General features: G+C 40.8%; 1 protein-coding gene across 3 annotated transcripts; it reads left to right on the top strand.

The window, feature by feature from the left end:
• Window positions 1–26,352: 26,352 nt before the first annotated feature.
• Window positions 26,353–62,065, top strand: MAP3K7CL (MAP3K7 C-terminal like). Of its 3 annotated transcripts, XM_011230933.3 has the most exons (6): window positions 26,353–26,680; window positions 27,186–27,239; window positions 28,747–28,855; window positions 40,816–40,877; window positions 50,372–50,487; window positions 60,912–62,065. In XM_011230933.3, exons 2-6 carry the CDS (start codon window positions 27,204–27,206, stop codon window positions 61,090–61,092), a joined length of 504 nt encoding a protein of 167 aa, XP_011229235.1. In that variant the 5' UTR covers window positions 26,353–26,680; window positions 27,186–27,203; the 3' UTR covers window positions 61,093–62,065. The 3 variants fall into 3 exon arrangements, with proteins under 3 accessions (XP_011229235.1, XP_011229237.1, XP_034512341.1); XM_011230935.3 differs by lacking the exon at window positions 27,186–27,239 and having other exon boundaries at window positions 26,378–26,680; XM_034656450.1 differs by lacking the exons at window positions 26,353–26,680; window positions 27,186–27,239 and adding an exon at window positions 26,681–26,799.
• The last annotated feature ends 5,400 nt before the right edge of the window (window positions 62,066–67,465 follow it).

The raw sequence follows: 67,465 nt of genomic DNA, 5'->3' as shown, positions 1-67,465 counted from the left end.
TTTTTTTTTTTAATACAAGAGTAGATATGTAATACAGGGGAATATGGCAAAGATTCCTAACAGAGATATACAAGAATAAACATTTTCTTCTTTTAAGGATTTATCTACTTATTTGAGAGAGAGAGAGCAAGCAAGCATGTGAACAGGGAGAGAGATTGAAGGAGAGGGAGAGAGAGAGAATCCTCAGGTAGAGTCCCCACTGAGTACGGAGCCCGACGCAGGGCTCAACTGCAGGACCCTGAGATCATGACCTGAGCCAAAATGAAGAGTCCGAGGCTTAACTGACTGAGCCACCAGGCGCCCCAACATTTTCTTCTTATATTGATTTTGTCATATCTAGCTATAACCTCTGGAACTGCTACTACCATCCCGTGACCACGGCAAAGATAGAAGGATAAAACCAACACAATGAGAACAGCAGAGCTTAAGGAAGCAAAAACCATAAGACACTCTATAGTTAATAGAGAACAAACTGAGGGTTGCTGGAGGCAGGTGGGTGGGGGGGATGGCCTAAATGGGTGATGGGCATTAGCTTCCCTGGGCCTCCCTCTTGCAGATGGCAGATCATGGGACTTCTTAGCCTCTGTAACTGCATGAGCCAATCTCTTATAATAAATACTTTCTATATATCTATATGAATCCTAGTGGTTCTTTCCCTCTGGAGAATCCGGACTAATACACTGGGTCAATGATGAAGTCATCAAGCCACTGAATTAATCAACACTGGAACTAGTCTATCTCAACGCTGTCTTGTATGTATCCTACAGATTTTCTTTTGTTTTAGTTCTTTGAGTTGGGATTTTGGTTACTTGCAGCTAAAATAATCTTAATTATATGGCTATATATTTGAATAAGGAGGCTCTGCATGCAAACAGACCCTAACTCAAAAGCATATTAATTTGTCTAGGCAACTGGGGAATGTGTCAGTGGAGCTTGGTACATTCTAGGATCTTTGTAGCAAAACTCAAATTGTCTTCACCTCCCACTTTTCCATAGTTTCCTCCTCCCCTCCAAATCTGCACTGGTATCCTAGGGAAGGGAGCCAGAACACATTGGGCTGCCCTGGATTCCTGGTGCCCTGAAGGCCACGCGCAATAAATTAAAGACCTGGGAGAAGAATGCACCCAAAGAACACAGTCGCTTGTGGCATGCCCATTACTTTCATGGTGACCTCTACACCTGCCCCTACTCTGACCTGTGAGTGGTCTAGGGAGTGAAGAGTGAGCCTGGTCTGCTGGGTCAGAACTGTGTTGTGGGGACCCACTCCCACCTTTAGCCTGGCAATGACCAGGTGGGGGTGGGTTTTGTATTTTGTACTTCTTTTCATTTGTTAGGTTGGTTTTTTTTTTTTTTTAAGATTTTATTTATTTATACGACAGAGATAGAGACAGCCAGCGAGAGAGGGAACACAAGCAGGGGGAGTGGGAGAGGAAGAAGCAGGCTCATAGCAGAAGAGCCTGATGTGGGGCTCGATCCCGTAACGCCGGGATCACGCCCTGAGCCGAAGGCAGACGCTTAACCGCTGTGCCACCCAGGCGCCCCTGTTAGGTTGGTTTTTGACACAAAGCGGCTCCGTGATGCTTTCTCTTGCATAGGGCATCTCTCGCCTGCCTTCTTGGTAACTGACTGAGTTCCCTGGGTCAGGTGACAAAATCAAGGTAAAGAGGATATTTCTATGTGTCTCTCTTAAGAACTTCTGACAAATTCCTTTGTACTAGGTATTTATTAGTAGGTAGCAAGTTACTTCAAAAGGGCCATCCTATTCTCATCCTTCATGGTTTTCCAACCCAGTGGCCCACCCTGTTGGGTTCCCTCCCATCAACACAAACCCCAGCCATGATGCTGTTTGCATTTTTTCTTTTTGATACATATTTTCTTGTCAATCAGTCTCAGGGCTTGTGTTCCCGAAGGCCCCGCTCCTCAAAGGGTGGTCCTTGGACCACTGGCGTCAGCATCACCCCAGATGATCCTTTAAAAACAACACATCATTTTCCTTTTGAGGTTCCTTCAGTTCTCCTTCCAGAAACATTCTCCAGGTCTCCTCTCAGCAAGAGCTATGGATTTATATTTAGACTACTGTTGTCCCAGCAGAACAAACCCCTTTCCACAGTTAAATGCCTTCCTTTCTCCCCTTCCCATTGTGTGTGGTCTGCATATGCCCCCCCTCCCCAGTGGTCATTTCATTTACAACCACACAGTGGACTGAACAACAAGCAACAAGCAACAACTTGTCCACGTGGAGGCGAGCTTTGCTGTTTTCCACTCCTCGCTGACCTGCCTTACCCACATACCAAGAATTTGAGAAGCTTCTTTGCTCAGAGGGAAAGCTTGTCTGGATTAGAAAAGTCCTGCATAGAAACTTGACACTGTCCTGAGCTGGGAGTATTTGGAATCACACACAGGAAAGGGCTGCGTATTTGTTGACCTGCCTGAATGACAGAATGTGTGTGTGGCCATCTCTAATTACAGCACTCCCGGAAGCATCACCCCGAAAGTACGACTGCTATGAACCACAGCACGTCCTCCAGCTAATCCCCATTAACCGAGGTGGACATTCTCTTTCTGCATGCAGTGGCTTCTCAACTGCGTCCTTCCTGCGGTCTTCTCATGCCTTGGAGACTCATTGATCAATTCTCTGGGGGCACACAGGCCTAGCTCTGCCCCCGACTAGATACATTTAATAGTTATTTGTAAATAACTGGCTGTCCCCAGCCAAACTCTGGGACCTAGTGAAGGACCACTCACAGGGCATGGAGATAGGACTTCTCACATTGAGATGCACACTGTTTCATGATGAGCGGGGAAGAAACTCTCATTGGCTGCCTCCTACTGTACCTGGGACTGTGAGATTTCCACCCTGGTATCTAGCACCAGTTTAGTGGTGGGACCCAGTTGCAGATTAGCCTCTGGACCAGTCCTGATCTTTTGCTTTCTGTCTCTAGGACGCCAAAATGGGAAGTAGAGATTGCCCCCGGGGGATCCTATGCTTAAAGAAGGCCTTTCTCTCTGATCTTTCTCAGCCTTCCTAGAGGTGGTCATCCCTTCTCTTTCATGCACCTGCTGGCCATCCTTATGTCTTCTTTGGAAAAATGTCTGTTCAGATCCTTTTCAGACTGTGCTCCACAAAATGACAATTAATTAAATGTATCAAATAATGCTCTCCCTTTTTTGAAAATAAAACAATATTTTCCCCTATAAGTTAGGAAAAAACTTCATACACCTATGTATAAATGAATAAGTGTCATCAAATCTTGCCTCCTTATTTAAGTAAATTTCTTTTCTTTTTGGCTTGGTTTCCCCTCCCCCTGTCATTAGAGTCCCCATATTCCCCACTGCTCTTCCTCCCAGCCCATGTTAACAAAAGCGTCCTTTCACGGTTCTCTCCATGCCCATATAATCACATTCAAGCACAGCTATGCATAAGCCTACTTATGACTATGTATATGTATTTTTACAAAAAAATTGCATTATACAGGCTCTTCTGTATCTTGCTTTTCTCTCAACAACCTCTAGAATAATCCCCCCAAGCCAACCTCAGTGGCTCTAATTCATTCTTTTGAGTGGTTATATGACAATTCTTTGTATAACAATATTGTGATTGAATCAGCCTTCTCCTGCTGACGGGCACGCGCTTTGCGTCCATTTTTGCCGTCACATACCGGATTCAGTAAATGCTCTTGTGTTTTAGGGTCCGTACTGCGGCTTTCCTTTTTTGTAGGGTAGACTCCCGGGAGTGGGACTTCTGGCGGAAAGGCTATACAGAACTTTAATTTTAGCTGATGCTGTCAGTTCGCTCTCCAAGAAGACATTAATCTAGCAATCCACAGCTCTGTTTTCCCCGAGCCCTGCCAACAAGAGAAGTTTTCTGTCTTTAAGAGGTTATCAGTCCAATGATGTATAAAGTGATATTATATTGTATATTTAATTTGACTTTCTTGGATTTAGCAAATTTGGGCACACTTTCACTTTTCTTCAAAATTTCTACACCTTGTACCCATTCAAGTTTTTTTTCTTTTACTATCTTCAATTACATCTTGGGACCAGACATTTTACTTTAAACCCCAAATTAATCTTTTTCCTTCATAAAATACCTCACATTCATTATACGAACATACATTCGTATATCTCTGCTATTGTGTACTTTAATCACCCATAATCAATTAGTTACAGACCTTAACTAAAGCCTTTAACTTCGAGGTATATTTTCTACCTTTTTACTTTCTGGAACTCCCATAATTCAAATGATGGTGGGATTAGTCCTCTAATTTTCTTATTCCCCACCATGTTCCATTTTCCATCTCTGTGCCTTTTGGTTCTACTTGCTGGTAGGCCCTTAATTTTCTTTTCCACCCTTTCTACTGAATTTTTCATTTCTACTTTCATGTTCTTAATTTTTTTTTAAAGTGAGCTTTATACCCCCTGTGGGGCTTGAACTCATGACCCTGAGCTCAAGAGTCACTCTCCCGACTGAGAGAGCCAGGCGCTCCTCATGGTCTTAATCAAAGAACTTCTTTTCCTTCTCTGAATGCTTGTTTTATACTATCCTATTTTTGTTTCATGGATGTTTCATCTTCTCTTAAATCTGAGTATAAATATATATATTCTGAATATACATATCACATCTGAACATATATATATTGATTGAAGTATAATTAACACACAGTGTTATATTAGTTATATTAGGTATACAATATAATGATTCAACAATTCTATACTTGCTCAGTGCTCATCACAGTAAGTGTAATTTTAATCCCCTTTGTCTCTTCCACGCATCCCCCTCACCCTCTAGCTACATATATTTTAAGAATTTCTTTTTCCTCTTTCAGTAGTCTCTGCATCTTCCAAATTGCTTTGTGGTTTTTGTTGTTTGCTATTGTGTTTGTTGGGAGCTCCTCCTCCTGGGATCCATCTCTTTAGACCTGTCTTCTTGGGCCTGTCCATTTTCCTGAGAAGAATCTCCCAGTCTCCCGTCTGCCTGCACTGGGGAAGGGGACGACGGGAAGACCTGTACTTTCACTTAACACCCCTCCACCACTCTGCCCCATTTCCAGGTGGGTGTACCCACTCATCCTCTCTCCTCCTTTCTCCAGAGAATAAAACACCACTCTTCTACTGGCAAGTATGGAGTAGAACAGAAAATTTAAGGGTCTGACTATGTCTCAGATTTCAACCCATCCTCCTTATTTTAGTTTCTCACTTATCCTCCCCTCCAGACATCTCCGGGGGGCCACCCATTGTGGAGACTTTGGAGGATTCTATGATGTAAATTGAGTTGGTTTTTGACTTTCCCTGCTGATGGTTTGTTTATACCCTCTGGTGCGCTCAGCCCCTGTCATTCTCACATCTGGATATTTCCAGACCTAAAACTTTCTGTTGCCTCCTCTCCTCTGTCTCTTTAAGGTTCTGTGCTCATTCATTACAAAATCTTTTGCTGTAATTTTGGAAGGATTGAAATTAAATCCAATCTTCTATCCTTATGAAGGCAAATCTTTTTTCTTTTTTACAAGATTTTATTTATTTGACACNTTTAAGGTTCTGTGCTCATTCATTACAAAATCTTTTGCTGTAATTTTGGAAGGATTGAAATTAAATCCAATCCTCTATCCTTATGAAGGCAAATCTTTTTTCTTTTTTACAAGATTTTATTTATTTGACACAGAGAGAGAGAGATTGGGAGGACAAGCACGGGGAGCAGCAGAGGGAGAGGGAGAAGCAGCCTCCCCGTTGAGCAAGGAGCCCGACATGGGGCTCCATCCCAGGACCCTGGGATCATGACCTGAGCTGAAGGCAAAGGCTTTACCGACTGAGCCACCCGGGTGCCCCAAAGGCAAATCTTTATCACTTGTTTTATGTGTTTTCCTTGTTAGTCCATACAGTTACGATTTCTTTGTTAACCCAATCTGACATTCTCTGCTTTGTAGTTTAAGGATTGATGCATTAGATTTTATTCCTTATATCTGATTTTATGTTTGTTATATTTTTTTTAGACGGCTATTTTCTCTTTTCCTTTCTTTCATAGGTCTGATCAAATTGTAATTCATTCCCTTTCCCCTGATAATTTCTATGCTTTTCCAATCTATCTTCCATTTTTGGTTCTCATAATTACATACCTATTTCTCCACCATTGTTGAAAACAAGGCACCAATGATTTCCCTTATCAAGACGCTCTTTCTACTTCACCATATGTCCCTCCCATCTTGATTAGCTGACTCCAGAGTATTTTTACTCTTCCTTCTGTCTTTTCTCCCAGCAGATGAGACCTTTGGAACTTTTACTCTAAAATTTTCCTACTGCCCCCCCCCACATTCAACTTTCAATGCCAATATTTTTTTCATGAAACAGTTAACTTTTGATTGTATGCTTTTGTTAGAATTTCTCCTTGAGGTATGTTTCTTCTTCCAAAGTCCCTATCTGAGAACAGTTCAGGCCTATTGTGCTTAAAAATTTAGGATCTGGCACCACACTGACTGGGTTTCAATCCTGGCTTTGCCCCTTTCTTGTTCTGTGTCTAAAGGTCAGTTACTTCATCGCTTTGTGCCTCACAGTCTTTCTTGGTGAAATGGGGTTAATCTTAGAGGGGCGAAGGGTAGTGCAGTCGTTAAGCATCTGCCTTTGGCCCAGGGCGTGATCCCGGCGTTCCAGGATCGAGTCCCACATCGGGCTCCTCTGCTGGGAGCCTGCTTCTTCCTCTCCCACTCCCCTGCTTGTGTTCCCTCTCTCGCTGGCTGTCTCTCTGTCACATAAGTAAATAAAAAAAATCTTAAAAAAAAAATACTGGCACCATCGACATGAAGGTTTTGTGCGGGTTAAGTTAGTTACAGCATGACAAGAATGTGAAACACTGTCTTTCACAGTCTTTTTAAAAAAGATTTGTTTATTTATTTGAGAGAGAGTGGGGGCGAGGGGCAGAGGGAGAGGGAGAGAAAGAATCTCAAAGAGACTCCCCACTGAGCACGAGTCTGACTCAGGGCTCAATCCCAGGACCCTGACATCACAAACCTGAGCCGGGATTGAGTGGGACGCTTAACTGACTGAGCCATCCAGTGCCTCTTTGCCGCTTTCATAGTTCATTAAATGTTAACTTATTAGTACATTTATAAACATTCTTAGATATTAGACCATTATTCATTTACATGCATATCATCAAGATGTACACGTCTGTATCTATATACGTGTGTGTGTGCGAGTGTTATCTGTACGTTCGTGTGTATATATTCAAGGTTTATTGATCGTTTCTTTTTCCTCTTTTCTTTTTCCCTCTGTGCCTTGGAACCTCTCATATGATTTGTACTGACAAGTGATTTAGATACAGGATTCTTGGATCATAACCATTTTCTCTCAAAATTCTTCACTTTTCTTTCATGGTTCTATTTATATTTTTGCTTATGCAAAAAGGATATTTATTCCTTTAGTTATTTTACACCACCGTTTTGGATATCAACATGGCCTTCCTTTCCTTCAACTCATCTTGTGAAATGTTACCTGGAAAACAATAATTTTTAGCTCTAACCTGTTTTTGGACCTGAATTGGGACTTTATTATTTTTTTTCCCTTTGGCATTCTCCTACACTTCTATTTCTCTTGGCACGTGCTAAACTGGAACTACCTGATGGATTGCTCTCTCTCTCTGAGCCTCCTTTTATGTGTGTCTGTTTTCCTTTGCCCATTTGCTGTAGCATGGTTTTGCTCATTGGGGTCTCCAAATGGTGGCAGCCAAGTCTGCTAGGGTCCCAGGCAGAATAGACACAGGTAGGCGGCTAACCCATTGCTGAGACCCCTGGAGGGGAAGTCTCTGTTTCTTTTCTCTTAGGCCTTCCTAGCTTCCAGGTCAGGCAGGGCTTAGCTCACTGCTCAAGGGACAGGGAAAACATTTCCTGGGGGTCCGTGGGTCCTACAGTGCTGATTGCTAGGTCCTCACTCAACCCACTGGGAGGAAAGCCTGCCCCAGTTCTTTGCTCCACAACTCTCACAGAGCCAGAGGCCTTCCTAGTCTCCAGTTGTTGATTATGTGGTCTTTGTGCCATCAGGGGAGACAAACAGGTTGGAGCTGGCTGTGGAGGGGAGGGGAGTATTGATTACTGACTCTCTAAAAAAGAGCCTTCAGATATCAAAATGTAGATAAAACAAAGCAGAGTCAGTAACTTCCGGGCAGTGGGAGGGTAAAGGTGGGATATATATGGGGTCTGGTTTAAGATGAGTCTTTCAACATGGCAGGGATCGATCGGGATTGGGCAAAGTGTGTTATATAATAGTTCAGAATTGACTGACAAACTGAGAAGGACACCTGTCAGAAAGCATAAAGAATCACCTGATGAGTCTGGTTGAAGGCTCTACTGTTCTGAGAGGTGGTTATTTACTCTAACAAGGACCACTGAACAGTCTACTCTTTGGATAAATGAATTTTAGGGAAGTTCCTGAAACACTCAAGTTATTTACAATCATCTTCCAAGTTTCCTGGAAGAGTGATGTGATGTTAACCTAGACGGTGACCTGTGTGGTTGCAGATGGTTTTTGTGTTCAGGGATCCAGGTCAGACACCATCCTGGCAAACTCCCCTCCTGCCAACTATGGCCTTCACAGGTACACCCTCAACTTTGTTCTTTCAGGGTCGGTGCTTCTGACATTTGGTTGCACAGGGAGCAATGATGCCACTGAAAGGAATTCCTGGTGGGGGGACAGGATATCTGACATCAGCCAAATGCAGAATGGATTTGGGGACAGGGAAGCCTCTTTGGGAATCCTTACCTGGTCCTTGGTGGTTCTGAGCAGGGAGACAGAGGTTGGGGGACCTCCTAAGAAGACTGATGATGAATAATTGACTGTATATTAGAAGGTACAGAGATCTTATTGACCAATTAGAAAATCACAATAGTCTGAGAACTATGGGTCCCTGTATTGGCTTTACATACTCCAATCAGAAGACATGCAGTTTTATCAGAGAACCCGAAGATTTTTGAAAACCATTCATTTCATGTAAGACTCCACCATCAGTTAGCGGGTCTCTCTTTTCAGTGTAGCTCCCATGGTTCTGGTCTGCCCTGCACAAGTGTAGTTAGCAATAAGGAGTGTGCTGGGTTCCAAGCAGCAGCTTCCAGAGTTCTCTTTGGAGACATCATTTCTGCCCGAATCTGGGCCTTTTTATGGATCTGTATTTGGAAGTTAGTTTTGAAATTAATAAAATAAAAGAGTTTCATTCTGATTTTTTAAAAAATCAAACATAGAGCACAGACAGAAAATGGAACAATAGCCAATAATAATAATAATAATAACTCTCAGAGTTTATGTGGTCTGGACCAGGCCCGGGATTACTGGGGAATGTCTGCAGTCCATCCCCTTGAGCTCATAGATTTTAGTCAAAGTGAAACACCCACAGTTACCTTAGATAGAAGATGGGGATGGAAGAGGGTTGGCAGGAAACTCAGAGAGCCAAAGGAGGCCAGATGCTTCTCTCCACAGGAGACTTGACCTTTGACTCCAGTCCTCAGATATCTTGATCCTTTTCTTTAGTATTTGATCCTCAGCTGATGCAAACCTTTTATTTATGTTTGCCCCTGGGGTGGGGGGGGGAGACAACGGGGCAGTGGGGCTGTTTGCGTTTCTATAAAAGGCAGTGCCCAGTGCTCCCTTTGATGTGTTCCGCCTTTGCGCCTTTGCGGTGGCATCGGCCCTTCCCAGCTAACTTGGTCTTTCCCATGTAGGGCTCTGGATCCTACTCCTAAAAGCTCTAATTTGGGGATCAGAGTCTGAAATAGCCCCAAAGGTATCCTGTTTAGCTTGTCATTTAAATAGCTAAGGCCCTGCCATGACGGTTTCAAACCCTCTCACCTTTCATTTAGCTAAGCAGTTCTTTTTTCAAATTTGGCTTGTTTGTGAACCCAACATCTCTTTTTCCTTTATCCACCAAAATTCTGTAGCTATAAAAAGCCTTGATTGAAGGAGGAAAGAGTGAAAGCAGCGTTCCTCTTAGTAAAGGACCTAAGTTAGGATTGCAGAACCAGCAAGGAACTGAGCATAAGGGCTTCCACCGGCTCCCCTCCTTCCCTCCCCGGGTGGGGGGGTTCAGAGGTGTGCAGGGTATGAATTCTGGTTCCAATAATGACCAGCTTTTGGACCTTGGGCAAGTTACTTACCTCTCTTTGCCTCAGTTCCTGCATCTGTAAAATGGGAATGATGATTGTTCTAACACTTCATAGACAGGATTTATTACATAATTTGCAGAGCCCTTTGTTCAAATTTCAGTGATGTGAAGTCTGGGTGCCTTGTGAAACCAGATGGTGGCAGAAAAGCCATTAAACCAAGTATGGGGTCCTTCTGGGCACGAGGTCCTTCTGAGCACGGAGCCCTCTGTTGTTCCCCAGGAACCTGGCCCTAATGATAGAATTGTTGTGAGGATTAAATGAATTATTTTATTTAAAGCTCTATTTTTTTAAAAAATTATTTATTTGAGAGAGAGAGCGAGTGAGCACAGAGGCCAGGAGTGGGAGACAGAGAATCTCAGGCAGGGTCCCCACCCAGTGGAGCCCTGAGGTGGGGCTCAATCTCACAACCCATGAGATCATGACCTGAGCCAAAACCAAGAGTCAGATGCTTGCTTAACCTACTGAGCCACTGAGGCGTCCCTGTATTTAAAGCCCTTAAAGCAGCATTTAGCATATAGGCAATCTATGTAAATGTTAGTTAGATCTAAAAAATGACAATTGGGTAATCTGAGAACTGAAGAGATTGTCACTACTTCAGGGAAACTCAGTGAGTTGGTGGTAAATCGAGGCTTGGGCTCTGTCCGATTGCTACCTACATGGTTTATTTACCTATGCTCTATGCTTTTTTCAGCGAAGGTCATTCATTCACTCAGCACTTTTGAATGCTTTTAATGTTCCGTGCACAGCGGTAGACTGTGGAAATACGTGGTGCATGAGTTTTGTTTTTTACTCATGGTGCTTTAGCACGCTAGACCTCAAGTTGTGCTAACTCTGTCCTTGGATGGGCCTTGGGATTCTCACCTTATCAGGCTGTATGAATTTAGAAGAGTCAGGTAAATGACATTGGGATCTTGTCCTCAAAATATGAACAGAACTGAGAAATGTAAATTATTTTAAAAAGACACACGTAAATATAAATGATGGATGAGTCTCTTCATGGGTTAAAGGCGGGACGATTTAGGTGATTTAAAAGAAATTTAGTTCTCGCATTAGTAATGTAATCACATGTGCTCTAATTCTTCGTTAATGCTCCTGGAGACACAACTGGAAAGACCTAGTTAAAATTACTCTGTTTTTTGCTCTTAATGTGTTCTTAAAAAAACTATTAAAAACAGCTCATATCAATGGCAGATGAATTTTTTAAAAACTCCTTGCTTAAAAAACCTAAGTGGAGTGCAAAATACTATTCATTCTATATTCTCATTAATCTTCATTTACTTTTTCTTGGTAAAAGGGAACATAATTCACGTTCCTGTGAATTTCAGAATTTAAATTTGGAAAGGGAATTCTAAAAGCATGCTAGTAAGGCTCTGCAGAGAGTTCTTTAAAAATTCGGCTACACTTATCTGGTGATCACTGAATAATGTATAGAATTGTTGAATCACTATGTTAAACACCTGAAACTAATATAACATTGTATGTCAATTATACTGTAATAGTAAATACAAACATTTGAAAATGTTTGAATATATCTATTTATATATACATACATATAATTTTAACATTCAAAGGATGGAGTAGCTACAGTTAGTCCAGAAGACTTTTTAAAGCAATACACTTTTTTCATGTTCAGCAATGTTTTCTTGATAAATAACTTCGATTTTCACTAAACTCAGTCCATAAAGGAACTTGCAGTACAGGCTTGTCTAATTTGAATTATTTGGACTAATCTGGAAACCTGTGAAATATCATTTGGATTCTTATCTTGGTTATGCTAACCTTGAGTAAGGCTTTTTGTTAATGATGCAGGCTCTCACCTCAAACACAGAAGCATTTGTGAACTCTGTCCTCACTATTGATAGGTTTCTTATATTTAATATATTCTCAGATCTCAAAAGGAGATCATCTCCTGTCCTTCACTGGGATTTTTTCTGTTCCAGGAAAATATCCGTTTCTATTTGTAGACTCTTCTAGGAAATTTTCTTCATTCTCATTTAGCTGGAGCAATGATGGGAAGCTGTCCCTTCTCTGATGGACTTAACGATGCTATTTCTGTATCTCACTGGAGAGGCAAGGCAGCCATTCATTTGTGGTTAATACTGTAATTCTTAAAATGTATTTTTAAGAAGTGGATGGAAATATCTGAAACTCTCTTTTCGTTTGAATGCTATCACTGCTTAAGCACACACAGAACTGTCAGCAAAATGCTGTTTGTGTTGGGCAACTTCTATGAATTGAAAGTAGCTAAGCTAAAAAAAGGGAAATTGACAGGTGTCTTATTAGGCTTTAGCTATTAGTCATTTTTGTATCTGCACAAGTAATTGACACCCCACTTCTAAACAAGGATTGTGCATTTGCATGCTTTCAGGAAGAAGTCCTGCTGGGTGATTCTAATCTACTATTTTGGGATGTGATGGCTTAATTTGAAAAATGTTTTGATGAACACAACATGATCTCTTCCTTGTCACTTTCCTCCGGTTTCACAGTATAATCAGGGACTGAATGGATTTTGCTGGGGTATGAAATATCTGATGACTAAATGGGTTTGGCAGTAAAATTGGGGGTGGTGTTGGTAACTGGCTTCAACAGGAAAAAGAGGAGGGATTATCTTCGTTCTGTTCTTTTCTTGACGGTTGCTGTAAAATGTATTTTTGGTTTATTACAAACCAGTTGACCCTTGACTGAATCAAAACTAGGGAAGGAATTCTGAGGATAATTTGCTTTTTCATTTTTGGGCCTGCTCTACCTCCCCAAAGGAAAGAATTTGGAATTATAAGAATTTCAGAGGGCCTAAAATTTAAATCTCTCCCTTCAAGATCAGGGAAACTGTGGTCCTGAGATGTGAAGTAACAATCTCAATGTGGCTAAGTGAGTGAGAGATAGAACCAAGATGAAAAGGTGACTAAAACACTGTGTTGGATCCTTTTTCTTTTAATTTTCATGTTGGTGACTTTTTCCACAAAAAAGGTGAATTGCTAAGCCATATCCCGCTCTCTTCTTTACTTCACTTCCAAGTCATTTTACTTTTCTCCCACCTCTAAAAACATTGAGTCTATGTAAGCCAATAATGAAATGGAAAAGTTTGAGTTGGCAATTTGATTAATTGAATACCTTCACCATCAACAACAACATTTTCCCATACCAGCAGCTTCCCGTTTAGACGAGTCTTGTCATTGGCCTTTGTGATACCATTCAGGAATAGTGTCATACTCCAAAGTGGCTGAACCCTCTGGGTAACCCTGTTGTCTCACCACAAGCAACTTTGGGGTCAGATTAACTATTTTTTGTTTTTTATATTTTATTTATTTATTTGAGAGAGAGACAGAGAGAGGAGCATGAGTGGGGGGAGGGGCAGAGGGAGAGGGAGAAGCAGGTTCCCCGCTGAGCAGGGAGCCCAATGCGGGGCTTGATCCCAGGACCTCAAGATCATAACCTGAACCGAAGGCGGACTCTTAGCCGACTGAGCCACCCAGGTACCCCCAGTCTCGCTACTTTTTTACATCCTCAAAATACACATGTCCAAAAGCACTGGTGAACGAAGTGGATTTTACTGTATGTTTCCTAGAGAGATCACATACTGCCCAGAAAGACAGACTGTCCCTTTGGAACCTCATGTTTCTCTTCTTGGCATCCTGTTTTCTGGTCTCTTTCCTCATTTCTTTCTTACATGGCTTTTTCAATTCCCTTTGCTTTCTGGAGCAACTCAGCTCTGGCCTAGAGAATGTATGGTAGTCCCACCTTATCCATGGAGGGTGTGTTCCAAGACCCTCGTGGATGCCTGAAGCCACAGACAGTATGAAACCCTAGGTATGCTCTATTTTTTCCTGTACATATGTACCTAGGATAAAGCTAAGTTTATAACTTAAGCACAGTAAGAGATGAGCAAGAATAACTAAGAATAAAATAGAACAATTATAACAATAGACTGTAATAAAAGTTATGTGAATGTGCTCTCTCTCAAAATGTCCTATTGTACTGTGCTCACCCTTCTTGTGGTGATGCGAGCTGATAAAATGCCCATGTGATGAGATGAAATGAGGGGAATGATGCAAGCATTGTGACCCAGCACTGGGCTACTATTGACCTTCTGACGATACATCAAAAGGAAGAACATCTGCTTCTGGACCATGATTGCCTGGCAGTAACTGAAACCATGGATAGTGAAACTGCAGATAAGTGGGGGGACTACTGTATGCCTCTCGGCAAAACAGAGGCCCATGGTCAACAATGACCTGGTGTGTTCTTCAAGCATGCCTTTTAGGGCAGGGATGCCTCAGTTCATTTGGTTATACCTGTGGCTTTTTGGCTACTGAGTCTTGGCAAAAACAGATCTAAAGTTAAGAGGTTGAATGGGATTCAGGCCTAGCAGTAGACAAAATTAGAGATAGTGGCAGAGTAAGCATATCTCTTAACTTCTCTCCTGATATCCCTGGTTTCTCTGGGTGACTTCTCTGCTAGACACTTGGATCCCAGATTCAATTGAGTTCCAGAAATATTTATTGAGCTTCTGCTATGGACCAAGCACCATGCATGTGTCTTTGTTCTAGCAGTTTCATCGGGGAAGGGGGCCAATGCGTAAAGAGATGGAAACAACACGAGGTGCTGCTGAGTGCTTTGGCGTGCAATTGCACAAGGGCTTTGGGAGCCGTGAGCTTGAACGGCTGCACAGAGGAGGTGACAGCAGAGATGGCCTTGATCTGCAAGGGCACGAAGTAGGCACCAAAGCTATTCCTGTTTGAAGGCACTGAGAGCTCAGTGTGGCCTCCTTGTAGGGAGAGTGGGCCATGAGCTGAGACCAGAGGAGAAGAGGCCAAAGTGAGAAGGGCTTTGAATGATGAATATTATCTTCTAGGCAAGACTCAGCCCACAGATGGAAACTTGCACATCTTTACTTTTATCGAAGTTTGACACACTCATACACCGAAGAGCCAAGTAGTTCCGCAAGGTTGGTTGAAAAATCCCAACAGTGCTCAGCCCTCCTTCCCACCCTCTCCATTCCAGAGGTAACCACTTTCTAGAATGATGTTGGTCTTTACCTCCCACTCCTGCATGACGTGTTTGCTTTACAATTTCTTTCTTTTTTTGGTCTGCACTGTTATCTGCCGGCTTCCCACCATGGAGGACAAGGATTTGGCTTTTGCTCCCTGCACCCTGCTGCCATCGCACACACAGGCACCCTTCCTACACCATCTCTTTTCAACAGTGCGACTTTAGTTAGGTCAGTATTCGGTATTTACATTATTAAGGTCATGTAAATGCTATTCACAGCTGAGGCAGAGAGTCGACTACAGTTCCTTCTACTTTGCTACAGACGGCCCCTCGAGTTCGTCTTCTTGTTTGTTTGCCTTTTCAGGTCATGTACTGTCACTAATTCAGCTCTAAATGTCTTTGCCTTTCTGCCAACAGCATAAATCTCTTCTCATATGGTACCAATAAAGTCTAACCATTTCCTATTCCTAAGGAGCCATTCCTGTGGTCTTTGGACCAGCCTCTGTGCGGACTGGAGATGAGCTGCCCCCTGCTCCTGGCCCATAGGGTCACTCTAATCTTCTTTTCTGTCATCCTGAAAGTATTTTACCCTCTCCTGTGTCTCCTTGTGTCCCAGACCTCCTCTTTCCTGAGAAAAGTGCACTGGATATAAATTATTTTTTTTTAAGATCTTGATCCTCCATCTTGATGATAGTTTGCTCAAACATAGAATTCTAGGTTAGAAATAATTTTTTTTCTATAGAATATTCAAGACTAGTGGGGGTGCCTGGGTGGCTCAGCCGTTAAGCATCTGCCTTCAGCTCAGGTCATGATCCCAGGGTCCTGGGATCGAGCCCCGCATCGGGGTCCCTGCTCAGCAGGAAGCCTGCTTCTCCCTCTCACACTCCCCTTGCTTGTGTTCCCTCTCTCGCTGTCTCTCTCTGTCAAATAAATAAATAAAATCTTGAAAAAAAAAAGAATATTCAAGACTAGCTGCATTTCCTTGTGGTTTCCAGTGTCGTGATTGAGAGCCCCCAAAACATTTCCAACTACTGATTCTTTTATTTCTTTGCTCCTGTTACTAAGATTATAATCTATTTTGATTCTCAACTTTCTTTGCTAAAGTTTGATTCANGTGGCTCAGCCGTTAAGCATCTGCCTTCAGCTCAGGTCATGATCCCAGGGTCCTGGGATCGAGCCCCGCATCGGGGTCCCTGCTCAGCAGGAAGCCTGGCTTCTCCCTCTCACACTCCCCTTGCTTGTGTTCCCTCTCTCGCTGTCTCTCTCTGTCAAATAAATAAATAAAATCTTGAAAAAAAAAAGAATATTCAAGACTAGCTGCATTTCCTTGTGGTTTCCAGTGTCGTGATTGAGAGCCCCCAAAACATTTCCAACTACTGATTCTTTTATTTCTTTGCTCCTGTTACTAAGATTATAATCTATTTTGATTCTCAACTTTCTTTGCTAAAGTTTGATTCAAGTGTCCCCAGGCTAGTCATTACTTCTTAGTACCCTTCCACCTGCTTTCCAGCTTGCAAAACTTTGTTCCTGTTATGTCTTTTCCTACTTTCCCTATCCTTGTGGATTTATGCCTAAAAGCAAAAACAAACAAATAAACAAACAAACAAAAAAACACCAATAAAAACAAAAAACAATTACAACCACAAAATTTTACTATCATTTTAGTAGGGCTTTAGAAATAGAAAATGTTTAAGCTGCCATCTTTGCCTGTAAGTCTCTTTAGAAATGGAGGCATGGATCTTGGTTAGCAGTGCTTGAAGCTCATGGAATGTTGTTGGGGAAGAAGTCTAGAAAATAACGCATGCCTTCTAGGGCACACTAAGATCACAAGATGACCAATGGCTCTGCACCTTGGTGCTGCCGTGCTGTGAGTTGGCACAGTGGGCAATGGGTAATACTGGAAGCCATTCCTACACTGGCTCAGCCAGACATATACTCTGTACTGAGACAGAGAACCGCAGACATATATGGATGGTAAATGTATCCCCAACTCAACTTCCCTTTAGCCAAATTCCCACTGCGACTCCATTTCCACTCAACACAAGAGGAAGTGTGACAGAGGGGAAGTCGAATTGGTAAGAGATGGAAATCTTAACCAATGCAGCTAACTTATCTCACTTTTGCAGATTTTACAAAGACATATGACCATGTAAACCCATTGCAAGTGTTCTATCCAGGCTCTTGGAGGGGTTCTGTGGGAGTCAGGGTCCCCAAAACTGCCTCTGTCCCACGGATGCTTTTCACCAGAGTACGATAGTGAATCAGACCTTTCTTTTTAAAGGAAGGTAAACAATGATGGCTGTGTGCAGATGAGCTAAAGGAGAGTCAAGGTAGGAGTTTTGGTGCTGATGTCACCACCCGGTGATTGTGAAACATATCTGGGAAGAAGTCACCCAATCTGTTGATCAGTTCTACATGGAGAGGTGAGGGAAAGGATGTTTTGTGTGAGATGAATCAGTGAGATCAGAAATTTCTCCTACCTCACTTCTGCCTTTCTTTCAAAATTTAAATGTTATAAATCCCTACCTTTTCAGAGTCTTATTGTGTTTTCAAAAGTAATATTTGATTGGTATATCTGGATTCCCATATAAATTTAAGCTCATAAAGAGGATGATGCTGTTGCAACAGGTGTGAATTTTTAGTGCTCATCTCCTTCGTTTTTGTTCTCCCATCCAAGGGCATAATCCTTTTATTCTGGGCCTCAGTTTCCCCAAGAAGGAGTTGGATGAAGATTCTACTCCAGTCTAATCTTCTGTGTTTCTCTGACTGCTAATTATGGAGACTTCATATTGATTCTTTGCACAAGGAATAACTCGTTTTTATTCATTGGATAACGTGACCAGATTCGTATCTATTGGTGTTTGATTGTTAAAATAAACACACCCTGCGTTTTTTGAGACTTTGCATTTCTTCTTCATAAAGAAATGACTTTTTGAGACTCTCACTCTGGCAATGGGAAAAGGCATCTCCTAAAAGGCGACTTCAGCCCTATGCCTTGAACAGGATTTTGGTTTGTAGATGAAGAAATTTATTTCGGAAAAAAAAATTTGTCTAGTACTTTATTAGCTCTGGAACTTTGAGCAAATTATTAAAACTTTAGGAATTTCAGTTTGTTCCTCTACAAGACAGAAATGACAGTAGCTATCTTAAAGGGGTGTTTTGAGCATTAAGTGATGTCATGTGTATGAAAAGTACTTAGCCAAAATCTGGACCGTAGTTATTGCCCCATCAAGGTCATTTTTACCACCATCTTGAAATCTAAGTGCCTCATGGGACACTGATATATCCTACTTCCAAAGATAGTAGCATAGGATTTTTTTTTTTTAAGATTTTATTTATTTCTTTGATGGAGAGAGAGACAGCCAGCAAGAGAGGGAACACAAGCAGGGGGAGTGGGAGAGGAAGAAGCAGGCTCCCAGCAGAGGAGCCTGATGTGGGGCTCGATCCCAGAATGCCGGGATCACGCCCCGAGCTGAAGGTAGACGCCCAATGACTGAGCCACCTAGGCACCCCATGGATTTTTAAGTGGCCTTTTCCTTTTTTTTTTTTCTTTCCTCCTTCCTTCTTTCCTTCCTTCCTTCTTTCCTTTCTTTTTTGGTATGCCAATATCAATTTATTAGTTTGGGGAAATTCCCTCTCTATCCAACTTTCTGGGTGGGCCTGTGATGCAGGCCTCAACTGTCCATATACTCTACTCCTTGTCCGTCCACAGTGATGGATATGGCCAATAACTTGGCCAATGATTCTTGCACCCAAGTATTCTGAGGAAAAGATACTCTCTTTTGACTGGGCTTTTAAAGCCAATCAGATGTGATTGTAGATAGCTGATGGCCCCCTCATGGGGAGACTTCATTTAAGAATGGAATTAATACAAGAGAAAGATGACCCAGGAGGTGAAGAGAGACAGATTCCTGATGTCTCTGTGCCTTTGGATAAAACCACTTCTGAGATGAGAAGACCCCTGGATTTCCTAGTCACGTGAGCCAATAAATACTTTTGTTATTTACACCAACATTAAATTGGTTTTTAACTCTCCTACCTGAAAGAATCCTGAGTTAAATCCCAGCTTAAAGCTAAAGCTTGTTTTTACTTTCCCCTCAATCACATGGGAGGTTCGACTGACATTTGGTTTGCTCTCACAGTTGGAGGCTTTCGAAGTAAAGACATACACCAAGAGGACAGACAACCACAATAATTAATGGACCATACAGCTCAGTGCCTGGGATTTTTTGTAATAGTTCAATGAGTTTCTTTAATAATTTCAGTAACGATGTGACCTTAAAACTGAAGTTCATTTGAGAAACGTCAGAAAAGTGTTCAGGATATGTCTGTTTAGGAATTCCAATTTTAATAGGCTGTGTTCATGGGTTAATATGGTACAAAAGAAGCAGTTGTGGTTAGCAAAAAGGAGACCACATCTGCAGACACCAGGTGCTGAGCACTTTCTTGACCATGTGTGCTTGCGTTAAGGGCGAGGATGTCACGGGCACCAATCATGCATGAATTGCAAAGTACGTCTCAGAGGAAAAGTCCCATAATCCTGCAGTCATCACGCTTGTAGCAGAGTGGATGGAGGAACCGTAATGAATCATACCCTACAAAATGAGTACTATATTCAAGTTGCATGTACTTGCTTGTTTTCAGGGAAGCATTCTGTCATGTTAAATTAATGGGGGTAAATGGTGTTTTAATTTTGCTTTATTTGTATTTAATTTGTAAACATGTTTTTATGAGTGCTTTATCAATTTGGTTTCAATAGGAGTTTCATGAGAAGCTTACACATAGTTTTATGCATATGCTTACTTAAGTAATATTATTATAAAAATTATCTAAGTCGATATTTGGGAATACTTTTGCTTTCAAAAGAATAGTATTCACTGCCTATGAAGTATTCCTGCCACCCCCCTGCCCACCAAAATACATCAAACCTGAATCTGATCAAGTTTCTGGATCCAATTATTAATTTACAGGGAGTCTAGAGGGAACTTCTATGGTTTTTTAAGATAAATAAATTACCAAAAAATGAATTATAGATTTAAAAAATATAAAAACAATAGCAACCAATCATATATTTGGGCCTTGTCTGGGTCTCGATTAAAAATAAAAAATGAACTGAAAAAATAATTTAAGACGTTTGTGAGAAAACTGGAGATCTGAGCGCTGTCTGGATGTTGATGATTTGGGCAATCGTGGGGTCTCTTATTTTGGTATGATAGCACTATTTGGATGTGTTAAAGAAGGGAGTAATCTTGCCCTTTGGAGTACACACTGGGTTATTTATAGGTGAGAAGAAATTCATGTTTTCCTTAGGATAATATTAAAATGATAAAATAAATCTATCTGTACTGTAGTAACAAGTTCTAAAACTTGGTTTTGTTAGTTCTTGGGAAAGTTTATATTCTTGGGAAAGATGCAAATACTGAAATATAAGATAAATATAATTTCCATAGTCAAGAATATTAAAGAAAATGTCATTCTTCTCCATGAGCCATCACAGAAATAGGGACATATAAGTCAAATCTAGTCGACTATAAATGATAAATGTAGAGTATAAAACCATTAAAATTCTATATAAATGAAGTTAAACAGGCTACACACACACACACACACACACACACACACACACTGACACACACATTATATTCCAGTTTGGGAAGCCCTGAGCTATCCTATGCTTGCTTGTTGGGCTAATTCTATATATGAAGGGTCTTAAAACTATAGACCTTAGGAAGAATCTGGCCCACTACCTGTTTTGGTAGAGCTCATGAGCTAAGAGTGGATTTTATATTTTTAAATAGTTGACAAATATCAAAGGGGTACAAATTTCCAGTTTTAAAATAAAGACGTCCTGGGGATGTAATGTACAGCATGGTGACTCTAGTTAACAATACTGTGCTGTATATTTGAAAGTTGCTTAGAGATTAGATCTTAAAAGAATCAGTAACTATGCATGGTGAGAATGTTAACCGGATTTATTGTAGTGATCACTTCGCAATATATACAAATATTGAACCATTATGCTGTACACCTGAAACTAATATAGTGTTATATGTCAATTACATCTCAAAGAAACCTTAAGAAATACCAAAAGAAGAATAGTATTTGGTGACATTTGGAATTTGTATGAAATACTAAGTTCATTGTCTATAAGTACATTTTTACCAGAACACAGCTGTGCTCCTTTATTTACTGTTTGGTAAATAAAGTTTTACTGGAGCCCACCCACCCATTTACATGTTGTCTCTTGCTGCATTTGACAACAGAAATGCAGAGGTGAGTCATTGCAACAGAGATGGTATGGCCTGCAAAACCTAAAATATTTACCCCCTGGCCCTTTACAGAAAAAGTACGTCAACCCCTGCTCTAGGTGACAAAACTGAGGCTGGGCGTGTCAAGAGTCTAGTGTAAAATTGCACAGAATCACAATTCGAATCTGGCCTTCTAACTCTAGATACCCTTTGGGTATGGTTTTCCCTATGTTTTTGCCCCTCTAAATAATAACTTTTACTTACACAGTGCTTATTGTCTTCCTGGCATTGTTGATCTTTCAATAATCAAGCCTATGACATATATACCATACTTGGGGAAACTGAGGCACCAATCAGTTAAGTAACTTTACTGAAGTCCCGTACCCAGCAAGAGACAGAGCCAGGCTGGCGACCCAGACAGCCTGGCTCTTAAACGCTATACACTGTTCTGTCTCTTGCAATGAGGGAGCCACAAGGCCCCGGAAGGACGCGTTGAGTGGTTTAATGGTTCTCATCTATTCACCCCTCTCTTGAACTTAGTGATATAAAGTTGATCATTCTGCTATCTTAAACCTGAATTCTCCCCCGCACAAAACACAGTTGATCTTTGAACAGCACAAGTTTGAACAGTGCAAGTCCACTCAGATGCAGATGTTTTTCTGATACAGTACAGTACTGTGAATGTATGTCCTCTTCCTTATGATTTTCTTAACATTCTCTTTTCCCTAGTTTACTTCATTGTAAGAATAGAGCATATAATATATAAAACGTACAAAATACATGTCACTCGACTGTTTATGTTAACAGTAGGGCTTCTGGGCAACGGTAGGCTATCAGTAGTTAAATTTTTGGGGAATCAAAAACTACATGTGGATGGTTGACTCTCAGTGAGGGTGTTGGCGCCCCTAAACCCCATTGTAGTTCAAGGGTCGGTTATTTCATGGCAGTGAAATAATCAGTCTTCTCTTAGAACCATGGGTCAGGAATGTCTTATAAACCATTCCTTAAACACCATGCATAACCATTAGTATTTCTTACTTAAATTTACAAAACCCTGATCTAATGAGTCAGTGCCATGGCAGAGCCTGGGAATAGTTTTTTTTTTTTTTAATTAATTAATTTTTTTATTATTATGATATGTTGGTCACCCTACGNTAGAACCATGGGTCAGGAATGTCTTATAAACCATTCCTTAAACACCATGCATAACCATTAGTATTTCTTACTCAAATTTACAAAACCCTGATCTAATGAGTCAGTGCCATGGCAGAGCCTGGGAATAGTTTTTTTTTTTTAAATTAATTAATTTTTTTATTATTATGATATGTTGGTCACCCTACAGTACATCATTAGTTTTTGATGTAGTGTTCCATGATTCATTGCGTATAACACCCAGTGTTCCATGCAATATGTGCCCTCCTTAGAACCCTTCACTGGCTAGCCCATCCCCCGACCCCCCCTCCCCTCTAAAAACCCTCAGTCTGAATAGGTATTTTTATAAGGCATGAGCCCAGAAATGAGGAAAGTTTGGGAAACACTAACCTGGCACATACTAAATCTTCCTCAAATGAAGGGCACCTGGCTGGCTCAGTTGGAAGAGCACGCGACCCTTGATCTCAGGATTGTGAGTTTGAGCCCCATGTTGGGTGTAAAGATTACTATAAATAAATAAGTAAATAAATCTTCCTCAAATGCTTATTGAATTGTATGCAGACGTTCAGACCACATTAATTGCAAGGATGACCTGTCCCCATGAGCCTCTGTGCATGTTACAGGCCACAGTTCAGAAGCAAGTCTAGATTCATTATTTGAAAAGCTCCTTGAATACTATTAAAACTAACTTTTCACCTGACAACGAAATACATTTATTGCTGAGAAGAAGAAAATAAAGATTATACATATGGCTTTTACCCAGAGACATACCGTAAATCTGTTACTATTTTGAAGTATACTCACAATCCTTTTTTGATTGAATTGTACAATTCTATTGAATTCTTAAAATACCATGTAGTTATTTTGGGTTACAGTTGTGGGAAGGGATTTCACTTGGGTTTCAGATTTGTTACTCTCTTGGAAGTGTTTAGATAAAAAGCCAAGAAATACACTGTTGCTCCTATGGGAACAGAAGAGCTAGTGAATGTTAATTACTCTTTAAAACCTTGAATTTATATGATGAGACTTGGACAGAGCACATTTAGATTATTTGGATGTATTCTTTTTGTTCCTTTCTGGTTGCTGTGAAATTATCTCTTTAATGACATCTTTCTCTTTATAGCTCTTTGCCAACTGGGCATTTACCACATCACTGTTGATGTCGTCTTTGATATTATGAGGATAGGGCCATTGACACCGAAGCCCACAAATTAGGTGGTCCCCAGGATTGCTTTAATTGAGGCTGGGGAATTTTCTGCCTAAAGATCTATGCTGTACTTGTCCGATGCTTCTGACAATATCATAAAGGATGATAGTTCTATTGTATTTTATGCATAACTTTCCCTTTCTATTTCTGGGTGGTTCCCCCAGAGTTTCGATGATCAGGGCAGAGGAGGGAGGTGTTACCTCATTCTGGGTCTTTCCGTTCTGAAGGGTCAGCTTCACTGGGAAACAGATGCTTCCAATTGCTGATTCTCTTGGCAATGTTGATGTCACTGTCAGCGTTTCTCAAGGTGCACTGAAGGGTTGATTTGGAAGCCAGTGCAGATGTGGTATCCACTTTGCCATCAGTACAGATAAGACGCACAACCTTGATTTCCTTGGGGGGGGTCATGATAAATATGGCTGGTGTCAGATGAACCTGGATGCCAGAACACTGAAGCAGATCACTCCTCCAAGCCAAACCTTAAGAGTCAGGCATCGTTAATGAAACAATTCCGTTGGATATTTCATACAGAGTGCATCCTAGTATAGTGGAAATAGCATGAACCCCAAATTAGAAAACCTGGATCCTATCTAGGTTCTTTATTCCATAACTGATCATTTATCATTAAGCCTGTGACTTATATTGTCCGAGTCTCAGTTTGCTCATCTGTCAGATAAGGGATGACAATATTGACCATGATTATGTTACAGGATTACAGGGAAGATGAAGATGAGATAGTGGATAAGACTCTTTTGATAAATTATAATGCTTTATGTAAGGTGATATTATTAACCATAAAATAACAACAGTAATAATGATTCCTGAAAAGATTTGCAGTTAGAAACGCAAATAGGTTTATACGTGAATGCTCTAGTTCTCTGAATCTGTGCAGCTTACTGCTGTGGATATCATAACAAATTAGCCTTTTTTTTTTTTTTTAAGTAGGCTTCATGCCCATCATGGAGCCCAATGCAGGGCTTCACAACCCTGAGGTCAAGACCTGAGCTGAGATCAAATGACTGAGCCACCCAGGTGCCCCAACAAATTAGCCTTTTATTCATTAGATCAAGACAACCTGGTGAGTCTTTTTACTTATTTATTAAACTTTTTTGGGGAGCAGTTTTAGGTTTACAGAAAAGAATGAATGAAAAGCAGGTTTCCCTATGCCTCCCAATGCTCCTTCCCACTTATTTTCTCCTAATATTCACATCTGGCATTAGTGTGGTATGTTTGTTAAAATTGATGAACCATTATAATAGATACACTATTATTAACTGAAGTTCACTGTCTGGGGTAGGGTTCACTCTTGGTGTTGTACATTTGGTGGGTTTTGGCATTTCACCATTAGAGTATCATCCAGAATAGTTTCTCTGCCCTAAAAGTCCCACCTGTTAAATCGTCTCTGCCTGTCCCCTGAACCTCTGGCAACTACTGATCTTTTTACCGTTTTCTTAATTCTGCCCTTTCCCAATGTTGCCCAGTTGGAATCATGCAGTCTGTAGCCTTTTCACATTGGCTTCTTTCACTTAATAATATACACTCAAGTTTCCTCCATGTCTTTTTGTGGCTTGAGCCCTCGTTTCTTTTCATCACTGAATAATATTCCACTGTCTTGATGTACCACAGTTGGCTTATCCAGACGTCTTGTTTGCCTTCGGGCTTTGGGTATTATGAATAAAGTGGCTATAGATACGGGGTGTAGGTTTTCGTGTGGACAGTAGTTTTCAACTCCTTTGGGTAGATACCAAGGAGTGGGGCTGCGGGATCATAGGTTAAGAGTTCGCTTAGTTTTGAGAAACTACCAAATCGTCTTCCGAGGTGGCTATGCCATCACCCATCCTTGTCAGTACTGCGTGCTGTCGGTGTTTTGGTTTTGACCATTTTCATATGCGTGTATTGGCCACTCATTGTTTTAATTTAAAATTCTCTAATAACCTGTGGGGTTCAGCAGCTTTTTATATGTTTATTTGCCATCGTACATCTTTGGTGAGGTGCCTGTTCAGATCTTGGCTCATTTTTGAAATTGGGTTGTTTGCTTTCCTACTGTTTAAAGTGTTCTTTTCATATTTAGGAGACTAGCTCTTTATCTGGTTACTTAGTTTGCAAAGACTCCTCTTCCCATCTATGGCTTGTCTTTGCGTTCTCTTAATCCTTGTTTATCTTTAATTATTTAAGCTCAACATCTTCCTCCACCTCTTTCAAAGTACTACCGACCTACAGGTTTTTGGCATTAAAGAGGACGAACAAGTCGAATGCTCCATTCCTTTTCACCACTGACTGGGTTTGCAGTCGGGTGCGTTCGTAGATGGGATCAAGTCATCAAGCCCATCAGTGGCTCCATCTCAAACCTCACGTTCTTAACCGGGATCCTTGCTGCTATCAACTGAGAGTCAGCCTGCGGTCTGTCCGAGTTGGCCGGGTCTTGCTGAGCTGATTGGAGCTGCCGGCATTTTTGCTGACTGGAGTCATGCTATCTTTGCCAGTTTGCTGGAATAGACACAGACACCGATTGGGTCACGCTGAAGACATTCCTGTCTTGTGAAGCAAGTCTGTTTGTATTTTAGGTTTGCCAGGACTAATGAATTAAAACATTTGGACTCTCCACGACTTGCTGTTTATCAATGCCTCTGACAGGAGGAGGGTTTTCTTTTGCACTTGCTTTTTCTAGAAGCATGACAACATCCTGGCGGGTGGAGAGGCAAGGAAAGGAGAGAGGGGTTGTGGAGGGAAGCGGAACAGGGAGGCCCGTGGGACGCGGGGGTCTGGGGGAGAGCAGGTAGCAGGGAGCTGCCCTGACAGCTGTCATTGCTCCTCAGACTGTCACTGGCTGCTATGCGGCAGGTGCAGCCTGCTCTCCTCCTAGGTCTTCACTCCACAGAGGCAACGACTGGCCAAGGCAGTGGCTGGCCCTGGATTACACAAGTGCAGACACTCAACTAAGTGAGGTAAGGCGACAGGTGTGAAACCGAACTAAACGCTCGGGACACCAGCAACTTAACGGCAGCTCTGTTACAGCCGAGAGGAGGAATCAGTGGTCCATTTCCCCAGGCGGTGTGATGAAAAGGCAAGTTGGTTTAGGGGCTCTCCTGGCCGACACCGTGTGGAGCTCAAAATCCACCCCACTTGGCTGCTGTCATCCTTTCTGAGACAGATGTTCTTGGTGGTGCGGAGGGGAGGGGCTCTAATGAGCTGTGTTTATCAATTTCATTTCCCCGGGCTGGAAACCTTGAGGCAAATTTCCACCTCTTGCACTTTACTTCTTGGTGCAGGAAAGCGTTGGGAGATTAGGCCAAGAGAGGGGCGCTTTTCATCCTTAGATGTTAGGATAAAATGGGTTGGTGATGGGACAGTGCTTAACAATGAGAATTTTTCTCTTAGCTACAACTTTAAGGGGTTTTTAAAAAAATTGTTTGTTTTGTTAAATTTGAGACAGTCTGTTCTATTCCCTAGGAACAGGTGGCTAACAAGATGGTTGATTCTAAGCAGAGGAGACTACACAGAAATGTATGTCAGAGCTAAGATAAAACAAACCCTGAGTCAAGTAACAGCAATTTTATATTACCCTTTTCTTAAGTTGAATGTTTCATGTTATTACTTTTTTCTAACTTAGAAGGACATGACTCGGAGTGCTTTATGGTTCATTGCTATTTGTGGTTTTAAATGAATGGGCCAAATATGATTCTAACTGGGTGAATAAACAGCTGCTGGGTTTTCTCCAAGGCTATACTAGGTGTTTAATATAAGCTTGTTCTCTTTTCATGTACCAAGTAGGATGATTCCATATGTATGTATGTCTAAATATACGTGTGTGTGTGTGTGTGAGTGTGTGTGTATGCATTCAAGTTTGCTCTATAAATAAGTGTAAAAACAAAATTCAGTGTTCTAGACACTATTTTTAGATACAAAGAAGTTATGGGAAAGAGTCGGAAACCTTGCTCTGAGAAAACGTCCTTCTAAACAGTTCCCAGAAACTTGCTGAGGATGCTTAAAGAGATGATTTATATTTTGCCATTTTTAGAGATGTTTTCCTAAAAATATCACTCAGGGCTTTTGGTTTACTGTCTACATGAGAGGGAAAGTAGAGAGTTTAGGGATGCATGATTAAAAATAGAAAAGTTGCACGTATGTATTTAAATAATGAAGATATCATGTATTTATAACAGTATCTTTTCCTTAGTTCCATTGAACAAAAATTATCAAATATCTTGGTTAAAATGTATTTGGGCTAAATTCTATTATAACAAGGAAATATGCATGTATTTTTGCCCATCCCAACTCATCTGTAGGATGTTTTTCCATTCATTCGCTCTTAGTTTATTAATGATATGGTACAGATACATTAGAACGTCAATAGGATGTCTTTAAGTTCTGTCTTTTGCTTGTATCATACATTGTTAAGAAGTACAACCTGATAAATGTTTGATAGATTTGCAAGTAGTTAATTAGATATTTAATGCACATGATATTCGTAATATAACTGTGGGATATTTTACAATAGTCTTTGGTATTCTTGAAGTGGTCCCTGATACTCATTCTTTATTGCTTATTCTTTATCACTCAATAATTCAGATCAATAATTCACATCCAATTTTGGCTTTTGAGAGTGACAAGTTAATTTAATACGAAGTTGTCCGATGTCCCATTAGGACATCTTTATCCTCCTCACTTAAAAATAAAGCACTATATAAGACCTTGAAGGGCCAGGGTTGGACTGGTCAGTGTGCAGGGATACTAAAAAAGGGAAGTGGGTGGAGATTTTTCTCCATCTTGTATATTTTATTCTGGATATATATTTCCAAAACAAGTTTTGTTTTTTTTTTTATAAGCCAGAAAAAGAATTTTAAATGGGGCAGGTGAAATACTTTCCATGTAGGGAAAGAAAGCTAGGAACTGGGAGTATCTTCAAAATAAGAAAGTAATGGTTACTAACTTTCCCTCCAATTTCCAAGATCCTCTGAGTATTTGAGGGATGACTTGGGTAAGTGACAGTGACTCTCTCTTGTCCTTGCAGCTGGAAGACCCAGGGGAAGGCCAAGGCTCAGGTGCCCACATGATCAGCACAGCCAGGGTACCTGCGGATAAGCCAGTACGCATCGCCTTCAGCCTTGATAATGCCTCAGGTACGCTCTGCACCCAGGGAGAGGGCCACCTCCCTGCCCATCACTGCTTTACTGTCATGTTTTCCTGCTCCACACAGGCTGTTTAAAAATGCATGCCTGGCATGACCTAATGATGGGGCGTATGATTTTTCATCAAGCATTGCTGGAGGGTGGCTTCCAGAAATGCCTCTGGTGATGCTTCCCCCCACCTCCCATCCTCTGGTTGTCTTAGCACATTTCTCCTTCCTTTTTACTTTCCTCATTTAACTTTCTTTTATTATAAAATTCCTGGAGCTATAACAATTTCTAATGATTCCAATGTATGTCATCATTGAAACTGTGTGAGGAGACGTTTATTAAAGTGCTGGCAGTTGGTTAGGTGATGTAAAAATATCACTGTCCTGGTTCCAGCAGCATTTCCTGGAGCCTGAGTTCCAAATGCTGGTTTCTCACTGGTGCTCCCACACTTCCGGCTGCACAGTGTTCAGCCAGAGTGATGAACAGGACAGGTGAGGCAGACCCTCTTGAAATAGTAAGGTCTGAGGTGAGGCTGCCATACTTAGAGCCCTTTGTCATGACTCCCTTCAGTGACCTCTTAACACACATATTGAATTACACCACCTATGATGGGGACCTCAGGTGGTGTGAGGTTGCAGACGTGAGGGAGGGAATGCTTGGATCTCTTTCACTGGCATCAGCCTTGGCTCTCAGTCTGTCATCTGTTAAAATCCGTAATCACATGCTCAAACAACATTACCGTTTCAACCTTGCGTCTTTTGAGGGCTAATTCTGCATGCCTATCTATCAATCAGTCAGTCATCTATTTTTCTTCCTACTCTGCCCATGTAGAGGTAATGTTTTAAGAAGTAATAATTGAGAAGAAGCAAGTTTATCCCTAAAATAGTGCAAAGCAAGGATCTGGGCTCTGTGAAGATTGACATTACACAGCCAGTTCCGGCTTTACTCTACCAAGTGATTATGGTGGTGGCACATCTGTGTCCGTTTTCTTGGACTGTGGAGCCCCCAGTGGAGGATTTGTTCTAGAGTAAGAAGAGGTGAAGCCTTGCCTCTTCATCATCTGTCTTTCAACTCTCTTCCCATGGCCTGCTGTTATCCTGTATGTCCACTCAGGGGTTGCCTTGAAACACCTTGGGGAAGGGAAATCCTCCCAAAAGGCAAACCAATCTATTCCAACAAAGAAATGACAACTAACATTATTTGCATTTCTCTTTTGTATTAGGCATTCATATGTATTATTTCAAATCTTTAATCATGCAATGTAGGGGCGCCTGGCCGGCTCAGTCGATAGAGCATGCAACTCTCGATCTTGGGGTTATGAGTTGGAGCCCCACGTTGGGTGTAAAGATTACTTAAATAAGTAAGTAAATATTAAAAGAAACAACAATGCAGTGCAGACATTGATATTGCCAATATGAAGACACAGAGCTTGAGGTCCAGAGACTGCGCTGTTAGTAGGTAACAGAGTTATGATTTAAATGCAGGTTTCTAGGCTGATGAATCTGAACTCTATTATTCTATATCGCTACTCTAAAAAGAAAAAGGAAAGCCCCTCCTGTTCTTCTGAATTTCATAAATGTAAGATTTTCAGGAATAGTTCACGCTTGAATGGCTAGATTTCAAGACAGATACATGTAAGCCTCTAAAAATAAGGAGAAAGAAGTATAATTTACTACCTGTGATCATGTCCCACTTGAGCAGAGCAAGTCTTGTTATGATCAGCCGTCTTACAATTTCAGTATATAAAGCTTATTTATTCCAAGCAATATTATTATAATTTTGGATGAGACAAATAAATGTACTGTTTCCTTTCTTTAATTAATTAATTAAGACTGTATTTATTTTTGTGAGAGAGAGAGAAAGAGAAAACCTGCATGAGCAAGGGGGAGGGGCAGAAGGAGAAGCAGACTCTCCACTGAGCAGGGAGCCCGATGCGGGGTTCCATCCAAGGACCCTGGGATCATGACCTGAGCCAAAGACAGACGCTTAACCATCTGAGCCACCCAGCAACTCTCCTCATCTTTATTTTAACAGAATTTAATTTATATACAAAAAAGAGCCATGGAGAGGTGACTCTTGATCTTTGGACTGCGTAAGTAGAATCTTCCTTGAAATACAAGATATACAACTTGTCATCAATTTGCCACCATCCTTGGAATGATATCGGCCCCTGACTAGGAGCTCTTGTATGTTTTTTTAATCAGTCAATTTTTATTGATTCATTCTAGTCTTTCAAATATCCCAAGAATGTCCACTTTTGAAATTCATGTTTTTTAATACAATGGCTTCAAAAAGGGGTTGTCATTTATTTCAAGTAATTCCTACTCTCTAGTTCCACAAAAAGATGCTTGGGAAGATTTATAAAGAAACTGCTAAAATTAAAAAAAATTTTTCCCTATGATCTATGTGTCCTCATAGCTCTAAAAAGGCATCTAACTAGAGAATCCAAGGCAGGGGTGGGTTTCTGTGTTTCTCAACCTTTCTTAAAATAATGACCTGAGAGCACTCACCAAAAATACGCTTTCCAAGGCCCTTCTCCTGTGTATTCTGGGGCAGCAGGGACAGATGGAGGCCTCACAATCTGTATTTCTGCATGCATACGAAGTTGTGAGTGTGCAGAAAGATGCTTTGCAGATATTTGGAGACACTCCCTCTGAATTCTTGAGTAAGGAGCCTGTGAAGTGTCACACTGAGTAACACTTGCCATCACGCACACTGTGCATGCCTTTTGAATTCCAGTGCATTCTAGACCACACATTTAGGGGGAAAACAAAGGCAAACATCCTAGATTTCCATAGCAAACAGGGCAACTAAGATGGAATTTTGGGAAGTAATTCCATATTTATGGACTTATTGTTGAGAGGTAAGCAGAGTCCATGAGAAAAGAGACATCTTTGCCTGTTAATATGAATTTATTCATTTCTTACGAGCCTACCGCAGTGCTCATTCCTTTAGTTATATTAGGTGTTTTTTTTTTTTTGCATATTTTTCTGAGATGATTTGGTGTAGAGGTCACGGACATAGGGCTTTAGAGTCCTCAAGACGTGGTTTCTAGACCCATCTTCATCACTATTTGTGTGATCTTGGGTAAGTCACTCAATTTTGCTGAACTTCAGTTTCCCACAAGATGTAAATAGTGATAATTCACACAGTGGTGGTAAGAATTAAATAAGACTATACAGGTAAAGCATTTAGCATAGTGCTTGACACAAATTAAGGACTTGACTGGTCCTTGTACTTATGATAATTGATTCTGGCATATTAAGAAAAACATAAACATCTTAAGCAGTTTTATGTCCCACCTACATCTCCCACATCTACTTAATGTCAAGAGAGAGTTTATAGTATAACTGGCCTGAGATTATTTAGAGACTGGTTATGCAATTGACAGATTTTGGGTATCCCTGCCTCTTCTCTTATCAATTAGCTGAACTTAGTGTCTATGCTTTAGCACTGTACCAAAGGTGGGTGAGATGTGCAAACGTGAAGTATGGCACGATCCCTCCTATGGGTTTCATAAGGCAAAGAGAGTTGGGGAAAAAATCTGTGTCACCCAGAGCAGATGGGAACAGCTTCTTGGGAGATGTGATAAGCAACCTGCTCTTGGAGATGGGTTGGGTATTGAAAGGCAGTGTAAGAAAGGTGTCATCTCTGGGTACCAGGCACAAAAATGGGGGCTATACAATTTTTAACAATTCTTCCTTTTCCTTCCAAACAGAAAGGTTGAGCAAAACCTAAGAGGAAGAGCATGATATATTCATGAAATAGTAAAATTCTTGTCAACTGGAGCAGAGGTCTGAAGGGTGGAAGAGTGGCATATCATTTAACGAGCTCTGCTTTGAGCTCTACCTTGACTCTCTGTGTACATAGCAATGGACTAGCATTAACAATATAATCTTAAAAGTTTAACAACAAAGTTTGGATTTGATCACAAACAAATGTCAAAAGTTCTTGAACAAGGGAGTGATAGGATGAAAATGGTAAATGTTCGATTGGTAGAATAGCCTGGAATGTGTAGAGATGAGAGAATGGAAGAGGCTTTTTGTAATGGCACAGAGACAAAATACTGAGTACCTGGATCAGACGACAGAATGGAATGCCTGAATTCAGAGTACATTATGAAGAGAGGGTTGAAAGGACTCGGTGACAGACTGGCTCTGGATGGGGAATTGATCATGGTTTATTGATAGCAGAATGTGCCACATGACTCCAAATAGACCGTGGACCTCCAGGGGCTTAAATACAGGAAGCAAGTTTTTAGGGGGGGAGAGAAAGCCCTTTAAAAGACAATCACCTCTTCTAGCCTATCATCAGAACCCTTGATTAAGTAACACTGAGTTAACCACAGTTCCTGGAGGCAGCAATGACTATTTTTAATAAACTAATGATGTGATGACCTTACTTCTAAACTAGGAATTCCAAAGAGTTAACTTTCTAAATTGGGACATTCGTGGGGTTAGTTTTCCCAATAGAAAATATGCAGAAGAGAAACATGAATCCCATCTCTTGGGTTATTAGCGAATCACTGGCTCTTCTCCAGTTGGAGAGAATTTAGAGTTGGACTGACATGAGGATTTCATGTTCATTACTTGAGAGTTTTCTTTATTTCAGTCAAGCTATAAAATCTGCCACACTCAAGTGTGAATTTAGACCTTGGCTTTGGGGTTCTTTTTGTTGTTGTTGTTAAGTTTTTAGGGTTTTTTTTCTTTTCTTTTTCTTTTAGAAGGAGTCAAGGATGCTAGTAGTATCAGCCCAAGCTGGTAGCTTTCAAAATTTGTTTTTAAAAAATTATTTCAAGCTATTAGAATTTTTCATATCTGGGCATGAATTAATCATATGACATTTAGTTAAAAAAAAAATCCAAGACCCGTTTTGTCGATGTCTCTTCCAAGTATTACTGTTCTCCTCACATACCAGGGTGTTCGTGTAGCAGTGGGAATCACGGGAAGCAGCTGAAATAACGTTGAATCTAATATCCCTGGACTTTGTGTGAGTGTCGAGGGTGCACGTGCACAAAATGTTCTCAGCCAAATCATGACGCAGGTGAAGTGTCTCTTGTCATTATTGCTTTCCTTCAACCTTTTCTACCTTTGGTACCTTTGGGTCTTATTTCCCTCTCCCTCCTCAGGGCCCTAATGTTCCTGTCTTCTCTTCACTCCATGCTCTGAATCCTTGTTCTCTGGAAAGATTCTGGAAAACCTCATCTACACTAAGCATTAAATGAATGTATATTGAGGATTACTTTAAAAAAAAATCTCTCAAGCTGTTTTTTGTTTTTTTGCTTTTGTTTTTGTTTTTTGCATATCCACAGAGGAAATGGTAGGAAGTCAAGGGTTAAAGATCCCCCTGGAATTTTGCCAGCCAGTGAAGGGTGAGGATGGCCTTTGGGAGAATAGGGGTTCAGGGAGCCTTTTTGAGCTCTTTCAAGTCACCTTTCCTAACTCTGACCCTACCTCCAAAGCTGTCTCAGCACGCTGGGACAACAAGCGGTCAAAATCCCTCATAGGTCCAGTGGGAGTGTGGGGGAGGGGTCTCCTATATTTACATCTTTTACAAAGCATCGAGTTGAGAACCATAGTAGAAACGTAATCATCAAATACTATAAAATCAATAATACAATATCTGTAACCACTTTGAGTTTGTTATTCCGATATTAGATGAAGGTCCTTTGAGATACAGCTGGACTTACTTGTTGATATCTGTCGCTTAAGGCCACAAGGGCTGGAAGGGAAGTCATTGTTTATGATTAAATGCTTTTACTTATATCATCTCATCAGTTTAGACTGGCAACAACTCTGCAGGAAGATGTCATTATACCCATTTTACAGATGTGGACCGTTGGCTAAGGGAGGTTAAGGAACTTGCCTCAATCAAGCAGTTAAGAAGTAGTAGGAAGGGGTTCAAAGCTGGGCCCTTGGGGCTGTTTTTGCTTGATGACCCATTTGAAGGTAGGGGCCGTGTAATGAGAGAGAGGCATGATTGTTTCTGACGGCAAAGAGCTTCCACAATCGTCGTGGGAAATGGTGGAGATGGGTTAGTTCTGATATGTTTTTATAGAGCAGGAAAGAGGAAAAGTAGAAGTAAGTTTTATTTGGTGGTACGCTGAGAAATAAATATACCTCCAACTGACTCTTTTTGGAGCAAATGTTTCTGGGCAAATATGTTATAAGCTAAATAAGTAAAAATATTCTTACAAAAGAATACATTGGTAAGATTTAGAAACTCATAGCTATAATAACAGTGGCTAGAGGAATGTTTCTGAGAAGCATAAAACCTGTCCTTAAACTGAATCAGGTCTCTCTGTGTGGAGAAAGGTCATTCAGTCTGTTTCATGTACGATCGTTTTTTTTTTCTTTTTTTAAGATTTTATTTATTTATTTGTCATAGAGAGAGAGAGCACAAGCAGGGGCAGCAGCAGGCAGAGGGAGAAGCAGGCTCCCTGTTGGGCAAGGAGCCAGATGTGGGACTCGATCCCAGGATCCTGGGATCATGACCTGACCTGAAGGCAGACGCTTAACTGACTGAGCCACCCAGGCGCCCCTCGATGTATGATCTTGTTTGTAGGTACTGGCTGAGGTGTCATGATGACTACTATTAATTATAAAGAACTGGCAATCTGCGAGGTGTCATATGGAATCGCTGTCTGTATCCATATCCATGTCTGTACTTTCAATTTGATGGGCCCTGAAAATCCAATGTGTATTAAAGGTTCACATGTCCAGTGTTTAACAAGCAGGAAGCAAAGTTTTAAAAAGCTTTTGATGTGTCTCTAAATGATGTGATGCTCTAATAAGAACCAAAGTATACAGATATTTTTAAAAAGTTTTTTTGGTATATTTGTAATGTGAGTTGGCAGCCTTAGATCACTTATTTCTAAAAATAAAATATGAATCTTGATTTAGATTTAAAATAAAATACCCAAAGACCTTTCATGCATATATTAAAAAAATTTTTTTTGCAATATTTCATATAGAAAGTGTTTGCTTTGATAGGGAAGTAAAAGGGAAACCCTTCTTAAATTCAGATTTAAATGAAGAGAGAAAACCCAGGACACCTGAGGTTGTAGCTGCACCAGGGAAATCTCTCATAACCGTCATGGGGAGACAAAGTAACCAGAAACAGTGATTCTCACCCTGCCTACTGTCTGTATTACTTAGATGAGGAATAATACCTCTAACCCCCACCATCATACACATACTCTCATATGCACACATCCACACGCAAGTGCTTGCCCCCCATTACCCTTTAGTTGGGTTTATGCTGAAAAGGAATGGAAAGTAAGCTCAGTTATATTAAGCATTTGTTATTATCCCTGATTATTTCCTAGGCACCAGGCTTTAGGCTGAATGAATTGACACATGCATTCCTTCACTAATAATTTTTTGAGACAGGAGAGGAGAAACCAAGTCTCAAAGAGATGATGTTGATCGTCCACGTTAAAAAGTGGCTGAACTGAGCCCTACAGAATGTGGACTAACCCACCGTGTCTTGAGTGGTTTCACAGTTTCAGGAACATTTTTGTATGAACCTTGGCACTGTAACCATTGCCCAAACCCACCTGCCTCCTGAGTGTCAGTCTGCTCTTGGTGCCCCAAACGATGGTCTCCAGGACACCAGTGGGCAGGACAGCTGCATAATTTGTGGAGTCACAGTACAAAAACCCAGGGCTACTTGTCCAAGAATTTCAAGTACTCTCGCTGGAGCATTACACCAGGAGCAGGGCCCACCTGGGGGAAGGGCTCTGTGTGTCTGCGCGGACACATGCCCATGGGGCCAGCTCTGACAGCAGAAAATGCAGTCAGATGGAATGGATTCTGGGCAGGGGTGCCTGTTGAGTTTCTGGTTGGGGAGTGGGGTGGGGCTTGGGAATGTCTTCTGAGCGTGGCTTTTCTCTGTCATTATCTTTGTGGAAACCTAAACTCTTCCCACCAAGGATTTGCCCCCAGGTATGCCCGGGTTGGAGAGCCCAGTGGAAGGGGGAGATAACGGATCCCAAAGTCCAGTCAAGACGTTGACTAGAACAGTGGTTCTCAAATGGGCATGGCAGTGAGGTTTTCTTGGTGTGTGTTTGCTTTTGTCTCTAAAGCTAAATTTATCCATTATAATGGACAACTCTTCTATGATTATGTTTGTCTTAAGATTTGGGGGCTAAAATGTTCTGTCATAAAGAGATACTAACGATACATGGTAGTGGTTTGAGTCATCTTCACTAGCTGAATAAAAAGTTGGACACGCTAAGGCATGATTCCCAATGTTCTGAGGAATATTTCACTGTCTCATGAAATACAAAGGTCAGGAAGCCCATGGACCAGAAAGTGAAGAAGGGCAGGGTACACCCCTGAGTCTTATGAGACGCCTTTCCTTTGTTGGGGCCCTTGTCCTTTGCTCTACACTGAGTCCTGGACCAGATGATGGCTCAGCCCCGTCCAGCTGCGACATTCTCTGAAAACTCTGACCACATAGCTCTCATAGCTAAATAACAGTGAAGTTTTGGATTACAGACTCAGTGGGTCCCACTTATCTGATTCACGGAGAAACACAGAGAAGACAACGTAAGGAAATCTGAAACAGAATAACCACAAAAGCAACTTAACAGCTGCTCTGTAGATGCTGAGACGAGCCCATCATGAAATGTACTGTGGCATGTCATAATGGTCGGGATGCCGATAAGAAAGTTCTATCTTAAGTACCATTGACTTAGTCATGTTGTTTGGCAAAACAGGCAGTGAACATCTGCTTATCAAAAAAAAAAAAAAGCCCTTTAAATTCTTTTCTTTATATTTCGTTCTTTAAAAATTCCTTAGCAAACATTTTGCTTGGTCCATTAAAGCCCACAGGGGCATTTTGAAAAATGAAGCCGATGAATTATTTTTTAAAATATTAATACATTAAAAAACATGATAAAGTGATTTGGCAATTTAGCAAGAGCCTGAGTCCCTGCCTCGCACATCATAGGCATTCAATGACTATTTGGCAAATAAATATATCTTAATAAAAATGTACTTGCATTCTGATTTTGTCGTATGATAAGCATAGCTACTAAGTCCTCTCCTTTAAAAACAAAGCCAAATTTCCCACAGAGGGGGTCCTTGCAAAGCTACTGTACAATGCACTTTGTGCTTCTGAATTGTCAAAACAAACCTAACGGCTCTCAGGAACTCTGATCCAATGTCACTGTCAAAATGTTTTACAACGATTTGGCCAAATGTTGGTGGAACAGCTGTGCTACTAGTCTGCCTGAATCATTTTCCTTCTTTCCTTTGGGCCCAATCCTGTGATTCATCATTCTGCTTTTAGAATACTTGCCTATTTTTAAAACCAGTCAAAGAAGGCAGCCACTGTTTGAAAGTAAACACACCGCACACCAACTCAGAGCAGCTTTGCAAGCCCTGAAATTTCTGGCCGGCAGGGATGCCAGTGGAACCAGATGGCATCAGGCAGTGAAATGCAGGACTGGCTTTCAGACTCGGTAGTCTCCTTACATCTGTCTTTGGTTTTCTTATTTCCGCTGCCATTTCCCACTTGGATTAATCCAACATGAATCATTCTTTAACCAAAGTCTTATCTTTATTTTGCTTGTCATGACCACATCCGTTACAAGTTTCTATGTCAGTGAGTTCGACTTTTTTTTTTTTTAATTCAAGAAATCCAATACTAAACTTTGTCCTCAAAGTTATCAGCATGCTTACCTATAAGGCTTGACTATAGATGATGTAGATTTCTGTAACGTACTTCATTATCCGGGTCATACCAGTATTGGCTGTTTACTTTACTATAGTAAAGCAATTGAATAACTTGCTTCCTCTTTTTTATAATGAAGCAGGCAGGAGTGTGACTTCACAGGCAGCAAAGTGGCTTAAATCCCAGGAAGCCTCGAGCTCCCTTCCTGGCTGTCTTTGAGGATTCTGGAAGGCACTGTCTATTCTGGTACTTTACAGAAGTGGTTTCTCCTTCTAACGAGTGCCTGTTCGTCTATGACTATTAGGGTTGGGATGTCAGTGTATAATATGTTCCCATTTACCCGTGCCAAGTTGTTCCGGCCTTGAACTCAATGAACTGACATAATCATGATGTCTGGGTTATTGATAGTTTATTGAAGTAAATTGAAATGTGCCTTAGACCCACATCCGTTTTACCAACTGTAGGTTTCATAATGAAGGCTACCTGTAAAGGGTCAGTAGCAACACGTGAATATTTCTGCCTTTTGTCCAGGTTTTTGCAGACGAAGGGGGACTTGGAAAGCCACAGTATCTGGCAGAAGTTGTCATTCTGGGTAGGAAGAGAGCACTCAGAGGGCCTCGCGATTAGATCTCCTTGTGTCCTCTTGATTCAGTCCTCCAGCCGGCAGCAAGGGTCTTGGGAAGAGTTCCCCATTTCTACTTGCTCTGTGAGGCTGAACAGTGTTGGTAAACCCGTGGGCATCCATCGTCCGGCATAGGCACCAGAAAAAGTGGATTCAAATTTGGTGATGCCTTATCATTGCCTTAAGCCACTTTTACACGGGAGTATTATTACCCGACTCTTGACTAAAATACACCAGAGGCTGCTAACTGCTGTGGCCCTTGAGGCGTTTGGCAGAGGCAAGTACTGTCCTGGGTTGAATTATCTTTCTGGTAATTATCTTTGATGCCTTCAAAGAATTGTAATGCTTAGAAGCCAGCAGCCCCTTGCGTGCTGCATTTTATTCTGGGCTATGCTATCAGTGAGTAGGGCAAGGACACTTGGTTCTGCGTTGGGTATGGCCCATAGCACGTGCTCTTGTTCAAACAGAACAGCACATGTTTATAAACAGGTTTGGTCATGATAGTGAGAACATAAAAGCCATGAACTTTCCTTTCTTTGTTACGATGTANGAGGGGACTTGGTTCTGCGTTGGGTATGGCCCATAGCACGTGCTCTTGTTCAAACAGAACAGCACATGTTTATAAACAGGTTTGGTCATGATAGTGAGAACATAAAAGCCATGAACTTTCCTTTCTTTGTTACGATGTAGAACAGATTCAGTTTTTAAACTATTCTTTTATACTCTTCTGTCTTATTCTCATAGTCATCTGTCCCAGGGTAGGTGTTGTCCACATGGAGGGGATGGGAATGAATGGCCTGGCAGGGCCAGAGTCCGCCTGGGCACACGAGGCTCTGCTGACAAAGGGCTGTCCTCTAGCAGTGCTGCTGGATCACAGTATGTTCTCAAAGACATTTGGGGGAGATCTGGATATTTTAGGCCAAACTCCTCTCAGGTTTCCTCGGATGCTTCTGAGAACATCTTTTGATCCAGCAACACCTGCCTATTGCCAGTCGGTTTAAGGCAGTTGAGGACAGAGTGGCCACGGCTCTCTTTGCTCAGGCTCACCCACATCAAGGCAGTGCACTGGGCCTCAGGTGGGGACTGCTGCCTGCCGTGCAGGGAAGGACCACTGTGACTGGGTTGCTGCCTGTTACCCGCAGGAACCTGGAACGAGGCTCTGGGTAACTGCTGGTGGTGGTGGTTTGTGGTAAGGACATCAAAGCTTGCCATGTTAAAGTCACTCAGAGGAGAACTTCTATGTTTCACTAACACATTCTCCTGTCCCATTGAGGTTGTTCTGCTCACCTCATTAGCACCTTGTTAAAGCACTTTCCTGCATACCAGGAAATCTGGTTTTGGCTACCCTCAGAATATGGAGGACAAGCAGTGCTTCTGAATTGTGGAGCTGCCAGACTGAACAGTTGGGGGTTCGGATATTTGTTTGCAAAATTTTGGCCAGGCCAGCTATGCTCTCCAGGCTTCTGGTTATACCAGAAATGAACAAGATTGCCTTCTGCATTCCCTGTGTCCTCACCTGCGGTGGGAACGAGCGATAAGAATACTTGCAGCAGTATATACTGATGATTTAATTGTAGAAGTCCAAAGATGGTGGGAGCAGTACACCTCCCAAGAGAGAAAGAGCTCTACAATGAAGAATCCTTTTATTTTCATGTTCTAGATGATACACCTCCTGAAGACGCCATCCCTCTGGTCTTTCCAGAATTAGACCAGCAGCTACAGGTAAGGGTATATCCAAAGTCTTTCCTTTTTCCTCCTTAGCTTCATGAGATACAGTGAATGGACAAGTGGCCTCATTGAGAAAAGACTGACGTGGAGACAGAGCGGGGAGTTTTCAAGTCATCAAGCCTTCCACTTCTAGAGCTCCAAAGTCATGCAACTCACACGTAACGTCCCTGTCTGGGTATCTGGCGATAGCACGAGAATATCAAAAATTTACAGCGTAAGCAAGCTCCTACTTTTAAGGACTTCTGGAGCCTGGGAACAGGGCTGGTCCCTGCCCTCCTTTGCAGGGAATGTCTCTATGCACTGGTGGCTCATTTCGAATTAGTGATTTAATGATAAAGTGTGCAGAGGTGACTTGTCGTGGGCGGGGGTGGAGGTGGAGAGGAGGCTCCAGAATAATCTTCCTTTCTCTCCTCCACCCCCAACTCCTCCCCAGTCCTCTGACGACAACTTTCAATAGAATGTAATGATTTTAACTTAAACGTTCCGATACTGTCTGGTTTGACCCATGAGAAAACTATTTTGTGTGCGTAGTTTACGGATGATCTATCAAAGAGATCCCATTTTAGTACACCAGAATCATTCTAAAGGAACTAACTTATGACATTTCAATTTTCTTTAGATGACATATGTTGATTCCAGGCAAAGATGGGTTTAGGAAGAGTTTCTTCCCGAAAGTCCTGGGTACTAGCCATGGGTCAGACGTGCTCTTGAATACCTCACTTTGTAGTCACACTTAGACAAATCTAATAGGGGTCTAGAATCCTGCACATGGACATTTACTTAGTCACTACTTTTTTTTTTTTCTCTCTCTATGTATTGATTTTGAAAAACTTTAGGTGGGGTCTATAACCTCTACGTCCTATTAGGTCTGATGTCCGCCATTGTCTTACACCCGGAAGCTTTTCCCATTGGCGGATGTGACTGGTATCCCGAAGTCTTTCACATTTGGGACCCCTGGTCCTGAATAGCCCTCAACAGAGGTGGGAAGAACCAAGCATGAGCCCTTGTGCAAACCAAGACAATGTCCTTTTTGGTTGGTTCCGGTTCTGATCTCAGTACCCGGCACAACTGAGTTAAAAAAACCTGGAAGTAGCCAGGTCAGATCTGAAGAGCTGGTGTTTCAGTACTGGAGTGGTGTCTAAAAAAAAATCAACCCAGCATGACTCAGGTGTGACTAGGTTTCTTGGAGGAGGAGTCCTTCTTACCTCTGCCACGGTCCTGGGTGCTGTCACAACCCTCCAACAGAGAGCCCGCTCAACAGACTGGTATCTGTTATGCAGAGATGCCTGAAGGGTGGCCAGCAGGTGGGAGGGTTATGCTGATCACCACAGATGTCAAAGGACAGCTCTGTTCTCCTCTAAAATTTCCTCTGAAGCTCTCAGCTATCTTATCTCCACCTTCTCTTGCCCCCCCACTCAGGGTCTCCAGCCCAGCTCCCCCAGTGCCCAATAACTAACATACCCTGAGTATCGCTTTCTGTCACCATGGGGAATGAGTCCGCTCTCCGTCTGCATTCCTGTCTGGTGTGCTCCGTCACACACACAACTGTCCCGATTTGATTCTGTCCTCACAGAAGGGAAGATGCACATGCTGCTGGTGGTATAATTGGGATTATAAGAGAAAAACTAGATTCTCTCCCCCGCCAGTCCCAGTTTTTTTTTTTTCCTTTATTTTACTGTCACCTCAAAGTTGTTTTATTATCATGGGAGTTAGAGGAAAATAAGGAATATACATGTTTTGGAAATGAAACAGTCAAAACATATCTAGGTTCTGGTTCCTCTGTCAAACGATGGATCATTAATTCTACTTTTTTGGTATTGACAATTTTTTTTTTTTTTTTTTTTTTTTGCCTTTGGGAACATTAATGGTCTTCCCTGATTCACAGATCTTTCTTTACAATTCTCTAGGCAATTTTTCAATTAGAGCATCGCAAGATGCATTTGGATTTTATGGTTTTAATTCCATTTGCCATATATATTAGAAATTAGGTCTATTTAATTACTTTAATCCAATGAGACTATTTCATCTTCATTGATCCTTAGTGAGATAAGCCATTGAGAGGCTGCTTTCTGGCTCATGGGTTTTGAACCCCCCCATCCTCTACCCTTAAAATATGGTATCTCTTTACATCTTCATGAATGGAGGGAACATTCCCAGCTTCACACCTTAAATCACTTAAGTGAGTGCCTGTTGTAGGGTGAAGGATATGATCAAGTTTGTTATAAACATTTACCAGTTGTCCATGTCCTAACCATTTGGTTAGGGTCGCCTCTGTCTGGGGCTGCAGGCTGCTACCTTTATTCTGTCCTCCAGGGCATGAAGGGCTCAAAAACAATGTGGTGAGAGGGGAAAGCTAACACAGAAAATGACATCTAAAAGCAGATTCTTCTTTCCGTGCTTAGCATAAGCGTATACATTTAAGCCATTCTGCAGCAGGAAGTCTCTGTATTGAAAGCAATGAAAATGCTTTATGTAGGAAAGGAGCAATCCATTCTGGGGAGCAGGCCATCTTCACAGTCAGTGTCATGTGCTTTCATCACATAGTAATGGCTCTTGGAATTTTACCCACCATCATAATCCTCTAAGGAAGAATAAAAGTTAGGTTACAAAGGCACGCGAGGTGCCTTGTGGTTGTCACTATTTGCTCGAGGATAAACTGACTCTTGATTAACTCTACAGGACCCTTAAAAACGTGCCAAATGAAAAACAAATGATGCCAGGTGATTATTGCCCGCCCTACTCTCTGCATAGCCTCGGATTTAAATCCCACTGTGCACACTGAGTATTGCTAGGCAAGTGACGCTTCCCTGCAAATAATCTCATTCGAGCCTCGCCATAACTGTGTAAGCTAACTATTACGTCTCCACTTCAGGGATGAGAAACCTGAGGTCAAATTGTGGTCTGAGTACATTTGCTATTTCCGCCTCGATCTTGGACTCCACATCTCGGTCGCTGTCTTTCCCTTACAGCTTTCGGGAAACCTAGGGACTGCTTAAATTACTTCGATAGGTAGAGGTTTTTTGTTTTTTGTTTTTTTTTAGTTTCTGGTTTGTGAGGTTGCCATAATGGGGCGATAGCACAGCCTTGTAAAACCGGTTCTGACTTTCTGATATTCATTACGCATTCTCGTGTTGTTTATAAAATGCAGCTACAAAGTAGCTCTTCAGTGGATACTCTCTCACCAACTTGACCCCCTAGATTTTTCTGTTGCTTTGCCAAGAATGTGGACATGTTGCAGCATGTAATTCGTGGTGCTTCTATTTTCACAGAAGCTCAAAAAAGCCCTGTGCAAGAATAGCCGTGACAAACATTTCTCTTGATGTCTCTATTAATGCAAAAGGTTGGGCAAGAGACTTTGGGGTAAGGTAGGTGTTAAAAGGAGCATCTCTTTATAACGTTCGTTTGTGGGCCACAGTCCTCAGCCCGGGGGCAATGGGTAGGTTGATTCTATTTTATGCAGATTCCTTTCCTGGAACTTGGTTTCTAAATTCTCCCTGCCTATTAGAGGCAGGAGTTGTGTAGAGCTGGTTTGGCAAACACACTCCAAAGAGGGGAGCTGAGTTCTATGTCCACTTCTAAGAATGATTGAAAAATCACTATTTTTCGTTAGGCTCAGTTTCCTTCTATTGGAAAAGGAGGTCATGCCCAACCTCCCTCTCTGTTCCAAAGAATGGTCTGAGTCGGCACCATGTTTGTCTTAAAATTTAACCATGTTGCTATGTTTTGGAGATCGTCGTTTGACCTATAGATGTTCCAAAGCTAAACTGTAATCTGGTTTTAATTGCATTGCAGTGAAGAATATGTTTTTATAATCAGGTAGAGAATATGGTAATAGTAAATTGTAACAAAGTTCCTCACGGGAATTACAATGACTGGAGCGTGGGCACTGGCATAAGATTGGCCTGAATTTGGATCTCAGCTCCAGATCCACCAGTTTTGCGATTTGGGGCATTTGTTTACTTTCTCTAGACCTCACTTTTCTGAACTGCAAAGTGGAGACAACAGTATTGATCTCACATCGTTATTGTGGGAATTAAATGTGATCATGAGTAGATCCAGCACAGTGCTTGGCAAAATAATTGCTCATTTAATGTTACTTTCCTTCTCTAGTGAAATAGTTTTTTGAATGAAGTATTTAAGAGCTAGTAATTTATCTTTGTATGTGTAAAATGACAAGAGAAGCATCTCTTTGGGTATTTGAGTTAGGGATAGGGGTTCTGACCCTCTCTTCTTTTCATTAAGCTAAGGTACTTTGAAAACAATATGACTTTTTTTTTTTTAAGCCAAATTGAGCAATAGCTTCAGTCCTTCCTAAAGTCCTCCCATCTAATCTGAGAAGACAGTGACAGGTGTCTCTGTGGTACACATTGAACTTGCCTTTTCTCAGACAGAGTCTAGTAAGTCCAGAAACTGATGTCACCTCCACAAATAAACAATTTCCTAGCTTCAGTTGTGTGCTGTAATATCTTGTTATCTGAGCAGTCTCTCCAGAAATTTCTTTTAGGTCTTACATCAGTGTATTGCTTGATGTCTTGGAAAGGAAAATGATAGAAAATGGGGAAGTCTTAGCATTCTGGGATTCTGCTACACTGTCTTGAACATCCATCTGGAAATGTAATTAGGACATAAACCCATAGAAAACACTGAAAATGTCTGCATTTTCTCTCTCATACGTATGTTGAAAAGTATCTTATCATTCGTTGGCTGCTGTGACCACACGGGAAATATACACAGATACCTTGGAGCTTTACTACGGTGCCTTACCTTTTTTTTTTTTTTTGGGGGGGGGGAACCCCAGTAGCCATCCAACAATTCTTAAAATATTTTCAAAAGTGTTTTAAATCCTAAGACAACAGAGCTTTCAAATATTGCAAATAGTCCTGATGATATTTTTTTCCATTTAGCTCTAACAAATTGTGCCTGTTAATTGGGGGACATTAAAATATAACATAAATTTAAACCAGATACCTCCATCCTCCCCCCCATATAAAGATAACACTGAGATTCAAGGAATAAATAAAAAGTCTGCTCAGCAACTGTAGATTTAGCTTCCTAAATATAATCTTCTGTGTGGGAAGCTGGGAGAGGAAAATTAAATTCTTACATTTTTTGAAGTGGATGGGGCCAGTAGTATTTGAAGAAGCCAAGTAGAAAACGGAAGCACTTAAGTTGGCTTTGCCCCTTGCGGAGAGATGCTTGGCTGGGTCCTTTCCCACGGGGCACTTTCCAGAGGACGGGAGTCCATTTCAGGAGGAGCTTGCTATAAACCTCGGGCAGAGAGCAGAGATGGGATGGTGTGGCTCAAGCCGGCATTCTTGGAACAGGAACCTGCGGTTTCTCTCTTACTTCATCTTGTTAAATCTGTCCTGACGATTGGGCTGAATACCAGGGGTAGTAGCGACTCGCTCACACTGTGTGTAATTTAAAGCCCTTATAAGCTCCATCTGCAGGGAGCCCAGGGATGGGGCAGAGAGGGAGAAAAGGGGGTGAGGAGCAAGGGCCCCCTCCTGGGCTCTGACCTCATCCCAACCCCAATCTGGGTCTTGGAAAAATGTGTTTCAAAGTTGGCTTGAGTCGCTGTTAGGAGACTATCTTGACTTAACCTTCTTAGAACTGGCTGTATTGTGAGTAGGCCAGATACCAAGGTGTTGAGTGAATTTGAAGGGTTGTTTCTGTGATCCCACAGGACTCTAGTGCATGAATACCTTTACCTTTTCACTTTCAAATCAAGCATCTTTGGATTCCTTGTCTTCGGAATGCAATGGTTCATACTTTAGGCAAGAGTGTGGGAGAAATGCCTCCAGAGTGTGGGGAGTTGTAGCGTAATTATGGAGAAAATAAGGAAAATTTTTTTCTCCTGATGTGAAAAGAAATTCAGTGTCAGCATGAAGAGTCTATTTATCGCTTGCCTGTTCCCAGCACAGAACGATGACTACGAAAGCCCCTTGGACGAGAATAGTCAAAACAAAGCAATGAGAATTAAAGCAAAAATATTGTTAATTTTTATTCTAAGAAGCTAATAGATTTTTTTCATTTGGTTACCACCGGTATGGTCTTCTATTATTTTCTAGTTTTCAATGTGAACATGTGTTAAATGCTATTGTTAACCCATGCATGACTGATTAATTCATGAGTTTCAATATTTCAAATATCACATGATATAAACCTATCGGTAGCTCCATTTTTACACTGGAAACCTGATTATTGTGCTTGAATTTTGGGAATCCGTTTCCTCAGGCAAACACTTTCATTTTATTCAATGAATGCTATTGGTCATATATTATCTCTTATTTTGCAGGGTGTAAGAGAGTCACCCTCCGTGAAAACCTTAGGATGCTACACACACGCACACACACACAAACACACAAACACACATGGGATCATAAAGCAACGACAGTGTTCTATATTGCATAGAACAACATCTCATGACCTATGGTTCTACTTTTTTGGGGGGTATAAACCTAAATATCTTAATACTCTTCTTCACCAGAATTCCTATTGGGATGTGAACCAGATGTATTTGAAAAATCCTCTGACGAGTTTCTTTGGTTGGGATAAACGTCAAATGCCTTCTAAAGACAGCGTGTCCTGCTGTCAGGGGGCACTTTGTTTTGTCTAATGACATTTAGGGCTCGTGGCCAATGGCTCTAGATACAAAGGGGCGAGAAATTTTAAGTTCCCTGGGGAGAAATTTGGGAAGGAGAGAGCATTTGGGTACATATGAACTGAGCCTCAGATGGTAAATCCTTGCAGCAATTCTTAGAAGATGAGTGGAGGCAGCAGAAAGCTCTAATGACAATTTTCTTTTTTTGCATTAACTTTTTAAAAAATCATGGGGAAAACACATAACATAAATTTTACCATCTTGGTGATTTTTAAGAGTATAGTCGAGTAATGTTAAGTCTATTCACATTATTGTGCAACTAATCTCTGGAACTTTTACATCTTGCAAAACTGAAACTCTATACCCATTAAACAACTCCTCATTTTCCCTTCTTCCCTCATTCCCCGCCCCTGGCAACTAATGAAATGACTTTACAATATTGTGGTGGGTTATGCAATATAACTTCTCTCCTTGCTTAAAAAAATCTGCTCTATTGCTCTTTAATGCTTTCCTACAAATTGGGAGAACTGGAAATGGTGCCAAGTTATATGCCAGGTTGGGTGAAGACAGAGCTTGTGGGAGCTGGAGGCTTGAAGTGACACCTAACATCCTTTTATTCCCTGAGACTCTGAACACTAAGTATTTTTGGCTTTTCCTTTTTTAATTGGCACTACTTTTTAATTGTGGGAAATCTTGAAAATAGTGTTATGTGTAAGTAGCATGACCATCCTGCTAAGAGCATGTGAGGGTACTGAATATATCCTGAAGTTCTCCCTGTCCCCATATGCCCTTAGTGGCACGATCACACTACCCACACATAAGATCTTCAAATTTCCCACAAATAACAAGTGCCCATAAAACAGAAGAGATGAAAAAACTTTCCATGTAATAAAAAGGATTGCAAGGTGGCAAGCTAAGGGGGGGGGGGAAGACCCTTCTCTTCTTAAGAAAATTATATACATAAATTTAAGAAAATTCTATATGTAACTTTATTACATGTTTTTATATGTACATGTACACACACACACACGTAACTTTCAGTTTTCCCTTTGGATTATAGACACAAAGCGTATGTATTCTTGTACATGGCTATGTTCATTTATTTCCTCTTAAGGATATAAACCCTTCGCATGGAATCCTAGAATCTTTTGGCTCTCACATAGATGACTCTGCTAATTTTGTGACTCCAGTTACCTACAAGTAGTGGCAAGTTATGGAATGAGCTGAGTATAGTTTATGTGATGTTCATAAGGACAGGAAATAGGATGTGAAGAGTCTCAGGGCCTCCCAGTGAGGACATGGGGCACAGATGATTTAATAGCAACTTGGCTAGGGTGCCTGGAGTAAATTGTTTTCATTCTCCTTACTGTTATACCTGGTAATTTGCCAGGGTAACAGGTGAAAATTGATGAGGGGGTGGTGATTTCTAGGACATAGACTAGAGGAGCCAGGAGCTCTGAATTCCTTTGGCAAGAGCTTTGTCTCATGGGGTGCACTATACTGTAATACTACTGGGCAGTACTTTTCAATTTATTTCTACAAAGAAAGATGGTAATGGTTCCAGCAGGCTGAGTTTATGCTATGAATGTGATCCTGGGGCAGTAGGGAATGATGCTCCATAATGCAATTATTATTAGATTTTCCATGAATATGGACGTGAGATGTTCCACATAAAGGTAAATTCCATGCAAATCTATTTCAAATTTTATTTCTTTTAGAAAACCTCTAATCTGAGGCCTCATGTTAAATAGGAGGGGTCATCTTATCTATCAATCAGACTTCATAGGATTTTATAGAACTTTACAGAATTTCTATTACGTCCTGGGTGGGGTTGCTGAATACAACACCCAAAGAAATATCTGTCCTCTAAGAATACAAAGGGAGGAGCAAGCAGGAAGAAACACATTGCTCCTAATTTCTGAATACAAAATTAGTGAGAATATGACCTAGTCAGACACATACTCACATTTATAGACTCTAGCGAGAAAAGGATTAGACCGAAGAGCCCACTTAACAATGAAATTGATTTCTCAGATATTATATACCATTTTCTATAAATAATTGAGTGGGGTGATTAAAACACTCTTTAAAAGACTATTAGCCAGTGTTTCTTAAGGGAATGTTTTTAATAATGTGTTACTAACTAGAAATTAGAATTAAAAACTCAAGGAAAGCTTGTTCTTTAAAATATAATTTCTAGAAAGGAGTAAGATTTTCAACATGTCAGGGTCTAAAGACTTGCCCTGCTGGCCTTTGTTCTCCTTGTGGATGGGAGAGAAACAAAGATAAGAATCCATGTTCTTTTCAGCCTCACGTGTGACAAGCATCGTTTTACTTGGGGTTTGGTCTTTCATGGGGTTTGTTAATCCTTGCAAGCTTTATTTCCAGCCCAGCATCATTTCTTCAGTTTGTTTGCATTTCTCAGAAGAGAGCCTTTCTTGGAGGGCTACTCCATTCCCCAAGATGAGATTATGCCTCTGGGCTACAGGTACAGAAAGCAAGGGGTCATTAAAGCAGACAACTGAACTATTTCCCCACCGCCGCCCTTCTCTAAAGCAGAATTTAAGATTTCGAGAGAGAAGTAGAGAATTAGTAGAAGACCTATTTTCACTCCAATGCATGGCCAATAATGATCATGTCATGGGCCTCCCAGTTCTGGCTCAGGCCGGAGAATGCCCATGAATGATGGGCCATGAATGATGTGTCAGCCCACCTCAATATTTTCAGTCAAGTAGAGTCAGCCAAACTCTGTCCAATGTTGACCGATAGTGCTATTCTCATGCAAAAAAATCTCCCTCTAAAGGACATCAGTAGATCGACATCTTTGGTAATGTATTTTGATGCGAAGAAATGGACTGATTTCTTCTTGTTGTTGTTTGTGAAGCCTCTGCCGCCTTGTCATGACTCGCTGGAATCCATGCAGGTGTTCAAACAGCACTGCCAAATAGCAGAGGAATACAATGAGGTCAAAAAGGAGATCGCTCTGCTTGAGGAAAGGAAGTAAGTACCATCCCCCTGAACTCTCTCCCCTCTGAGTACTATCTACTGGTCATGGACCAGGGGAAGCAGGGAAGGAATGGGCTGAGGGTGAGGGTGAGAGGGAGGGATGGGGGCAAGTGACATTCTGTGGTTCAGAGGTTACTAGGCCACTGTATGTGTATCATGTTTGATAATAGAAAAGATCCAAATTGAACTGCTTAAAACAAAATACTTTGCTTTATGGAGTACTGAGAAGAACAGCAGGAGGACTTCCTACCTGAAACTTAATTTTTTTAATAAGCATTTTTTGTTCAGGAAATTAAAAATGCCAGAATACCACCCAGAGTCACACTCTGTTCACTGTGATGTGCCCAAAGGCCCTAGAGCACTTTGGCTTGAAGTGAATTTTGATTAATGCTTAATGGTGGAGTTCCTGCGTCAAGTCCAGAAGCCAGTGGGATGGATCTTTGTAAATGTATTAGTCAACTAACTGCATTTTATAGGCCAATAGGCCGAGGAGGTTTTGTTTTTGTTTTTTTTTTTTTAATCTTGATAGCTTCCATTACCATTCCAGTTCTGCTGTAGGGAATTATAGAGTTCTATTAATTAAATTAATTAATTAAAGCATTCTAATATTACTCACACTTAGCTTTATTCTTGCAGAATTCTCTTCCTTTTTAATTGCATTCGGTTCTACCAGTGTCTACCCCAGGGATCCCCGTTCTTTCATACTTTCAAAGCCTCAGACCCCTTTCTGCCCTAGCATTGTGTAGTCCCTGCTTATGCATTTATTAGTGAGATCTTTTGATTAATATTTTCATCTCCTACTACATGGTAACGACTAAGTGCTTTTAATCTCTGAAAGCAGGGGGAGTCGGGTGTCGCTCAGCACCGTATTTCTGAAGCCGAGCCCAGTACACAGGATGTCGATGCTGAATCCGTTTTTGTTGAGTGTGTGACACGTGATCCAAACATGTTTTGATTCTTTAACTTTCTACTTTTTTTCCCACTTCCTCTTCCTGAGTGATACATGGTATGTACTTATTATTTAGTTTTTAAATCAAAGCAAGTGAAATACGTTCTGAGAAATTTATAGAATTCTTGGGGCTCTTTGAAGACTGCCCCCTACCCCCCACTCTCCAGAATGATGGTTGGACAGAATGACATGGTGGGGAGCAGTATGGGTTGTAGGGTCAGACTTTGCACTTACTGTAAGACCTCGGTTAACAAACCTTTTCTTACGTCCTTGCTGCGTTGTGCTTCAAACATAAAATCATACCTGGACTTATGGCTAAAGGGGGTGAGATAGTTATGAGGAGATCAGAAAAACACAACTTCCCCTCATTAATCTGAGACTTTGTTTTTGGTCCGAGAGTTCTCATAATTGGTTGGAATGCTCAGATTACACATTTGCACACAATCTGAGTCCTGAAAAAACCTTCTTAAAGGAGCTGAAGAAGCTTATTAATAATACCCATGGGGAAGTTAAAGGAGGACTTGTATAATCAGTAGCCTATAAATGTATCTCCTCGTGTGTGCGTGTGTGCGTGTGTGTGTGTGTGTGTGTGTATGTATGTGTATGAACTGTGCTGTTGAGACAGAAAAAACAGGTAATTATGTATTTATTTGTAAACTCTTCAGATTGAAAGTATTGGAGGACTTTGCTTATTTCAATTAACTCATGGGTGGCCTTTTTTTTTTGGCAAGGCTAGCTCACCCACTAAACCGTATGTTTTGTAAGTTTATATTTTTGTGTGTTTCATTAAAAAATAGAATAACGATGCAATACTGACTCGTGTGGTCTTTTATTGAAAACATCCCTGCTGTTTCTGCATAACTAATCTTATTTTTTCCCTAAGCCTGTTTGAACTTTGGATTTTCTTGACACTATGATGTAATCTCCCTCCCCTCCCCCCACTTTCTTCTTAAATAATTGGCTAGATGCAGGGGAAAGGCCAAATTCTTTTGTTATCTTTTTTCCTTTCTTTTTTAGAAAGTCTCTCAAATTCTTTTTTCTCCATTGCTGCTTTTGCTATTTGGGATCCAGGCTTGCTGCTTCAAATCCTGGTCAATGCAATATTATAACTGGTTTCCCTGCCTATGGTTTCACATTGCTGGAAAAGGACACCAAGTTCTTGGCCTGCATTGCAAGCTCTAGCTTACGATGGCCTTAGCACCCCCTGTAGAATGTTCTGCCTCATCCTTGTCTTCAGCTGTGTTGGCCTGTTCACTCTTCCTGCCTCTGTGACCTTGCTTACACACCAAGCTCTGGGTCTGGAGTGCTGGGTCCTTCTTTGTCAGCTTAGCCAATATCCCTGCCCAACCATTCCACGGGGTTCATCTCTCCTCCTGGGTAAAAGAAAATACACTGGAATGATTCTTTTTTTTTTTTTTTTTTTAAGATTTATTTATTTATTTGAGAGAGTGAGAGCATGTGTGTGTGAACAAACAGGGGGAGGAGCGAAGGCAGAAGGAGAGAGAATCTTTGGCAGACTCCTCGCTGAGCACAGAGCCAGAGGTGGGGCTGGATCTCATGACCCTGAGATCATGACCTGAGCCAAAATCAAGAGTCAGAAGTATAACTGACTGAGCAACCCAGGAGACCCCGGAATGATTCTTTTGGCATATTTGTGGGCTGGTGTTATCAATAGTTATCTGTTTAACTTTATGTCCTGACTTTCTGACTGGGCATAATCCCCTACAAATGGGGACACCTTTTAATATCTCTTTGTGTCCCAATCAACGAGCTTAGGTCAAACATGAGTGAGGGTGATTTTGAGTGACTGATTATAAGACATGGTAATATCCTCTGTGCATACAAATGGTGTAACAGATGTGTCCTTTGTAATTTGTATGGTCCCTATTTAAAATACAGAGTCGATATCAGCAATAAGGAATTGCTGAGATAAGGTGTTAAAATAGGAAGTATGGTGTATCTTTTATTTATAAATAAATGAGAATGGTCCTCCAGGGATTATTGGTGATCATTGTTTGCATTAACACTTTACTGAAGCAGAAATTCGTTATGTAGCATATATTTTCAGGGACATTCTTTGTGTTCAAGGAAGATAAATTAGGTCAAATGAATCTGACCCAAGTCATTAGCTCTCTGTGTTTTGATGATTTGGATAAGAACTTCTTTCCCATCATTTCATAAAGTGTGGGCGATTAAGTTGTCTCTGGTGACTGGCTAGTGTGAGTTAGACGCAAAGAGAGATGCTAACTCAGGTATTTTAAAACAGGTTTTCTTTAGTGAAGCCGTGTGGGCACAGGTGAAGCTGAACTTCTCTCTCATCTCCAGAGGGGGTCACCCTGGATCAAGTTTGGGAGACTGCGGAGGAGAGAGAAGAGTTGATTGTAACTATTATTTAAAATCATGTCTATTAGATAGATAAAGAGAGTCAAACATTTCCTAGGACTATAAACTCAGCATGCGGTGAATTTAATTTAAAGAACCACTTCTGGCTTATTTGATGTATGAAAAGCTTATTCTTACTTTTATTAGATTTTTTTTTCTTCCCAATTGAAAAAAATGACAATTTTATTGAAGGCTTTAAAAACTTACCAAGAATTTTCTGACATCCGTCCAGAATTCCTACTATTATTTCTGCCTCTTTTTAGGCCTTTTGAATGAGAACCGATATTTTTATAGAATTGGATCTATAATAAAATCAAATGTGTACATGCTTTTCTCAATAAATATCGTAAACTTTTAAAATATAACACAGTTTTTTCTGTGGATGTAATGGAAGAAAGTGAGAGGTAGACATTTGATGACTTCTGAAATTTATCACCAATATTTTGACAGCAAATTAAAGTATACAATTAAGCTACCATTAGATCCACAATTAGATTTACAATCAGTAGAGGTTGCTTTGCTCCAGATCTTGTTCAGAGGAGAAACCGGTTGTCTTCTGTATGTGTGAAACATCGTGCCAGATGCTGTGGTGTTTAAAAGGTTGACTTAGAATGTCAGAAACAGAGATAAACTCTTAGAAAAATCAGGATGAAAATTGTTACATAATTAAAAAAAAATAACTCTGGTTTTTGGTATGTTCACAGAGTTTGCTGCCATCATCATAGTTTTAGAGCATTTTCATGCTCCAGGAAACAAACCTGTACCCCTTCGCCCCTCTCCCCATCAGCCACCAACCCCCACTCATCTACCTTCTCTCTATGGATTTGCCTATTCTGGATACGCCATATAAATGGAATCATACAGTATATGGTCTTTTTTGACTGGCTTCTTTCACTCGGCATGATGTTTTCAAGGTTCATCTATGTTGTAGCAAGTGTCAGTACTTCATTCCTTTTCATGGCTGAATAATATTCCATTGTGTGCATAGTCTGTGTTTTATTTATCCATCCATCAGTTGATGGACATTTGGGTTGTTTGCCCTTTGGTTAATTATGAACATTCGAGTATAAGTTTTTGTGTGGACGTATGTTTTCAGTTCACTTGGGTATGTTCCTAAGAGTAGAACGGCTGGGTCCCGTGATAACTCAATGTGCAAACTTTGGAGGAACTGCCAGACTGTTTCTAAAGTGGCTGCACCATTTTATAGTCCCACCAGACACGTATGAAGGTTCTGACTTCTCCATATCTTTGCTGACTCTTACGTCTTTTTGGTTAAAGCCGTGCTAGTGGCTGCAAAATGATGTCTCATTGTGGTTTCGATTGAGACTTCCCTCACAGCTGAACATGGTGAGCATCTTTTCATGTGCTTTTTGGCACTTTTTATGTCTTCTTGGAGAAATGTCCATTCAGATCCTTTGCCCATTTTTCAGTTGGGTTATTTCTTTTTTGATTATAGAATTGAAAAAATGTTATATAATTTTTGTGGGTTCAGGAAAAACATTAGAAAAGGATTTTCATATGGGAATAACACAAAAATATCAGACCTATATCTTCAGATATTTTTTTTTTAAAGATTTATTTACTTATTTCAGAGAGAGAGAGAGAGAGAGAGCACATGAATGGAGAGGAGCTGGTGCAGAGGGAAAGGGAGACGAGCAGATTCTCCACTCAGTGGGGATCCTGATGTGGGGCTTGATCCCAGAACCATGAGATCATGACCTGAGCTGAAACCAAGAGTCTGACGCTTAACCGATCGAGCCACCCAGGCGCCCCTATCTTCAGATCTTTTAAAAATACATAAAATGATAATTGAAGGAGCAACATCTTATTGAGGGAAACTTATCAGGATGGGGGAAAGGGAGCATATGTAATTTGTAACAGCATAGTAAAAAAATAGCCCTGTTCTGATTTGTTTTCATTCATGGCATTTAATTTGTTCTGAATTTTCCAATAAAAATAGATTTTTATGTTTAACCAGAAATATTTATTTCTTTAGGGCATTCCTGAAGGAACAGATTTTTTTAAGTTGTGTTCTGGGGAACCTTTCAAAGACTGGGGATGAAGGGGGTGTCAGGCAGGGGACTGTCCAAAGACCAATCAGAGAAAGTCCTATTTGGTCGGTTTTATTTGCTTCACTTCAGGGTGAGATTTTCCTTGAAAAATTATATCATAGCTAGAAAATATTGAAAACCAAACCCCACTTTTATATTCCAGGCTTTTAACAAATTCTTTAAAAAAATTTACACAGCTCCCAGAAATTAGCAAATTTATGGTCATAAAGCAATAGTAAATGGAGCGATTTCTCCATAAGTGTTTGCAGCGTAAGCAGTAATATGGAGGAGAGTCCTCTCCTCTTCCCTAAGGCATCCTGATACGGGTAAGATGCCTCTGTATAGGGTATAAGACTTGTGTTCATTTTCTGACAGTGGAGATATGCTTCCTGAGAACAACTTCGCTAGCAGGAATTGAGGAAAGTGCCTGGTTTTGCAATAGGATTTCAAGAACTAATTGAGTGGATGAATAGAACCAAAGAACTGTCTTGGCTCCTCACTCTGCTCCAGAGGTATAGCCGAGGGCATTTTTCCCTTTTAGGATTTAGTTCTGTGTGAAATCCCATTGTTCCAAACTTCTTCAGGTTTTGAGATTACACTTTCCTTTCATGCCCCAGTCATAATGATTTGGGTCTCTTATGCCACCTAATTATCTGCTGTTCAGTCTTCTAACTGGAATCTCATTCCTTAGTATCTCTCCATCTAATCTCTGCCTGGAACCGTATTAAGAGGGACAGAATATTTACCACTTCTCAATGAGAGTGCCTTTAAGTAGGTCTCCCTTGCTAAGGAAAGAGGCTCCAATCTTTAGGGGAGCAGAATGAGGCAACGTTTTGTCTTTCATCTATTCCTATTCTAGGATTAACTCTTTGTGGGGTGATTGATAGTGGAAATCTCCATTTCCTTTGGAGTAGGTGGTTCTTAACTGAGCCAATTCCTCAGTCCCCAAGCCCTGGATATTGGCAATGTCTGGAGACATTTTTCGTTCTAATAATTGGGGGTGGGGGAAGATGCTACTGGTCTTTAGTGAATAGAGGCAGGGGAGGCTGCTAAGCCTTCTATTATGCCAGTGAATAGGGCAGCCTCCAGTAGCAAAGAGTTGTCTGGGCCAAAAGATTGATTGTGCCAAGAGAAAGTCTAGAGCAAATCTCACTTCTTTCTGCAAAAAGTGTTGTCCTTTGGCTCCCAAATGATGAGATACATTTATTCCTTATGGATTATTCATTTGTAGGGCTCAATTACCACAGTCTAGACTGTGCTTTGCAGTTCCATTTCAATACCATTGATTGTTCCCCCACCCACATACGATGAAGGTAGACTTTCACATCCTTTTTTGCCATCTTGAGGCATCTGCTGCTTCTTTCCTGTGTATCAAGGCTTGTCCTAGAGCACACGTCTTTTAAGAACCACCAATAGTGCAGTCTAAATCATTATTTAGAATAAACTTCTCCCCATGATGAAGACTGTATTTTATCACATTATTACCCAAAACTCTTTAGCTCATTATGGTCGAAACATCTAAGATTTTGTCTTTTCCAAGTAAAAGACTTAGTCAACTTTGAAAGTCCCAAGAATAATGGTAGTGATCTTTCCAGAAACAGAAATATTTGTCCTAATGATGAATTCATGTCCCAACCTCCTGCAATATAAAGAATCTCCTTAATTTTGGCATTAATTTCCACAAAGTTTCAAAGTTCTCTTCACTTGCGCTTTCCTTTCCCCCATTTGTTGTAGCAAATAAAAACTTTTCCAGGCATATGGCTTAGGATGGGGATGGCAGATGATCTATGATGGGCCCAAGGTCATGAAGTACACTGTTGAAGTACATCATGTTGGAAACTACATTATAGGTTCTTGATTTCAGAAATAGCATTCCTGTGATGATGGTCTTCTCCCCCATTATCACATGACACTGAAGGGAATGCTAGAAATGATAAACACAAAATCAAAGGCAGGACCACATTTTAGCCAATTATAGTTAGTGATTTGTTCCTCAGATCATCTATTTATAAGATTGTCTCCATAGCTTGATGTGCCAGGTTTAATTATGAATTGCTAATGGATGAACATAAACACATCTACATAAATAGGTCTTGGGCAGAAGACAACACACATTTTGACAGTATTCATTGAATATGTGTGTAATTGCTTATCAGATACACCAAACTAATTTAGAAACCTATCATTGAGTCCTCTTGATTCCAGTAAGGAAGAAATTATTATTGACTTTCTCCAACACAAGAAAACTAGACTAGGGACGCCTGGGTGGCTCAGTCGTTAAGCGTCTGCCTTTGGCTCAGGGCGTGATCCCAGCATTCTGGGATCGAGCCCCACATCAGGCTCCTCTGCTGGGAGCCTGCTTCTTCCTCTCCCACTCCCCCTGCTTGTGTTCCCTCTCTTGCTGGCTGTCTCTGTCTCTGTCAAATGAATAAATAAAATCTTAAAAAAAAAAGAAAACTAGACTAGACCATCATGATCATTCCTTTTAGTTGTAAAATATGTGATTTTGTGATTTATCTTTTCTTACCAGTCAAAACGCGTAACAGATGTCCTCAGGAGTTTTAAGCGAGGTCATATATGGAATCAGGACAATAGCTATCCTTATACCTGGTACTGCCAATTTCCAGGCCATGATTTGAAAGCAAAACTCTATTTCCATGTGAATTATGTGTGTGACACAGTTCATTTGAGTTTTACGTTTTGCTAATCAATTTCTTTAGGACAGTTACATAAGGAACTTTACTAATACTTAATTATTGACATTTATTGCTTAAACTACGCTTAGAGGCAAAGAACCATAAACATTTAATCAGAAGGATAGGTTTGATTTCTGGCTCGCTCTTATTAGTTAGGTGACTTTTTCCATTAAGTTAAGCACTTTGCATTTCTATTTCCTCATCTTTACAACACATGTGATTTGTCTCTGAGGTATCTTACTTTTTAATTATTCATTCAGCAAGTATTTATTGGGAGCCTTTATATTCCCAATACCATGGAAAATTCAAAGATCAGTAAGAGCCCAAAGGAACCTTGTGTATATGTATAGCACTGTTCCAGCTTATCTTCCCTTTGTCCCCTTTGGGCATTTATTTTTTCCCATTGCCTGGTTTTGCTCAGTGGTCATCAAAGCAGGTGCACAAAGCAGTACATTGGGTGAAGAAAAAAATATACTAGAACTTCAATTCTGATTTGTGTTTTGTCCTTTTCCTGGGGTAAATTTTTTTGTTAAAGATTTTATTTTTTTATTTGAGAGAGAACATGAGAGGGGGGAGGGTCAGAGGGAGAAGCAGACTTCCTGCTCATCAGGGAGCCTGATTTGGGACTTGATCCTGGGACTCCAAGATCATGACATGAGGGGAAGGCAGTTGCTTAACCAACTGAGCCACCCAGGCACCCTGGGGTAACTTTTTATTTTGATAGTTTCAAACTTAGAAAAGTTGCAAAAATTGTATAAAGACTCCCATATATCCTTTGCTGGATTCACTAATTATTAAACACTTCTCTGGTTGTGCTTTATTCTCCCTCCATCAACACTGCACACTACTGGGGTTCTCTCTCCCTCTTGCAGTGAGATGAAGCATCTATCATCTATCTATCATCTATCTATCATCTATCTATCTATCATCTATCTATCATCTATCTATCTATCTATCATTATCTATCTATCTATCTATCTATCTATCTATCTATCTATCTATCTATCATCTATCCATGCCCCATTGCTCTAAATACTTTAGTACTTCAGTATTTTCTAAGAATAAGCACATTCTCTCATTTAACCACAGTATGATAATTACAAATCAAGAATTTCAGGGTTGATGCCGTACTATTATTTCACAATCCATGTTTAAATTGCATCAATTTCTGAACAATGTCCTTCACAGCAATTTTTTTCCAGTCTGGAATTCCACATTTCATCGTTGTCATTTTTCTTTAGTTTCCTTAAATATGGAACAGTTCAGCCTAGCAATTTGAAGAGTACAGGCTAGCAATTTTGTAGAATTTCCCTCAATTTGAGGTTGTCTAGTGTATGCAGTTTTGGCAGGAATACCAGAAAAAGGATGTGTCCTTGGTGCCGGCGATACCTATTTTTCTTCTTACTGGTGATGTCAAGGTTGATCACTTGGTTAAAGCGGTCTTCCAGGTGTCTTAGGCTTTTGCCTACAGAGAAAGAAATCTGACACATGCTTATAGGCAAAGAATTTGGTTAGATCTAGTTTAGGATTCCCGACTCACATAAAGGGAGTGGACCTGTTTTGAGTTGTCATGTTCAGTATCTAAACCTGGACTGGGAATCTTCAGCTCCTTATCATGTGTATTTATATCAATGCATTATTTACATTAATTACTGAGAACTGAATTTGTTTAAGACCTAATCACTACAAGTTTCCTCCAATAACCTTAGCCTATCTCCTGAATTCTAGCGTCAGGCCAGCACGAAAAATAGATACATTGTTTTGTTAAATAGGGCTGCAAGATATACATAAGCAGTAGGGAAGGACATGGAAAATAATATTTGCAGCAAGGAGTTGGATTCTTTAGTTCAAAGGAGCCTAAACAAGATTTGTTAAGCTCTGAAGGAGAAAACAAAGGAAGACAGTAATTGAATTTGGAAGACAAAGACAAGGTAAAGGACAAACTATAGTTCTACCCATAAGACAATAGACCCGATCTTAAATTATAAACTTAGTTTCTGGGTTCCCCCCCCCAAACTAATTATAACTTTTACAATTTGTTGTACTCTTTAAAAAAAAATCACTTTTTTTTTTTTTTTGGATCGTCGAAGGACTCCTTGAGCTTTTTTGCTTTATATTTAGTATTTTGGACATGTCTGGGAGAGGTGCTGGAATAAAATAAAGTGGCTAAAACTCGCAAAGCTGGAAAAGCTAAAAGTAAGGCATTGGAAGTCAGTAGAGATGGTGAAATTCCGAAAAGCAGAAGGAAACATTCTGTTTCCATTATGCTGTTACTGCATCCTTTAATTTGCTTGCATTAAATTGTGTGCTTTTTTCCTCACCTGCCCCTTGAATCTTCAGAAAGGAGCTCATCGCCAAGCTGGACCAGGCAGAGAAGGAGAAGGGGGATGCCGCGCAGCTGGCTCGGGAATTCGAGGTGCTGATGGAGGAGAACCGGGCGTTGAAGTTGGCTCAGTCCCAGTGTGTGGAACAGCTGGAAAAGCTTAGAATACAGTATCAGAAGAGACAGGGCTCGTCCTAACTTGAAGCGATTCAATGTGAGCGTAGAAGGTTGGTGACTGCTGTGTGCTGGCCCAAAGATTTGTATTTTAAAGGGATAGTGTGTAAGATTTTATGGTTTCTTTTTATTACCCATGTGACAAACGTCTATCATGAATTTAATGCTTGCCAGATCCAGTTTGAGAGAAGGGATATTTTATTTTCAATAAGATGATCAAAGCAAACCTATTGCCAATCTATGTTTTCATCAATAATTCATTGCCAAAGATTTTTTTCTTCTTCTTGAGAAAGATGTGATCATACTGTACATCAGGGTAGAAAATGATAAAAATAGAATATTGACTGACTCGGCCAAGAATCATGAACAGAATTGAGCCCTGAAACAAATTAGTAAGAGGCTCACTGCACTTTCATATCTGTGTATTTTTAAATTTCACATCTTGACTATTTCAGCTGTGCTCAGCCCGCAGTCAGAAACGTCTGTGCCCATATTTATGCTCACCAGAATTAGGTTTAATCCCTCAATGATTGATTGTCCTGAGAATACATGGTTGCATATCATAAAAGCTTTCTCAGGAAAATATTAGCAGAAAGCGTGTTTGTGCCAAAAGCACATCTACCAGTGCTAACTTGCTGTTGTAATAAAAAGCTGATAAGGCTGCATTTCTTTCACGCCACGTTACCAGCCAGTAAACATCTCTGCCTTTGCTTGTGTGTGCTCTGGGGGCATGGGGGGAATGGAAAAGTATTGTTTGGACATTACTTTGGTGAGTTCCCATGAAAACATCAGTAACTCTCTAACTATGACTTTGCTTTGGATTTAAGGAGATATTTTGGATCAGTAATAACAGATAGGAACATATGAATAAATTCAGGAATAAGATGATTTTTCCCTCGTTCTACCTATCACCATATTTCCCCAATCGATCTCTTTGTTTTATGTCCATTTCTATTCATGTAACTTCTTTTTCATTAAACATGAATCAAAACTGTCAGCCTGTGTTTTGTCCCTTTCTGAGCTTCCTTTGGGCTAAAAATCAGTTGGGGTTGGCTACCCTGGGTTGGACTGTGTACTTAGTTGTTATCTGTATGTGTGAAATAAAGCAGGGAAGTCCCTTTTCTTGGAAAGACTGTGGTTTCTCATGGAAACCATTCAGAGTTGTAATACTCAATAGGATGCATTAGTGTCTTAAGGTATTTTGCCAGAAAACACAAAAGGGAATAGTTGATTACGACAGTAAGACGGCTTGGGCTAGACCAGCTGTTATGGGCAGGGGGTGGTTTTACCCCTGAGGGGACATGTGGCACCGTCTAGAGGCATTTTGTTGTTGTTGTCATGACCAGGATGAAGAGATACTACTGGCATCTAGAGACTAGAGGTCAGAGATGCAAGGACAATTCCCCAACTACAGAGAGTTGTCTGGCTCAATGCGCCAATGGTGACAAGTTTGATACACCCAGGACAGACGAGTCACTGGGCAGGTGGACAAATGCCAAGGGGAAGCATGTTGCAGGGTCACAAGTTTATTACCATGTGGTGCGGAGTCCATGAGGTCCTTCCATCTCCTGACCCTCAGTTTCCTCATTTGTAAAATAAAGCTTTTAGGTAGATCTCAAAGTTTTTAAAATTACATGTGCCTATTTGCCCTGAAGCTGCTTTAACATTTGACCAAAGATGAAAGTCCCTATTCTTCTTTAGTAACCTCAAGGCTTATAAATACTAATATAAAGGAGGGATTGTCCACTAAGTTTCTATAAATCCAGCATGAATAGACTGGGAGGATGAAGAGTGCGTTACCAATGTTTAGACACAAGAATTAGTTTTTGGTCACTGCCCATCTGAAGAGAGTTACATATATTTACAGAATTCAAGCAGTCATGGTCCCTTATAGATAATCTGGGGGGTGGGGCAAGGAAATATAGTTCCAGAATATCTTTGCTCGATCAGAGTGAAAATAATGTTGCAGGGTCAAAATCTTTGAACACCACTGGTAATATATCAAGGAGACACTGAAAAAATAGTTTTCATGTCTGTACCAGTCTCAGCTTGAAATTTCACCGTGTGTTTCCACATGGTATCTATTCATGACTCAAAAGTGAGAATTTCCCTAGGTGTGTGTGTGTGTTTTAAGCAGACTTTTATTCATTGAAAATATGAAAACATCATCTACTTTTGAAGCATTACCAGAGCAATCTAAATGTGAAATTTCTTACATGGCTAGCCTCATCTATTCCTTCATTTGGCAAATATCCCCCAATCTTACTTACTGCTGCATACTACTGATACAACACAGAATCATTTAAGAATTTTCTATCTTCAAATACATTTACCGTGTTCTTGCTACTAGCAATCGTGAAAATGTCACAGAGCATTAAAAACGAGCAGAGAGGTCATATTAATATTAAGGTGAAGATTCTTGCGTTAGAGCCAGAATGAAAGGAAAATGTAACCCATAGTACTTCCTGCAATTGCTCTACTAAAGATTTGCTATTTGTGGGTCATTTAGTTTGTGTAGACATGGAAAGAATGTGGTCGTATGTGGCTAGAAATCAAATCTCTCATCATCGGTATGGGCAGAACACGTTGCTCTATCACATTCTGGTACCTGGGCTGAGATGTATCATTAAGTCAGTACAAATAAGGAAATAAAAGCCATCTGGAATTCAAATTCAATTCAACAAAAGTTTATTATACACTTTCCTAGTGCAGGGCAGAGAAACAACAATAGAGGATGTAAGAATGAGTGACATAGTCCCAGCCTTTGATACACTTCCAATTTAGTAACAGAAATAGCATACACGTTCTAGTTCCTGGAACACACGACTAAACATAAATGCAATAAGATATATGAAGTTTATAGTAGGAGCTCAAAGAAGAAAAGAACGGCACGAGCAGAAGAACAGTGGTTGGGAAGCACAGAGTGAGGGCCCCACATTTGGGAGAGTAAGTCATCTTCCTGGAGAGTATATATGGAGGGGGTAGTGAACAATTCAGTTGGGCAGTTCCACTGGGCTCTGGTTGTGAGGGGAGTTTGGGCAAAAATGTTTTGAAACATGGAGGGTTTGAAGATAATTCAGATGCTTGCGGTGCGTGGGATGGATCACACGAGACAGAGACCAGAGGCACGAGGAATTGTCCGAAGGGCAGTAGAAAGGCGGGAACAAGGAGAGAGGCTGCAATTGAAGTGGAGTCATGGACTAGGAGGGATGGAGGGATGTGAGAAGAATCTGTGTGGCCCGGGATGGACTGCGTATGCAGTAGAAGCAAAGAAGATAAGAAGTAACATTTAATGAGCCCCTCTGTGCCAGATGATGCTGGGTGCTTTATACAGGCTGTATCGTTGAATTCTTATAACAACCTGAGAGGTAGCTCGAATTAACCCCATTCTCCAAAACCAGTGACTAATGTTGCAGAATTTTTCCAGAGTTCCCTAGCACTGGGATTGAAATACAAAGTTTTGTTCCTTTATCATTCAATTCATTCTTTTAACTATTTCCTGAATACTTGTACTTTGCCAGGCATTCTGAAGGTGCCAGGGACACAACAGTGAACAAGAGAAACATGGGTCCTGTTCTCAAGGCACCTTTGGTCTAGTCAGGGAGGTAGACATTTACCCAAATGTAGTCTTGGGTTAGTCTTAAAAAATATCAAAAAATCCCTGTTAAATGTAGAGCCTAATTTCTCTGCCTTTTAGTGTGAGCTGGACTTGAAGACTTATTTCTAAAAAACAGAATAGAGAAGTAGAAATATATGATTTCTAACACTAGGTCATAAAAGACATAGGAGCTTTCTTCTCTTCTGTTCTCTTGGATCACTTGTTCTGGGGTGAGCCGGCTGCCATGTTCTGAAGAGACTCAAGCAGGCCATTGAGAAGGCCACATGGTAAGGAGGACTGAGGCCACACCAGTGAACTTGGAAGCAAACCCTCCAGCACCAGGCAAGACTTCAAATGGCTGCAGCTGACTGACATCATCTTTTTTCTCCCCTCCCTTCCCTCCTTCCTTCCTCTCTTTCTTTCCTCTTTTTTTTTTTTTTTGAAGAGAGGGAGGTGAGGAGGGACAGAGGGAGAGGGAGAGAATCTTAAGCAGTCTCCACACCTGGCATGGAGCCCAATGAGGGTCTCGATCTCACAACCCAGAGATCAGGATCTGAGCCAAAATCAAGAGTCAGATGCTTAAGCGACTAAGCTCCTCAGGCGCCCCCTGGCTGACATCTTGATGCAACATCATGAGACTCTCAGCCAGAACCACCCAACTGGGCTGCTCCTGGTTCCTGATTAGCAGGAACCAAGAGATAATAAATCTTTGTTGTTCTAAACCACTAAATTTCAAGGTGATTTGTCATGCAGCAATAGATAACAGATAGACCATATAGACGAGGTAAGTAAGTGCAAGCAGAAAAGAAACACAGTTTATGAATATATAGAAGAATGAGAATCTAACTGAGATAAGGCATCAGGGATGGTTTCCTTAAGGTGGTGACTACTGAACTAAGATCTGGTGGATGGGTAAGAGCTAAAGAAGCAAAGGAGGCAGGTGGAGGAAGGCATCTAGGCAGAATAAAAACACATGCAAAGGCCCTGTGGCATGTTCAAAGCCTTGAAGGAAGACCATTATGGCTAAGCACGAAGATGTAAAGAGAGCCTGATACGAGATGAAGTTGTAGAATGGGGCAGACGCTTGAAGATCACATTAAGAATTTTGGCCCTAATCCTGAAAGCGATAGGAAGCCACTGAATTTTAAGCACGGGGGGTACCATGTGAACACATCATCTTCTACAGTGACATGTTTTAAGGGTTTTTCTTTTTTAAGCTACCTCACTTTCAGTTGTTGGGAGCGCTATATAATGTTATTTATGCTGTATGTATTTAGCTAGCTGGCCAGAAAGACTGATGATAGGGTTAGTTATATAAGATCATTACATACATTTGGGGCGCCTGGGTGGCACAGCGGTTAAGCGTCTGCCTTCGGCTCAGGGCGTGATCCCGGCGTTATGGGATCGAGCCCCACATCAGGCTCTTCCGCTATGAGCCTGCCTCTTCCTCTCCCACTCCCCCTGCTTGTGTTCCCTCTCTCGCTGGCTGTCTCTATCTCTGTCAAATAAATAATAAAATCTTTAAAAAAAAAATAAACTTGTTTTAAAAAAAAAAAGATTATTACATACATTTTACTTGATAAGTCATTTTAATGAATATTTTTCTGCTTAGACAATAATAAACCCTTAATAGTATCATGTGGCCTGGCAGAATAAAAGACAGACTGAGCCTACCTTCACAGTCACCATTAATATGTTTAATTGGGTGACACTAATAATCCTACTTTTCAATGAATATTTCTACCACCCACCTTTTAAAAAATGTTTGTGTTGCAAAGTGGCCAAACCTAGAACTGGCAAGAGTATACTCTTCAGCGATTAGAACTTCTAAGACAATATTTTTCACGCATCTTGTTATTTTAAAGAACAATAATAGTCAGATCCGAGAGTGAAATTGTATCACACGTGAACATAGAAACTCGAAATGCACATAGGCCAAGATGAAATAACCATTAAGCTGATACGAACCATTAGAGTCTTTGAATACCCTTACAGTTCTAACTGTCTGTATTATATCATAGACAGAATGTATTATTTCTCACGGTTACCAACAGATGTTCCCTGAAAAAGAAATGTCTTATATTCAAAAAGGTTTTGAGTTACAGTGTTAAAATCATATCTGTTTCATTTTGCTCTCGGAAACCTTGAAAACCTTCCTTCCTAGTCAGTCCTTGTGTGTGGGAGGCTTTTGTGAGTGTAGATAATATGATAATGATGGGGAGGGGGTGGCCTGAGTCACATGAGCCAGAAAACACAGTTGTTCCCTCTGGAGTTTGTCTTTTAAAAACTTTTTATTGGCTGCTTTTGGACTAAGGCATTCAGGACAAGAATTCTGAGCAGAAGGACCGAGCCAGGGTGAATAAAGGAGTAACCAAGTTTTTGAACAGTGCAATGAGAGGAAGAATTGGCATTTGCGATCAGCCTCTCTGAACCGATTTTGTCTGTCACAGAACGTGTCTGGGCAGTGGCTGTTCTCTCAGATCTGAGTCTTGGAAAGGGAAAGATAAAGAGGTATTAGGACAAGGTAAAATGATGTGTGAAATAGACTGTCCCCCCGCCCCCCTCCCCATCCACTTCTCAAAAACAGAGTAAATACTGAACATACTGACTTTCCCCATCATTCCTGTAAATAAGGATATGACTCACAAACTCTGCAATCTGCAGAATGCCATAGATACTATGGTGATTTGATAATTTAAAAATAGCTGGGAAAAAGCAAGAAATCGGCCATGGGTAAGTTGGGATGGTTTCTTTCTTTTCTTTTCTTTCCTTTTTTTTTTTTTTTTTTGTTCGTTTTTC

Source organism: Ailuropoda melanoleuca, chromosome 1, assembly GCF_002007445.2.
Source record: "Ailuropoda melanoleuca isolate Jingjing chromosome 1, ASM200744v2, whole genome shotgun sequence".
Classification (NCBI taxonomy): domain Eukaryota; kingdom Metazoa; phylum Chordata; class Mammalia; order Carnivora; family Ursidae; genus Ailuropoda; species Ailuropoda melanoleuca.
The sequence above is the reverse complement of the archived record's forward strand: the minus strand, read 5'-3'. Positions and strand labels throughout refer to the sequence as shown.

Excerpts from the sequence above, each read along its gene's own strand:
- MAP3K7CL (XM_011230933.3), top strand. The coding sequence starts at position 27,204 with ATGGTTGATTCTAAGCAGAGGAGACTACACAGAAAT. Across the intron at positions 27,240-28,746 it reads AGAGGAGACTACACAGAAAT|CTGGAAGACCCAGGGGAAGG; the intron begins GTATGTCAGAGC and ends TTGTCCTTGCAG. Across the intron at positions 50,488-60,911 it reads GCTCTGCTTGAGGAAAGGAA|AAAGGAGCTCATCGCCAAGC; the intron begins GTAAGTACCATC and ends TTGAATCTTCAG.